The following is a 72,089-nucleotide window of genomic DNA, read 5'->3' on the forward strand; positions in this document are numbered from 1 at the left end:
TGAAACTCTATCTCAAAGAAAAAAAAGGAAAAAACAAATCAAAAAACTAAATAAATGAAAAAATATTTCATATTCATGGACAGGAAGACTCAATATTATCAAGATGTCTATTCTTCCCAACTTGATCTATATATTCATTTTAATGCCAGTGCAAGGTATTTTGTAAATATTGACAAACTAATTCTAAAACTTATATGGAAAGGCAAAAAACCAAGAATAGCTAATGTGATACTGAGGGAAAGAGCAAAGTTGGAGAACTCATACTACCCAACTTCAAGACTTACTATAGAGGTACAGCAATTAAGACAATGTAGTATTGGTGAAGAAATAGACAAATAGATCATACAATAGACAAATGATGTCAGACACTTTGGAAGACACTTTGGCAATTTCTTATAAAACTAAATGTACTGTTATCATGCAGTCAGGCAATTGGGATTTTTGATATTTACTCAAATAAGGTGAAAATTTACGCCCACCCAAAAACTCACACATAAATGTTTCTAGCAGCTTTATTCATAATTGCCAAAACTTGGAGGCCATGAAGGTGCTCTTTAGTAGGTAAGTGGATAAATAAATGTGCGTATCCAGACAATGAAATACTATTCAGTACTAAAAAGAAATGAACTACCAAGTCATGAAAACACATGGAGAAAACAAAATACATATCACTGAGTGAAAATGCCCATTTGAAAAGGTCACATATTGTATATTTCCAACTATATGCCATTCTGGAAAAGGCAAAACTATGGAGACAGTAAAAATATCAGTGGATATGAGTTTATGGAGGAAGGAAGGATGAATAAGTGGAGCACAGAGGCTTTTTATTTTTAAGCTCTGGGATACATGTGCAGAACGTACAGGTTTGTTACATAGGTATACATGTGCTATGGTGGTTTGCTGCACCCATCAACCCATCATCTGGGTTTTAAGCCCCATATGCATTAGGTATTTGTCCTAATGCTCTCCCTTCTCTTGTCCCCCATGGACTGAAAGGCCCCGGTGTGTGGTGTTCCCCTCCCTGTGTTCTGTTCCTGTTTTCTCATTGTTCAACTCTCACTTAAGAGTGAGAACATGCAGTGTTTGGTTTTCTGTTCCTGTGTTACTTTGCCCAGAATGATGGCTTCCAGTTTCATCCATGTCCCTGAAAAGAACATGAACTCATGCTTTTTTATGGCTGCATAACATCCCATGGTATATATGTGCCACATTTTCTTTATCCAGTCTATCATTGATGGGCGTTTGGGTTGTTTCCAAGTCTTGAGCACAGAAGATTTTTAGGTTAGTTACTCTATTCTACATGATACTGTAACAGTGGATACATGTCATTATGTATTTATCCAAGCTCATAGAACATACAGTACCAAGAGCAAATCCTAGTGTAAACTAAGAACTTTGAATTATACAGGTATATCAATATAGGTTCATTGTTGTAAAAGTGTACCACTGTGGTGTGTGGAATGTTGATAGTAGAGGATACTATGCATGTGTAGGTACAGAGGTTATATAGGAACTCTTTGTACTACCTGCTCAAATTCTGTGACACTAAAAAATAAAATTTAGTGTTTAAAACAACAACCTGACAAGCAATCAGGGAAAGGAAGCTCATACATGCCTGAGGATAAGTGATTCTGGAGCCTACATTTGCAGCCAAGGTCCAGATAGAAAGATGAGACAATATGAAATGATTTTACCATTTTGGACATAGGTGGCTACAGATTTTAAACAGGAATTTAAGTTGGAGACAGATTATCATAGTTAGCCTTCTTACTTACAATGTTATAACTTTAAAAAGTTATTTTGAATATCTATAAGTCTCATTGTTTCCCTAAAATGAAGAGAATATATAATTCATGATGTTATGATGATAATATAAGGTGTGTAAAGTGCTTACACAGTGCCTAATACACAATAATGAACAATATATTTTTTGGTTTGTTTAAAAAACAATGAGCGTACTAATTAGTTTCAACCTAGCTTTCCTTCTGAAATCAGAGATTGGGTGTCTTCAGCATGGTAGGTCATAGACAAATGAAAAGGTATTTCATGTTCAAGGATAGAAAAAATCAATATTGCTAAAATGTCCATACCATCCAAAGTGATATACAGATTCAATGTAACCTGTACCATTGTAATCATGTAAAAATTCCAGTGACATTTTTTAAAGTTTAGACTTTTTAAAATAAATAAATAAAATTCAATACAGAAATACAAACTACCATCAGAGAATACTATAAACACCTCTACGCAAATAAACTAGAAAACCTAGAAGAAATGGATAATTTCCTGGACACTTATACTCTCCCAAGACTAGACCAGGAAGAAGTTGAATCCCTGAATAGACCAATAGCCGGCTCTGAAATTGAGGCAATAATTAATAGCCTACCAACCAAAAAAAGTCCAGGACCAGACGGATTTACAGCTGAATTCTATCAGAGGTACAAGGAGGAGTTGGTACCATTCCTTCTGAAACTATTCCAATCAATAGAAAAAGAGGGAATCCTCCCTAACTCATTTTACGAGGCCAACATCATCCTGATACCAAAGCCTGACGGAGATACAACTATAAAAGAGAATTTTAGACCAATATCCCTGATGAACATCAATGCAAAAATCCTCAACAAAGTACTGGCAAACTGAATCCAGCAGCACATCAAAAAGCTTATCCACTATGATCAAGTGGGCTTCATCCCTGGGATGCAAGGCTGGTTCAACACATGCAAATCAATAAACGTAATCCAGCATACAAACAGAACCAAAGACAAAAACCATATGATTTTCTCAATAGATGCAAAAAAGGCCTTTGACAAAATTCAACAGCCCTTCATGCTGAAAACTCTCAATAAATTTGGTATTGATGGAACGTATATCAAAATAATAAAAACTATGACAAACCCACAGCCAATATCATACTGAATGGGCAAAAACTGGAAGCATTCCCTTTGAAAACGGGCACAAGACAGGGATGCCCTCTCTCACCACTCCTATTCAACATAGTGTTGGAAATTCTGGCTAGGGCAATCAGGCAAGAGAAAGAAATAAAGGGTATTCAGTAAGGAAAAGAAGAAGTCAAATTGTCCCTGTTTGCCGATGACATGATTGTATATTTAGAAAACCCCATTGTCTCAGCCCAAAATCTCCTTAAGCTGATAAGTAAGCAACTTCAGCAAAGTCTCAGGATACAAAATCAATGTGCAAAAATCACAAGCATTCTTATACACCAGTAACAGACAAACAGAGAGCCAAATCATGAATGAACTCCCATTCACAATAGCTTCAAAGAGAATAAAATATCTAGGAATCCAACTTACAAGGGATGTAAAGGACTTCTTCAAGGAGAACTACAAACCACTGCTCAGTGAAATAAAAGAGGACACAAACAAGTGGAAGAACATACCATGCTCATGGATAGGAAGAATCAATATTGTGAAAATGGCCATACTGCCCAAGGTAATTTATAGATTCAATGCCATCCCCATTAAGCTACCAATGACTTTTTTCACAGAATTGGAAAAAACTGCTTTAAAGTTCATATGAAACCAAAAAAGACCCCACATTGCCAAGACAATCCTAAGTCAAAAGAACAAAGCTGGAGGCATCACGCTACCTGACTTCAAACTATACTTCAAGGCTACAGTAACCAAAACAGCACGGTACTGGTACCAAAATGCTGTACTGGTACCAAAACAGAGATATAGGCCAATGGAACCGAACAGAGCCCTCAGAAATAATACCACACATCTACAGCCATCTGATCTTTGACAAACCTGACAAAAACAAGAAATGGGGAAAGGATTCCCTATTTAATAAATGGTGCTGGGAAAATTGGCTAGCCATAAGTAGAAAGCTGAAACTGGATCCTTTCCTTACTCCTTAAAAGAAAATTAATTCAAGATGGATTAGAGACTTAAATGTTAGACCTAAAACCATAAAAACCCTTGAAGAAAACCTAGGTAATACCATTCAGGACATAGGCATGGGCAAGGACTTCATTTCTAAAACACCAAAAGCAATGGCAACAAAAGCCAAAATCCAAAATAGGATCTAATTAAACTAAAGAGCTTCTGCACAGCAAAAGAAACTACCATCAGAGTGAACAGGCAACCTATAGAATGGGAGAAAAATTTTGCAATCTACTCATCTGACAAAGGGCTAATATCCAGAACCCATAAATAACTCAAATTTACAAGAAAAAAACAAACAACCCCATCAAAAAGTGGGCAAAGGATATGAATAGACACTTCTCAAAAGAAGACATTCATACAGCCAACAGACACATGAAAAAATGCTCATCACCACTCACCATCAGAGAAATGCAAATCAAAACGACAATGAGATACCATCTCACACCAGTTAGAATGGCAATCATTAAAAAATCAGGAAAAAACAGGTGCTGGAGAGGATGTGGAGAAATAGGAACACTTTTACACTGTTGGTGGGACTATAAACTAGTTCAACCATTGTGGAAAACAGCGTGGCAATTCCTCAAGGATCTAGAACTAGAAATGCCATTTGGCCCAGCCATCCCATTACTAGGGATATACCCAAAGGATTATAAGTCATGCTGCTATAAAGACACATGCTCACATATGTTTATTGTGGCACTATTCACAATAGCAAAGACTTGGAATCAACCCAAATGTCCATCAGTGACAGATTGGATTAAGAAAATGTGGCACATATACACCATGAAATACTATGCAGCCATAAAAAAGGATGAGTTCGTGTCCTTTGTAGGGATATGGATGCAGCTGGAAACCATCATTCTCAGCAAACTATCGCAAGAACAGAAAACCAAATACCACATGTTCTCACTCATAGGTGGGAATTGAACAATGAGATCACTTGGACACAGGAAGGGGAGCATCACACACAGGGCCCTATTGTGGGGAGGGGGGAGGGGGAGGGATAGCATTAGGAGATATACCTAATGTAAATGATGAGTTAATGGGTGCAGCACACCAACATGGCACATGTATATATATGTAACAAACCTGCATGTTGTGCACATGTACCCTAGAACTTAAAGTATAATAAAAAAAATAATAATAATGAAGAAAAAAAAAGAAAATAGTACCTTGTAGATATATCTGCACTTACATGTTTATTGAAGCATTATCCACAATAACACCATATGGAAAAAATCCCTAATGCTTCTCAACAGATGACTAGATTTTTAAAAAGCATAATAAAATATGAATAATGTGAATATTATTAAAATATATTATTAATTATATTAGCATAGTATATTACTATATTGATAATGTAATAATATGTTTATTATAATATATTAATGTAAGGGGATATCAATAATATAATTATATATTAATATAACAGTAATATGAATATATATAATTGTTATAATATACTTATAATAATGTTCATATTCTTCATATAAAGATGAATAATATTCATATATATATTATTTCAATTTCAAAAACAAGAAGATCCTGCCATTTGCAATAATAATGAATGAACCTGGAAGACATTATGTTGAATGAAATAAGCCAGACTCAGAAAGAAAAATACTGCATAATTTCTCCTATATGTGGTATATAAAAAAATAAAAATAAATAGCTGAATACGTAGAAACAGAGAATAGAACAACAGTGGTTACCAGAGGCAGAGGGTGGGGGAAATGGGAAGATACATAGGATGAATAAATCTAAAGATCTAAATAGAGTGTAGTATAAAAACTTTAGTTAATAATATTGCATTGTATACTGCAAATTTTCTAACAGAGTAGAGGTTTTGGGTCCTCTTACCAAAAAAAAAAAATTTAGGATGCAAAAAGATAACCATGTGAGATGATGGATATGTAAAAGTGTGTACCTGTAGTAACAGTTTCACCATGTACATGTATATCAAATCATTATGTTGTAAGACTTAAATGTATACAAAAAATAGAAATATTATGTAAAAATGAAAGTAAAGTAAGAGAAGCACTTTTTCAATTGAGGGAACCTTCCATTAATAAGCATCTCAAATTAAGTTAGAAGAGCTGCTTGAGATTTGCTACCAAATCATATGCTATACAATGCTAGTCCCAGAAGGTTAGACACCTGACTTGAGAAATACAAACCAGGAGCCTCCGTGCAAGTCTTTGAGTTGGAAATTAGTTATCTGAGGCTGAGTTCTGACTGTGTCAACAAAGTCGAAGTGATTCTGCAGTCAGAAACACAGCAGCACCTGTGGAGATGTGCCCATGGCAGCATAACCATGATGTCAGAGGGGCAGCGGCTGCTTTGTAGCACCTGTCCCAACAGATGTGCTTCTGCAAGTTATTCCTGGTCATTCATGTCAGACTCTGTCATTCTAACCCTTCCAAAGGTTCCTTAAACAACTTAATTGCATATAACAAATCCCTTCTACTTAAACTAGCTACAGATAATTGTGTCATCACCTAAGAACCATGGCTGATATACTAAACTGATCTAAAATTCTCTATTTCAATTTGTCACCAAGAATGGAAAGTCATCAATTGCAGAAGCATTCTTGTTAGCAAGGGTCCCTTTGAAAACTACATTTGCTCATAACAGCCCATTCTTGACACAAAATAGGCTTGACATAGAATAAATGTGTGGACATTTCTTGTGCTGGAAATGCCATAATGAACAAAACAGTCAATACCTCTACTTTCGTGGATTTTAATTCTAACTGGAAAAATGGACCAAAAAAAATTAAATCTGACAATTGCATGGTGAAAATGTTGTAGATAAAATATAACAAAGTAATGTGATAGAAGATAACTCAAAGAGATAGAGAATGCCTTTACACGGATGGATCAAGAAGACCTCTAAGGAGGACAAATTGAACTGCAGACTGAGTGATGACAAGGACACAGCCATGTGAAGATCTAGAAGATGAGCATTTGGGGAATAAAGAAGAGCTAGTACAACGGCCCGAGGGCAAGAATGAGGTCACTACAGCTGGAGCACAGTGAACAAGAGAGAGAGTGGTGCTGGATGAGATCAGATACATGTTTGAGTGGGAAACAATTGTACAGACTCTGACAAGGTGTGAAAACATCAATTACAATTGATTAAATAGCTTTCCTTTTACCAATCAACCCAGCTCAACTTCACTAAGTGAATTTACATGGGAAAAAAGATAGAAATTAATTTTAAAACAATAGTCACGCAGAGGCAAAATGGAGATCAATATCGTTGACTACACCAAAAAGTCCATCAAAAACAGCAACTGCCAGAGGCATACACAAAGGTTTCTGGGAAAAGTGGTTGCTTGGATGCATATGCTTGATTTTGCTTCATCCTGATTTTAATTAGAGATGAATTAATTATAATATGATAAATTTAGTTGGTGATATTAAGGTCAAAAGAGAAAAGAGAAATTAAAGACAAGAGTTGCATCAAGTCAAGATAATATTCTCCCTCAACATACATAAATTTCTCTCTACTGTTTTACTTATGACTTTCGGTTCATTGTTCCTCACCCTAATAGGTTAAACACTAAATTTTTGCACTAAAATCTTTTTCAACACCCATTCTGAAGGAACCCCCACCCTGCCTTCTGAGTTGCTCTCGATCACATCACAGGTTTCACCTTTTTAAGCCCTTTTCACTCTGAATTTATCCTTTCTTAAAAATGTTTATTTATTGCTCCTTGCCCTGACTAGAATTTTTCTTTATTCAAATGTGTGTCATTTTTCTGGTATATACCATAGTGCCTAAAAGTGTAAGTTCTAAAGCAAAACTACATGAGTTCAAATCCTACCTCAGGTATTTGCTACCTCTGTGACTAAAGTAATTTATTTAAATTTTCCCAGCTTCATCCAATTGTATTAGAAATCAAGAAAAACAGTATCTATTTCATAAGACTCTTGTGCAGATTAACAAGACAATGACTTTCTAGCATGAACCATGTTGTAGTAAATACTAATAAACTTTACCAAAATTTTTTATTATTATGCTATAACTTTCTTATTTGTCTTAAGGATTCTATTAAATTTTATGTCTTCTTTAGCCTGATTTTGATTTTGGAGACATTCAGACTTTTTTTTTCCATACTTTAAGTTCTAGGGTACATGTGCACAACATGCTGGTTTTTTTTTTTTTTTTTTTTTTTTGAGACAGAGTCTCGCGCTGTCGCCCAGGCTGGAGTGGAGTGCAGTGGCCGGATCTCAGCTCACTGCAATCTCCGCCTCCCGGGTTTGCGCCATTCTCCTGGCTCAGCCTCCCGAGTCGCAGGGACTACAGGCGCCCGCCACTTCGCCCAGCTATTTTTTGTATTTTTTAGTAGAGACGGGGTTTCACTTTGTTAGCCAGGATGGTCTCGATCTCCTGACCTCGTGATCCCGTGCGGGTTTGTTACATAGGTATACATGTGCCATGTTGGTTTGCTGCACCCATCAATTCATCATTTACATTAGGTATTTCTCCTAATGCTATCCATCCCCCTGACCCTGTGCTCCACAACAGGCCCTGGGGTGTGATATTCCCCACCCTGTGTCCAAGTGTTCTCATTGTTCAATTCCCACCTATGAGTGAGAACATGCGGTGTTTGGTTTTCTGTCCTTGTGATAGTTGGCTCAGAATGATGGTTCCCAGCTGCATCCATGCCCCTGCAAAGGACATGAATTCATCCTTTATTATGGCTGCATAGTATTCCATGGTGTGTATGTGCCACATTTTCTTAATCCAGTCTATCACTGATGGACATTTGGGGTTAGTTCCAAGTCTTTGCTATTGTGAATAGTGCCGCAATAAACATACATGTGCATGTGTCTTTACAGTAGCATGACTTATAATCCTTTGGGTATATACCCAGTAATCAGATGGCTGGGTCAAATGGTATTTCTAGTTCTAGATCCTTGAGGAATCACTACACTGTCTTCCACAATGGTTGAACTAGTTTACACTCCCACCAACAGTGTAAAAGCATTCCCATTTGTCCACATCCCCTCCAGCATCTGTTGTTTCCTGACTTTTTAATGATCACCTTTCTAACTGGTGTAAGATGGTATCTCATTTGGTTTTGATTTGCATTTCTCTGATGACCACTGACGGTGAGCATTTTTTCATGGGTCTGTTGGCTGCAAAAAGAGACATTCAGACTTCTAAGGTGAATTGTTCAGGCTTAATCTCATCCATCTTGCATTAATTTGGGGAGGTTTACTCTCAGGAATCAGAAAGTTCCTCATGACTTCCTAATATGATACCTACACACAGTTGAATATCTATAAATCATGTAGTTTTTTTTCCAAAGCAGACAGAAATGAGACACTGATGAAGTAAAGGCAACAAAAACAGTGACATTTATTAAGCATCCACTGAGTGACAAGTACTATCCTAGACACTTTGCACATAGCGTCTCATCTAAGTCTTAAAATAACCCTATGAAATATGTACTACCATTTCATTGTACATATAAACAAAGATTAAAATAAGATATTGAGAGATGTGAAATACATACAATGTTACGTGAACTAGTGAGATAGAGTTTCATCCTAGCTCTATTGACACCACAGTCAAATTCTTCCACATCATCCAAAACTCTGCTGTTAACAGGACTTCCAGAGGTTAAAGAATCACCCTAAAAGTCAATCATATCCTTGCCTGAAGTCCAAGGAAACAGTTATATGACATAATATTGGTCACACGTGAAGGTATCTTTTCCAGCTAAGGAGGCAAGGACCAGGGCGAGACCCATAAAATCCCGATCCAGAAAAAACAAACATCCTGCTAGTTCTGAAGGAGACATAAGGCAAAATTGGCCTCAAATGGAAGTTGGGTCAGCACTAGTCAATATGTTTGGCTTTTAAAAAATACTTTTAGGCTGACTCCTATAATCCCAGCACTTTGGGAGGCCGAGGTGGGCAGGTCACTTGAGCCCAGGAGTTCCACACTAGCCTAGGCAAGATGGTGAAACTTCACCTCTACTAAAACTACAAAAGTAAGTCAGCTGTGGTGGCTCATGCCTATAGCCCCAGCTACTCGGGCGGGCGACTGAGGTGAGAAGATGGCTTGAGCCTGGGAAGTCAAGGCTGCAGTGAGCTGAGATCATGCCACTGCATCCCAGCCTGGGTGACAAGGCAAGATCTTGTCTCAAAAAAACAAAAAACACTTTTGCAATATTTACCATTCATACTGTTATAAACACTTAACAAATACTAACGCATTTTAAATGTCCCAATGACATTTTGAGAGAGATACTATCATTACCATTTTTACAAATGAAGAAAATGTGAGAATAAACAAGTTAAATAACTTTCCTAGGTCACAGTCAAACCCAGGAAACTGACTCTAGAATCTGTTCTTACCTCTGCACCATACTACCTTTTCTGAACAAATTTCTCACTTTATTTTGTCTATCCATATTCTAATTGCCTGTTTTGTTGATTTCAGATTCATAATAAAGTCACTCTTGGGTCCTTGAAACAGGGTTTGTCATGATAGAATTAGACTGACAAATGAATCAGCCTCAAGGACCAGAAGACAAAGGGCCAAAGGAGATCAGAAAACCAGGAGGAGAGAAATACAGCAATGAGCATGTTAGGAGGTGCTCCAGCTCCCAAAAATCTTACAGACTCCAGTCAGATCAGAGTATTACATATCACAGCAGTGGCAGAGAAATTACATATTAACCATGAACATCTTCACAGCATTTTTCACCTCTGCATTTCTAAGGGTGTAGATTAAAGGGTTTAACATAGGAGTTATCATGGTATAAAACACAGCTACCGCTTTGTCAATGGAGAAGGTGGTCGCTGGACGTAGATACACAAATATGCAGGGTACAAAGAACAAGATGACTACAGTGATATGAGATACACAGGTGGAGAGGGCTTTGCGCCTCCCCTCCAAGCTGTGAGATTTCAGATTATATAGGATGACCACATAAGATACAATCAAGAGGAGAAAGTTCAACAGGCAGACAAATCCACTGTTGCCAGCAACAAAGAGACCAAGGGTATGAGTGTCCATGCAGACAAGTTTCAACAGAGGGATCAAGTCACACATGAAGTGGTCTATGACGTTGGGGCCACAGAAGGGCAGCCAGACTGTGAAAAGGATCTGAATTGTTGCATGAACAAAGCCTCCAACCCAGGCTGCTCCCACAAGGAGTCTACACACCTGTTGGTTCATGATGGTCATGTAGTGCAGGGGTTTACAGATGGCCACATAGCGGTCATAGGCCATCACCGTGAGAAGCACAATCTCAGCAGAACCAAAAAGATGCCCAGCAAAGACTTGAGTCATGCACCCCCTAAAAGAAATGGTTTTTTTCACAGAAAGAGTATCAGCTAGCATTTTGGGGGTCATGCATGAAGAACAGCAGCCATCCATGAGGGATAAGTAAAACAGGAAAAAGTACATGGGAGATGCCAGAGACCTGCTGGTGCTAATGGTAAGGATGATGAGCAGGTTGCCTGCCAAGGTGACCGAGTAGACAATCAAAAACACAACAAATGAAAATTTCTGAAGCTCCATATTTCGAGTCAAGCCCAGGAGAATAAACTCAGTCACATTATTCATCCTCATCATCAGTTGTGTTCAGGTGACAGGTGACTGCTCTGAAAAATAAGTCATATTCATCCTCAACAATAAGGCTTTCACTTAGTGAATAAATATATCTTTGATGTCATATGTTTTCTAGCTTTACAGTAAGTAAAAACAAACACAAAACCATGTCAATTGTTTGTTTCTATTTGACATTTGACAATGTAAGTATTAATAGTATGCATTTTCTTCTTTATAATTTTCTGGTTTGTTTTTAATTTTCTACAGTAAAAATGTGTAACTTTTACAATCAGAAAATAAAAATACAGAATGTCAAGTTTCAAGAGCCATTCCATGATGTGGCCATATGTGTAACCCATTTACGGGTACACCAAGATGGATATACTTCACCTGACAATGGGTGCACATACTTACCAGAGAAAATTCCAATTTGCTCTGCCAATTTTAAGTCATACAACAAGACCAAGCACATAGAGAGCTTCTTTCTTTCATGAGCCATCCCTTTTTCCATGTTGCCTATCTGGAAGCTTCTTGGTGTCCTCAAGGCTGAAAATGGTGCTGCTACACTTGTCCAACCTCAAAGGCCATGTTGAATGGCCATTACAGTACACATAGCCTCATGATCATCTCTCTGTGTTCAACACTATGGGTTCTTGGAGCAAAAGTCTTGCCCTACTACAACCTAGTCATATTAATTTTTGTGTCCCTAGTGCTGGCAAAAACATAAACACTCATAAAGCATTAACTGAGAGAGAGAGAAGAAAAAAAAGAAGCAAAAAAAAAAAGAGTGGGAGAGAAAAAGGAGAAGGGGAAATTAGAAATGTATAAAAGACTAAAGAAAGAGAAACGGACCTAAAATCCAAATATATTGTTTACAGTCCTGAATCTAACTACTAAATAATATTAATGGATTTTATGTCTCTGTGCTTCAATGTTTTTCATCTGCCAAAAAGGAAGAATAAATATACCTTTCAGGATTGTTGGGAAAATGACATAATTTTAAACTTAATATTATCGTTTTTATACAATTTTATTGATTCATGGAAGTATCACTGAAAAAAACTTCAAAATTTGTTTCTTAAATCTCCAAAAGTCAAACATTCTGAAAACTTAAGCTAACCAAGTGAAGACAAACAGAACAAGGAAAACAAGAATAAATATCAAAAAACTCAGCAGATTAAAAAAGAAGACAATACAGCAAGCTATTAAAAGAATATTTAACATGATGATTTCATAATTCTTTACTTTTCTACTTGTTTGTGGGATTTATAACCTATTTTTTCATAAATTAATTAACTAGTTAAATCCATTTTTCAATACAGAGAAAACTTACTCCTTCCAAAATTGACTCTTATGACTGAGTGTGAGGATTTCCAGGAAACATTAAACCCATTTCACTATTAAAATAAATGCTTTGAGGATGCATTTTCATATCTACAATGATGACCAATATTACATATTATAAAGCATTTACAGAAAAAGGGTGTGGGGAGAGGAAGTAAGAGGGAGAGAGAGAAGGGAAGAAAAAAAGGGAGAAGAAGACAGGACAGAAACAGAGATGGAGAAGAAGAAGAGAAGAGAAAGGAGGAGAGAGAGAAAGAAGGAATAGGATGAGGAGAAAAGCTGAAACCAATAAAAAAGAGGAAAGAACAAAAGAAAGAGGAGAGGCCATGCAAGGTGGCTCACACCCTGTAATCCCAACACTTTGGGAGGCCAAGGCAGGTGGATCACTTGAGATTAGGAGTTGGAGACCAGCCTGACCAACATGGTGAAACCCCGTCTCTACTAAAAATACAAAAATTAGCTGGGCATGGTGGCACATGCCTCTAATCACAGCTACTCGGGAGGCTGAGGAAGGAGAATCTCTTGAAACCAGAAGGCAGAGGTTACAGTGAGCCAAGATCATGCCACTGTGCTTCAGCCTGGATGACAAAGCAAGACTCTGTCTCAGAAAAAAAAGAAAGAAGAGAAAGATGGACATACACACAGTCACCTAAGAATGATTGTTTATTGAATAGGTGTGGTGTAACATTTCAAACAGGTGTTGTACTTGAAACCTAAACTTTTTATCAAACTCACTTGCTGATTGTCACCCTTAAGATCAACAAGGGCCTACCTATAATTATATAAGTCACAAGTTGTTCTTACTACAAACTCTTCAGGAAAAGTTTACACAACTCACTATTAAGGGCTATAAACTATTCACTTGTCATCAATTAATTTTTTGCAAACTCAACAATACTTAAAGTCAATCAGGGTTTTCTTCAATTTAGTGTGTGTGCAATTAATGGTCATGTTAATTTACCATAAACTTACTGCAAATTTGTTTTATATATATATAAAATATATATATATATAGTGTTTCCAGGAAAAAAAAAAAAACCTGAAGTAAACTTTAACAGAAGAAAAACTGTGTTTCTCCTACATATCAATTTTACATGTGTCTAGGACTTCTCTGGCCTGAACTTGTTCAGATAATAAATTATCACAGATAGTAAACACATTCATGTTGTGCTTAAATGGAATTTGGATTTGGGAAAGAGTGGGATGATTTCAGTAGCTCTAGCCCCTTTACACCTCTATGGGACTCACAGAAATCTTAGAGGCATTATAATTTTTATGTAGAATCTGATCTGAAAGCCTTGATATGGACATAAGAACTAGACTGCCATTGTTAAAACTAGAAAAACAAATCCAATTACCAAGACAGAAGTTGATTAAAGGTCTCCTGGATGAGAAATCTCCTGCAGCCAATTCTTCCAAGTATTTTTTCAGAGCATCAATGCTCAGTGCTTAGCCACATAGTTTGGTCCTTGGAATTCAGCCATCCTTCTTCCAAAATTTCAGTAGAACCAATCTCAAGACCCACAGTATGTCAGGGAGAGGCAATGTCTTTGTGATTAGCTCTGCCCAGAAATCTTCACAGTTGCACCCTCCTCGACTTCCTTCAGTTCTCACAATATAGAGTCACCAGTGTCATTCAGGTGGGAAACTCACATCTGTGCTGTTTACTCAAGGGAAGAGCAATTTACTCAAGGAAAGAGCAATTAATTTCACTGGCCTTTGCCAAAATGGCAACTACATGCTTATCTCTTCTTTCAACTATACGTCTTGCCAGTGAAACATTTCTGACAAGGGTTAAAATTCATCTAGGATCATCATCTGGCTTCAGTCAGAACACGAATGCTTTATTTCTTTTTTGTTTTTCAACAAAGGTTCATTCAACATCAAAAATGTATGAGGCACAATGTTGTTCAATAATAATGACAGTAACCAATTCTTGAGTGCTAAATACCAACCCCTATATTAGACACATTATATGGGATACTCTTTCTGATGGGTACTATTATTATTCCTATTTTACAGATAAGAAAATTGAGGCACTATGAGTTTCAGTAAATATACAAGAGCAAAAAGAGCAGGTGGCACAACTGATGTTTAAATTAAATGTGTCTGTCTCAACAGCCCAGAAATTGTATCAGCCCTCAGGACGCAAGAATATAACTATTAAAAAGAAAAGAGTAATAAGGACTATCAAAAAGGACACAGCACTATACATCTGTGTAATGGGGATATGGCTTAAACTGGGATGAGGTGGAACATTCAAAGATTATCGTCAGGAAGTAATATTGAATTTGAAGCAAAAACTATTGTTCAAAGCCTAGATTAGATAGGAAAGTAAGGTCTTTAGATGGCTAATAAATTTAGGAATTAAGCTCAACTATATCATTTGAACAACGAGCAGGGAATCTATGTGACCCCACTGTTGGCACTGTAGTTCATACATTTGTAGTTCCACCCTGTGTTGAACTAAATCTAATCAACCGCAGTTTTCCCAAGGCAGTTTCAAGTGCACAAGATGACTTCGTTGTCACTCTCAATTAGCTGTAAATTACATGGGTAGAAAAGTCAAAATGCATCAAGCCAGTAAAAAACCCCAATTACAACTGATTCACCTACATATAAGCAAAGACAGCTCAGTAGAAAGCACATAGACATTGGATAAACACAGACCAGTCTCTAATCTAAACTGAATCATAAATACTGGCAAACTGAATCCAGGAGCATATCAAAAAGTTTATCCACCATGATCAAGTAGGCTTCATCCTTGGGATGCAAGGTTGGTTCAACATATACAAATCAATAAATATAATTACATAAACAGAACTAAAGAAAAAAAACACATGATTATCTCAATATATGCAGGAAAGCCTTTCAATAAAATTCAACATCAATTTATATTAACAACTCCCAATAAACTAGGTATTGAAGCAACGTACTTCAAAATAATAAGAGCCATATGTGACAAACCCACAGCCAACATCATACTGAATGGGCAAAAACTGGAAGCACAAGACAAGGATGCCCTCTCTCACCACTCATATTCAACCTAGTATTGGAAGTTCTGACCAGGACAATCAGGCATGAGAAAGAAATAAAGGCGTTCAAATAGGAAGAGAGGAAGTCAAACTATGCCTGTTTGCAGATGACATAATCCTATATCTAGAAAATCTCATCATCTCAGTCTGAAAGCACATCCAGTAATGGGATTGCTGGGTAAGCAACATATACAAATCAATAAGCTGATAAATAACTTCAGCAAAGTCTCAGGATACAAAACCAATGTGCAAGGTTGGGCATGGTGGCTCACACCTGTAATCCTAGCACTTTGGGAGGCCAAGGCAGGTGGATCACCTGAGGTCAAGGGTTCAAGACCAACCTGCTCAACATGGAGAAACCCCTTCTCTACTAAAAATGAAAATTAGCCAGGCATGGTGGCAGGTGCCTGTAATCCCAGCTATTCAGGAGGCTGAGACAGGAGAATTGTTTGACCCTGGGGGCGGAGGGTGCAGTGAGCCAAGATCATGCCAGTGCACTCCAGCTGGGGCAACAGAGTAAGACTCAGTTTCAACACAAAAACAAACAAACAAAAATCAATGTGCAAAAATCACTAGCATTCCTATACATCAACAGCAGTCAAGCTGAGAGCCAAATCATGAACAAACTCTGATTCACAATTGCCACAAAAAGAATAAAATACCTAGAAATATAGCTAACTAGGGAGGTGAAACATCTCTACATGGAGAACTACAAACCACTGCTCAAAGAAATCAGACATGACACAAACAAATGGAAAAACATTCCATGCTCATAGATAAGAATAGTCAATATCATTAAAATGGCCATACTGCCCAAAGCAATTTATAGATTCAATGCTATTTTAAACCACCATTGACATTCTTCATAGAAATAGAAAACATTATTTTAAAATAGTCAAAAAAGAGCCCAAATAGCCAAGGCAATTCTAAACAAAAAGACCAAAACTGGAGGCATCACACTCCCCAACTTCAAACTATACTACAAGGCTACAGTAACCAAAACAGCATGATACTAGTACAAGAACAGACACATGGACCAATAGAACAGAGAGCCCAGGAATAAGACTGCACACCTACAACTCAACTATTTGATATTCAACAAACCTGACAAAAATAAGCAATGGGGAAAGGATTCCCTAATCAATAAACTGTCCTGGGATAACTGGTTATCCTTATGCCAAAGAATGAAACTGGACCCCTTCCTTATACTGTATACAAAAATTAACTCAAATGGATTAAAGACTTAAACATATAAACAAACACTATAAAAACCCTGGAAGACAACATAGGCAATACCATTCAGGACATGGGCATGGGTTAACATTTCACGAAAAAGATGCCAAAAGCAATTGCAACAAAAGCAAAAATTGACAAATGGGATCTAATTAAACTAAAGAGCTTCTGCACAGCAAAAGAAACTAGCAACAGAGTAAACAGACAACCTACAGAACAAGAGAAAATTTTTCCAAACTATGCATCCAACAAAGGTCTAATATTCAGCATCTATAAGGAACCGTATTAGTCAGGGTGTCAGGGTTCTCTAGAGGGACAGAACTAATGGGATATACAGATGAATATAAATATATGAATGAGTTTATTAAGTATTAACTCACATGATCACAAGGCCCCACAATAGGCTGTCTGCAAGCTGAGGAGGAAGGAGAGCAAGTCCAAGTCCCAGAACTGAAGAACTTGGAGTCCAGAGTTCAAGGGCAGGAAGCAGCCAGTCAGGAGAAAGATGTAGGCTGGGAGGCTATGCCAGTCTGGTCTTTTCATATTTTTCTGCCTGCTTTATATTCTAGCCATGCTGACAGCTAATTACATGGTATCCACCCAGATTAAGGGTGGGTCTGCCTTTCCCAACCTGCTGACTCAAATATCAATCTCCTTGGACAACACCCTCACAGACATACCAAGAATCAATACTTTGCATCCTTCAGTCCAATCAAATTGATACTCAGTATTAACCATCACAAGAACTTAAACAAATTTACAAGAAAAAAATAACCCCATTAAAAAATGGGCAAAGGACATGAACAGGCACTTCTCAAAAGAAAACATACATGTGACCAACAAACATACAGAACAAAGCTCAACATCATTGGTCATTAGAGAAATGCAAATCAAAACCACAATGAGATACCATCTCACACCAGTCAGAATGGCTATCAGCAAAATGTCAAAAAATAATAGATGCTGGTAAGGTTGTGGAGAAAAAGGGATGTTTATACACTATTGGTGGAGGTGTAAATTAATTCAGTCATTTTGGAAAACAGCATGGCCATTCCTCAAAGACCTAAAGACAGAAATACCAGCAACCCAACAGTCTCAGTACTGGACTTATCCCAGGACTATAAATCATTCCATTATAAAGATACATGCACACAGCTGGGCGCAGTGGCTCACATCTGTAATCCCAGCACTTTGGGAGGCCAAGGTGGGCAGATCACGATGTCAAGAGATCGAGACCATCCTGGCCAACATGGTGAAACCCCGTGTCTACTAAAAGTACAAAAATTAGCTGGGCATGGTGGTGCATGCCTGTAGTCCCAGCTACTCGGGAGGCCGAGGCAGGAGAATTGCTTGAACTCAGGAGGCGGAGTTTGCAGTGAGCCAAGATTGCGCCACCTCACTCCAGCCTGGTGACAGAGCAAGACTTCTTCACAAAAAAAAGAAAAAGCGTGCACACATAGGTTCATTCCAGCACTATTTGCAATAGCAAAGATGCAGAATTAGCTTAAATGTCCATCATCAGTGATAGACCAGATAAAGAAAATGTGGTAGATATACATCATGGAATACTATGCAGTTATAAAAAGGAATGAAACAATGTCCTTTGCAAAGACATGGATGGAGCTGGAAGCCATTATCCTTCACAAACTAATTCAGGAATGGAAAACCAAACATCGCATGTTCCCACTTATAAGTGGGAGCTAACCAATGCGAACCCATAGACACAGGGAGAGGAACAACACATACTGGGGTCTGTCTTGGTAGACGGGGGAGGGAGAGCATCAGGTAAAATAGCTAATGCATACTGGGCTTAATAGCTAGGTGATGGTTGATACGTACAACAAATCACCATGGCACACATTTACCTATGTAACAAACCTACACATCCTGCACATGTATCTGCAAACTTAAAATAAAAATAAATAAATAAAAGCAAAAAAGAAAATGTGGTACATATACACCATGAAATCCTTTGTAGCCATAAAAAAGAATAAGACTATGTCCTTTGTGGGAACATGGATGGAGCTGGAGGCCATTATCATTAGCAAACTAAGGCAGAAATAGGAAACCAAATGTCACATGTTCTTACGTATAAGTGGGAGCTGAGTGATGAGAACACATGGACACATAGAAGGGAACAACACACACTGAGGCCTTTCAGAAGGTGAAAGGTGGGAGGAGGGAGAGAATCAGGAAAAATAACTAATGGGTACTAAGCTTAATACCTGGGTAATGTATAAATCTGTACAACAAACCCCCATGACACAAGTTTACTTGTATAACAAACCTGTACTTGTACCCCTGCACTTAAAATAAGAGTTTAAATAATCACTTTTATTCAAAGTAGTATATTGTCACTAGTATATAAATGCTATTAGTGCTGGCACTTTAGTACTGGATACAAGGTCAACATCATACAAACACCAGCAGTATTTCTATACACTAGCAATGAACCATCTGAAGATAAAACAATTCCATTTAAAATAGCATCAGAAACAATAAAATACATAAGAATTGATACATAAAAGGTTGATATAGTTTGAATGCTTTTACCCTCTAAAATTTATGTTGAAAATCCTGAATGCAATAGTATTAAGAGGTATAACTTTTAGGTGATTAGGTCATGAGAGTTTTGCCCTTGTTAGTGGGATTTATACCTTTATAAAAGAGACTTTACATGGTGTTCTTCTCTTTTTTGCCCTCTCAGTAACAAAGCACTATCTTGGAAGCAGAGACCGGGCCCTCACCAGACACCAAATCTTCTGCTACCTAGATCTTGGACTTCCCAGTTTTTAGAGCTGTGAGACATAAATTTCTGTTTTTTATAAATTAGTCTGTGGTATTTTGTTACAGCAGCACAAATGAAGTAAGACAAAGACCAAAATAAACAGAAACCCATCTACTGTTTATAGATGGAAGACTTAATATAATTAAGGTGACAATACTAGTAGTCAAGAACATTTAGTAGAAAATGAATTTTCTCTTCAGCAAATGATACTGGGACAACTGGATACCCAAACACAAAAGAATAAATTTGGATCCCTTTCTCTTGCCATATACAAAAATTAATCCCAAATGAATCAAAGATCCAATGTAAAATCTAAAACCATATAACTATTAGAGGAAAACAGAGGGTAAATCATCATGATCTTGGGATTAGACAATGGTCTCTTAAATACAGCCACAAACAAGCAACAAAAGAAAAATAGACAAATTGAACTTTATCAAAATTTAAAACTTTTGTGCCTCAAAGAAAACTATCTAGAAAGTCAAAGTCAGTTCACAAAATGGGAGAAAATACTTCCAAATCATATATTTGATAAGGATCTTGTATAAAAATATGTAAAGAACTCTTTACATCTCAAAAATAAAAAGACAAACAACTCAATTAAAAATGCACAAAGGGAGCGATGTCAAAAGATAGAATAGGACGTTCCACATCACATTCCCTCACAGAAACACCAATATACATATCCCACCTGCACATGAAAATACCTTCACAAGAGTTCTAGATCATACCCAAGTGAAATGCACAATCAAGAAAAGACGCACTGAATGGGGGAAGAACAGCTTTGCTTTACCCAAGTCACCCATTCTCCAAGCCCATGCCACACAAGGCTGAGAGAGACCCTCTCTGTCCCAGGGCTCTCCTATGTGGAAAAGAAAAGTGAAGTGAGCATTGGCTTCACTGCAGATGCCTATTCAGGCCTGCACCGACAGTCTCAAGCACAAGGCCTATTTGCATGAACTTAAGCACCAGGCTTTCCCCAGAGCCAGAGCAGGTTCCCACAGACCCAGGCTCCTAAACCACCCAGCACTAGGCCAACTCTCTTAGACCAAGGCACAAAACCAGTCCTAGTACCAATTAGGCCCTCACTAACTCAAAGCCAGGCTGGCACAAGTAGATAAGTCACCAGGGCTGCACCAGTGTCACACCACCCCTTCACACACTAAAGCTTCAGGCCAGCCCCTTTGCAAGGCCAGCTCATGTAGATGCAGGAACCAGACCCACCCCACTGCCAGACTGGCCCCAGTTCCAGGTCTATTCTATGGTTAGATGGCTATGTGGATCTAGGTTCCAGGCCTGCCTCAGTACCAGGCCAGTCCTCATGAAAATAGGCTATCGGACCACCTCAGCACCAGGTCAGGAATGCAAACCAGGCACTAGACCAACCCCTATGGATTCAACCTACATGTCTGCCCCAGTGAGCATCTGTGGAAGGCCAGTACCCATGGACCCTGGCACTAGGCTTAACACAGGTCCAGCTCCACCATGGAGGACTCAGTTCACACCCGACCCCAGTTCCAGGCTGTCCCTCAAAAATGCAGACTCAAGGCCTGTTCCAGTGTCAGGCCAGCCCACATAAACCCAGGTTCTAAACTCACCCTGGTGGACCCAGGCTCCAGGCTCACACCTGCAGACCCATGTGTCAGGTCTGTTTCCACTGGACTCTAATTCTAACCCTGTGGAAACAGATAGCAAGGTTATCTGCCTAGAGACCTCCACAGTCAACCTGCCCATAGTGTCTTCAACTGTTGGCTCACATAGGAATTCTAGACAAGCTGATTGGTGAAGGACTTTCCCAGCAGAAGCCAGACTGTAAAGGCTAGAAGAGATGACAACTTCTTCAAATGCAAAGATACCAAAGCAAGTTTATAAGAATCATGAAGGATCAGACAAACATGGTACCACCAAAGGAAATAAATAAATCGACAGTAATTGACCCTAAAGAAATGGAGATATATGAACAGTCTGACAAGGAATTCAAAATAATTGTCTTCAAGAATTCATGGGAATACATAATAACACAGATAAACAACTTTAAAAATTAGGAAAATAATGCATGAACAAAATTAGAAGTTCAATAAAAAATATATAAACCATAAAAAGAAATCAAACAGAAATTCAAGAGAGGAACACAAACAGTGACCTGAAAAATTCAATAGAGAGAGCTGCAAAGCAGACTCAACCAAGCAGGAGAAAGAATCAGCAAGCTTGAAGACAGATCGCTTGAAATTTGTCTCACTCAGAGGCGAAAAAAAAAAGAAAAATAAAGTTTAAAAACCCTTTGGTATTTCAGGAACACCATCCTGTATGTCAGTGTAAGTATTATGGGCTACCCAGAAGGAACAGAGAAAGAAAGAGAAGCTAAAAGTATGTTTAAAGAAATGATAATAAAGAAAATGGTCCCCAAATGTAGGAAGGGATATAAACATTCAGACCCATGAAGCCCAAAGAACTACAAAAGTTAGGACATAAAAATGTCTTCATCAAAACACAACAGAATCAAATTGCCAAAAGTTAAGGACAAAGAGAGAAATTTGAAAGCATTAAGGAAAAACTGACTTATCACATACAAAGGAACGATAAAACTATTAGCAGATTTGTCAGCAGAAACCTTGCAGGCCAGGAGAGGGTCAGATAATATATTCAAAGTACTGAAAGAGAAAGAAAGAGAACTGTCAACACAGAATACTCAGCAAAACTGTTCAGAAATAAAAAAGAGATAAAACTTTCCCAAACAATCTGAGGGAGTTCATCACCACTGGACCTGCCTTAAAGGGAATACTAAAGGAAATTCTTCATGCTTAAAACAAAAGTGAGCTGAAATGAAAGGACACTAACTAACAACATGAAAACATATGAAAGCATAAACTCATTGGTAAAGATACACTATTCTAACTCTAAAGTAGCCTAGAAATAAACCCATACACATCTATTAACTCATCTTTAACAAAGGTGCCAAGAACACACAGTAGGAGGAAGAAGAGTCTCTTCAATACATGGTGCTAGAAAAACTGAATATCCACAAACAGAAGAATGAAATTTGACCCTTATCTCACACCATATACCAAAAGCAAATGAAAATGGATTGAGAACTTAAATGCAATACCTGAAACTATAAGGTCAGTAGAAGAAAACAGGAGAAAGAAAATCTTTATTTTGGTCTGGGCAATGATATTTTAATATGATACCAAAAGCACAGGTCACAAAAGCAAAAATAAATGAGTAGTATTGCATCAAACGAAAAGCTTCTTCACAGCAAAGGAAACAATCAACAAAGTGAAAAGGCAATCTGGGGAATGAGAGAAAATATTTGCAAACCATGTATATGATTAGGAGTTAACATCCAAAATACAAAAGGAGCACATACCACTCAATAGCAACAAAATTAAAAATGGACAAAGAATGAGAATAAACATTTCTCAAAAGAAAATATATAAGTGTCCAACCAGTATATGAAAGATACTCAATATCACTTATTATTACAGTAATGCAAATCAAAATCACAATGAAATATCACCTCACACATGTAGGATAGCTATGTCAGAAAAAAAGATAAATGTTAGTGAAGAAGTGGAGGAAAGAAAACCCTTGTGCACAGTTGGCAAGAATGTAAATTGGTACAGCCATTGGGAACACAATATAGAGGTTCCCTCCAAAATTAGAAAGCTTCTGATCCAGCAATCTCATGTCTGGTTGTATATTCAAAGAAAATGAAATCAGTATCTTGAAAAGATACCTGTATTCCATGTTTATTGGAGTATTATTCACAATACAAAGATATAGTAACAACGTAACTGCCTGTTGGTAACTTAATGGATAAGAAAAGTGATTTTATATATATGTATAAATATTATTCAGCATTAAAAGAAAAGAAATTCTTGAAAAAAACTACTTTAAAGTTCATATGGAACCAAAAAAGAGCCCGCATTGCCAAGACAATCCTAAGTCAAAAGAACAAAGCTGGAGTCATCACGCTACCTGACTTCAAACTATACTACAAGTCTACAGTAACCAAAACAGTATGGTACTGGTACCAAAACAGAGACATAGACCAATGGAACAGAACAGAGCCCTCGGAAATAATACCACACATCTACAACCATCTGATCTTTGACAAACCTGACAAAAACAAGAAATGGGGAAAGGATTCCCTATTTAATAAATGGTGTTGGGAAAACTGGTTAGCCATATGTAGAAAGCTGAAACTGGAACCCTTCCTTAAACCTTACACAAAAATTAATTCAAGATGGATTAAAGACTTCAATGTCAAACCTAAAACCATAAAAACCCTAGAAGAAAACGTAGGCAATACATTCAGGACATAGGGGTGGGCAAAGACTTCATGTCTAAAACACCAAAAGCAATGGCAACAAAAGCCAAAATTGACAAATGGGATCTAATTAAACTAAAGAGCTTCTGCACAGCAAAAGAAACTACCACCAGAGTGAACAGGCAACCTATAGAATGGGAGAAAATTTTTGCAATCTACTCATCTGACAAAGGGCTAATATCCAGAATCTACAAGGAACTTAAACAAGTTTACCAAAAAAAATCAAACAACCCCATCAAAAAGTGGGCAAAGGATACGAACAGACACTTCTCAAAAGAGGACATTTATGCAGCCAACAGACACGCAAAAAAATGCTCATCATCACTCGCCATCAGAGAAATGCAAATCAAAACCACAATGAGATACCATCTCACACCAGTTAGAATGGCGATCATTCAAAAGTCAGGAAACAACAGGTGCTAGAGAGGATGTGGAGAAATAGGAACACTTTTACATTGTTGGTGGGACTGTAAACTAGTCCAACCATTGTGGAAGACAGTGTGGCAATTCCTCAAGGATCTAGAACTAGAAATACCATTTAACCCAGCCATCCCATTACTGGGGATACACCCAAAGGATTATAAGTCATGCTGCTATAAAGACACATGCACATGTATGTTTATTGCAGCACTATTCACAATAGCAAAGACTTGGAACCAACCCAAATGTCCATCAATGACAGATTGGATTAAGAAAATGTGGCACATATACACCATGGAATACTATGCAGCCATTAAAAAGAATGAGTTCATGTCCTTTGTAGGGACATGAATGCAGCTGGAAACCATCATTCTGAGCAAACTATCAAAAGGACAGAAAACCAAACACTGCATGTTCTCACTCATAGGTGGGAATTGAACAATGAGAACACTTGGACACAGGGTGGTGAACACCACACACTGAGGCCTGTTGTGGGGTGGGGAAGGGGGGAGGGATAGCATTAGGAGATATACCCAATGCAAATGATGAGTTAATGGGTACAGCACACCAATATGGCACATGTATACACATGTAACAAACCTGCACGTTGTGCACATGTACCCTAGAACTTAAAGTATAATAATCAAAAAAAAGAAAAGAAATTCTTCCATTTGCAGAAACATGGATAAATCTGCAGGACAGTATGCTAAACAAAATAAGCCAGGCACAAAAAGACAAATATTGCATGTTCTCACTTATATGTAAAAGCTAAAATAATAAAACTCATAGAAACAGTGAATAGTATGGGGGTTGTGAGGGGCTAGAGCAGGGAGAAATGGGAATGTTGGTCAAGGTGTATGAAGTTGCATTTATGTAAAATAAGTTTTAGAGCTAAGGTACAGCAAGGTGACTATAGTTATTACTACAGTTTTGTATATAGTACAGTAGATTTAAGAAGGTAGAGCTTCTCACCATACCAATAAAAATGATTAACTATATAAGGTGATGAGCATGTTAATTATGTTGATTATGGTGATCATTACCCAATGTATACATATATAAATCATCAAGTAGTACACCTTGAATATAAAAATTTTTTCGTCAAATATACCTCAATAAAGTAGGAGGAGGGAAAGAAAAAGAGCATTTGGAATCAAGTCCTTTAAAATGGCTGCCATTAATTTCATGCCCTCAGTGCTCTAGATCTCAAGCAATCAATAACATTTTCCAAAAAAGGTTTTACATTAGATGAAAAAACAGCAGCTCTTTCTGTAGCATGAGTCAACAGGGGAACTACATGAGGTGCCCACTCTGGAATTATGCCACCTTGCCATTTAGGTGGCATTCAGCTTTCTTAGAAACCTGGGTTCACACAGGAAAAAGGGACTCTCACAGGCTTAAGTTTTAAATATAGAGAATTCAATTCCCCACTCAGGATGGGCATTTTTCAAACATGTCTCTCCAGGATATCTGCTTCTAAGACAAAGTGTTTCCATCAAAGGAGATAATTCCTGGGAGAGAAAGCAACAGCTACAAGATAAGGTCTCTGATTCTTTGTAGAAACCTCTTTAAATACACACGCAGTACAAGGTAAAAATGGTTTGTTTTTGTTGTTGTTCGCATCTCCAGAGCAAGATTCATCATGAGCTGAGTGACTCATTTAAATGTATTTCCTCCACACTTTCTTCATCTTGCCCTGAGGGGACCAGAGCCATGTAAAGAAGAGCAGTTTTTTGTGAAAATGTTCAGAGGCTTTAGGCTAGAAGAAAATATTTAGACTTACAAACAGACTTTCTTAACAACTGTTGATTTGATGTTGAATCATCTGAATAAGCTCTTTTGAAGGGTGAAATACCTTTCACATTGAAACTTACTTATTCCAAGAAAAGATAGTTTCAAATAAGATTGTGTCTGAGCACCCCTAAACATCATTAAGATCATCAAAGACTACTAAGGTAAGTTTTTCAATAGTGCTGAAGCTTACCAAAGATTATTACTTTGTATATATAGGAATCAGTATTTTTCTTTTTTGTGTGTGTGAACGAAACATTATTTTTTAATTGTATAGATGAGAAAATTGTTTATAGATGAGAAAGTTGTTTTTATTCTATAGTACAAGTCATTGCTGGGAGAAGATTTGAATAGAGTTCTTAAAAATGCAGACTTCAAAGCCCCTTCTGTTAATGTATTATACTAGTTCATTTAATAGCAACAGAAGATACAAGAGGAAAGGTAATCAGTATTTTTCAACACTTTTCAAATAGAGTAATAGAGTCTTGCATTCTCACTCCAATTCTTCAAAAGGTAGTTGGTAAATATCAGTAACCCAATTTGACAGTTGAAATATTTGAGGCTTACAGAGATTAAGCAATGTATAGAACCCATCTCTCTGATATCAGGTACTATACTTTTGCCATGAGACACCTCCTTAGTGAGTGAGACAAGTTATGAGGACTAAAACAAAATTTAAACACACTTCACACACACACACAAGACGCAAATATAAATATTAAACGGCAAATCATCAGCTGATTAGTCCAACCACCAACATGGAGAAACTTTCCTGGGATCACTTGCTATGAATAATATAAATCCCTGTAGCTTCTTGGAAAGGAAAATTGGAGATCTTTCTTCGTGAGCTTAATGCATGGTCAAGTGTTTCTCTGTATTATATTGATCACACTGTCAATTTATCGTGCCTCCTAGGCTTATACAGCCATAAAAGTAAATGAAAGTCCTGTGTATGTCCCTAACAGTAGTATATTCATATATGTTCTCCCAATTAATTCTCATAACAGTATGTGAGGTGAATATTATTATTATCATTTTATGGATGATAAGATTAAGATGTAAGGTGCCAAGAAATATACCACAGTTAAAAGAAGTTATAGGTGGAAAAACAAGGATTCTAATCTGGTCTTTCTGATTCTCAAACTAACACCCTTAACTATTGTGATAATGGTTTTTAACACTTTGCAGAAAATTCTGGCCAGGGTCCCATGCTTTGGAAGGGGTTGAGAAGGAATGGATAGTGCTGACATAGAGACTAAGCAAAAACAGCCCTTCAATGAATGTAATACATTTTTCTTAATATTTAGGAGTTTCAATATATCATTGTGTCTGTGTGTCTGTCTGCTGATGAAGCTGCTTCATATAAACTTGTCCCTGAAGTAGTATTAATTATCAAAATTATGGCCATATCAAAGGGAAATTACCAGTTCAACATTGTTTATTGTAACAATGTAAAGCGTGAGTTAAGACTTTGGAGGGAAAAAATTAACAAGCATAAGCTGAAACTTAATATTGGGTTCAGCCTTGATTATCTGCTCAATCTTGGGAGGAATCTTAATTTCTCTGTGCTTCTGTTTCCTAATGTGTAAAATAAGTATAAAAAGACAATAGTAACTAATACATAGGTTTTCAGTGAGGATTAAATAAGCAAATGTCTGTAAAAGCACTTGAAACATGCTATGTTCAGTAAATACTAGTTAATATTAACACTATAACTATTAATATTAGACACTGAGATTGTGTCCTCATCTGTAAAATTGATAAAATGAGATCATGTGTGCAAAGCGCATTCTACAATGTCATGCTCATAGCAATTATTAAGGTGTATATTATTAGCTATTATAAAGTTAATAGGACTTAGACAGTAGATTGTGAATTCTTTTATAGCAGCTCTTACATTCTTTCTTTATATTTTCATCACAAATGCACTATTATTCTTATGTCAACTACTCTAAATAGTCTGCTAACTAAGTTCCATTATCTGGCTTCCAGCTCCTTACTGGATCTCAGCCCACATCATAAAAAAACACACAAAGACCTTCACTAGAGATATATCCCAAGAATTCCCCTTCTTCAGATTCCTCTGTAGCATTTCACTCATATTGTGCATAACATTTCACATTTCATTATTTTCTAAAAAAAAAAAAAAAAAGCAAATTTTGAGCTTTGCATTCATGTGCTTTACATATATATTCTATAATCTTTTCAGGCTTAGTTGCCACTATGTGTGCAATCACTCAACTTTCAGTCATTTCAGATGATTAAGTATTCACAGATGGTCTCCTGCCTGTGTGCCACAAAAGTTTCTTATGTCAAAACTCTTAGCACAGTCTTCACCAGGGAGGCAATTTGAGTAAACGTCCAAAACTCAAAACTTTTTTCCTACGTCAGAAAAAATCCTCAAATCACAACCCAGTAGAATCCAAGAATTTATTATATTACATGTTACAATGGAGAAGTTCAACAAATTTAAAGATGTATTAATAAAAATTGTTTTCTTTTCAGGTAATGTAATTAACCATCATTTGAAATAATGGCAAATAGAAACAATGTGACAGAGTTTATTCTACTGGGGCTTACAGAGAACCCCAAAATGCAGAAAATCATATTTGTTGTGTTTTCTGTCATCTATATCACCACCATGACAGGAAATGTGCTCACTGTGGTCACCATAATTGCCAGCCCATCATTGAGGTCCCCCATGTACTTTTTCCTGGCCTATCTCTCCTTTATCGATGTCTGCTATTCCTCTGTCAATGCCCCTAAGCTGATCACAGATTCACTCTATGAAAAGAAGACTATCTTATTCAATGGATGTATGATTCAAGTCTTTGGAGAACATTTTTTCGGAGGTGTTGAGGTCATCCTACTTACTGTAATGGCCTATGACCGCTATGTGGCCATCTGCAAGCCCTTGCACTATACCACCATCATGAAGCAGTGTGTGTGTAACCTGCTAGTGGGAGTGTCATGGGTAGGAGGCTTTCTTCATGCAACCATACAGATCCTCTTCATCTTCCAGTTACCTTTCTGTGGTCCTAATGTCATAGATCACTTTCTGTGTGATCTAAACCCTCTGCTCAATCTTGCCTGCACTAATACCCACACTCTAGGGCTCTTCGTAGCTGCCAACAGTGGGTTCATATGCCTGTTAAACTTCCTCTTGCTCCTAGTCTCCTATGTGGTCATACTGTACTCCTTAAGGACCCACAGCTTAGAGGCAAGGCGGAAAGCCCTCTCTACCTGTGTCTCCCACATCACAGTTGTCATCTTATTCTTTGTGCCCTGCATATTTGTGTACACGAGACCTCCAGCTACTTTGCCCATTGATAAAGCAGTTGCTGTATTCTACGCTATGATAACTCCTATGTTAAACCCCTTAATCTACACCTTGAGGAATGCTCACATGAAAAATGCCATTAGGAAATTGTGTAGTAGGAAAGTTATTTCAAGTGTCAAATAAGTGTGACTGGAGCCCAACACGATTCGACTGAGGCAAGGGTCAAAAGGACATTTTGGGTAATGGCAGCAAGGAATACTGATTGGATAAATAAAATAATTAACCACTATGGTCAATACATTATGCCTTGAGGGGAGTCAAAATGGGTTCAAGAAAAAGGAGAAAACCTAACCATGTATTATTCTCACAAACTGGGAAAATTCTACCAATTTGGGGCTTAGTTTCACCAGCTTCATCCATATGTATGAAACTCATAGGCCTTCCTTCTAATAAATGTAAAATAAGTAATAAATATATCTATATTAAGTAATAATGTCCGTAAAAAACAGAGAGGCATTACTCTTATCCCCATTTACCAAAGAGGGAACTTAGAGAAGTTGACAGTGTCAAAATAGAAATATCAAATAGACAGTAACCAGAATCGCACTGATTTCCCAAACCATGTGCTTAACTACCATGATACCCTGCCAGGCAATGATGACAGAAAGATCAGATCATCATAACAGCTATCATTTATTGAGATAGGGACTATGCCAGACACATTGTATATGTTAGTTCATTAACTAAAAATATAACTTTTTCATTAATAATTGTTTCATTTTTGTATATCAAAATTGATGGCCTTTGTTTTCTGAAACATTACATTATCTAACTACTTCAGGGCTATAAAAGCAAAGAACTATTTAGCATCTGATGGGCAAACAATGAAGTTTATACCATGATTCCAAATGTCCTTGTAGGCTTCAGAACAATTTTGTATTACTTACGTTACCCGTTTTATACTGGTAATCGACCAGAAAGAGTGATGGTTCAAATAAAGAAGATATTTTGATATCAAGGAGAAATTTCTATTTATTAAATATACAGTTATACTCCATAAAATACTCGCCTGATAGATAACAATAGTTCCTACAAGGTACCATGTCTGGTATACCATAAACATAGAATCAATGAATAAAAGGATTAATGAAAATGAATAAATTCAATAAAATATAAAGCAAAAGTAGTAGTGGAGGCTAGGAAAGTTTTTTCTACCTTCAAACTAAGAATTCTGGTTGGACCTCACAAGGAAACTACATTTTTTCACTCTTATTGAAACAATGAGAAAGAAATTGAAACTGCATTCTCAGCATATGATCAAGTTTATCTTGATATTTTTCCTACCCCCAGTAAGATTTTATTATCTTATGTATATGGGCTCTTTATATTTTTCTATTAATCAGTTTGCTTTTTGGTAACACTTTCATATTAAAAGCTGTTTTGTTTGTTTTTTGTTTTTTGTTTTTGACCTGGAGTCTCTCTCTGTTGCCCAGCTAGAGTACAGTGGCACAATCTTGGCTCACTACAACCTCCACCTCCCGGGTTCAAGCGATTCTCCTGTCTCAGCCTCCCGAGTAGCTGGGACTACAGGAACCTGCCACCATGCCTGGCTAGTAGAGATGGGGTTTCACCATGTTGGCCAGGATGGTCTTGATCTGCTGACCTAGTGATCTGCCCACCTCAGCCTCCCAAAGTGCTGGGATTACAGGTGTGAGCCACCACACCCAGTCTAAAAACTGTTTTTCAAATTATATAGCTACACACAAAGCAATTTCAAGATAACTGTATTCCACTTATTCCTTGCATTCTTTATTCCTTAATCAACAAATACTTTTTATCCCCAGGAACGTATCAGGCACATCGATAGTTCCTGGGGCTTAGTGGTGAATAAAGAGAAACCAGGGTCCTCTTTTCACAAAAGTTAGGACCCTGAGAGACTTCAAGAAGAGAACAGAGAATTACAACATAATACTATAAATAGTAAGATCATGGAATTACAGAGTGCTGTGAAAGCATGTTAGAAGGACACACGACAAAGACCTAGGAGATCTAAAAAGAATTCCTAGATGAAAAGACATCAAAAACAGAAGCTGACCAGGCACAGTGGCTCACGTTTGTAATCCCAGCACTTTGGGGGGCCAAGGAGGGCGAATTACTTGAGGTCAGGAGTTCGAGACCAGCCTGGCCAACATGGCAAAACCCTGCCTCTACTAAAAATACAAAAATTAGCTGGGCGTGGTGGTGCATGTCTGTAGTCCCAACTACTTGGGGGGCTGAGGCAGGAGAATCACTTGAACCCAGGAGGCAGATGTTGCAATGAACCAAGATCTCGCCAGTGCACTCCAGCCTGGCTGACACAGCAAGACTCTGTCTCAAAAAAGAAAAAAGAAAAAAAAAAGGAAGCCAAAGGGAGAAAAGGAATCAGCATAATGAGTGGGCATAAGGTTGAGCTAAGAGTGCATCTATGAGAGGGAATAAGTAACAAAGGCCAGAAGATGAGAAAGAGTAAGCAGGATACCCAAATAATTCAATATGACTGTAATTATCAATTTATCTATTCATTCAACAATTATTTATTGAACCCCATTGTATGCCAGTGTAGGACACTGAGATTGTAAAAGGGAAAATACAAGACATGAAGCTGGAAAGTAGGATGCTTTGTAAGATCAAAAGGGTCTCATAATTGTGTTAAAACTAAATACTAAGTACCATGGAGAACATAGTGAAAGTACTTTTAAACTAGCAAGAAATGTATTTGGATTTGTTTTGGGAATGATAACTCTAGCTACAGTATGGGAAATGGACTGAAGGGTCAAGCCTCCCAAGAGAAGAGCAACTAGGAGGTAATTATAATGATTTAGGTGTATAAATGGGGGTCTGAACTTTGGTGACTCCCAAGAGACACCGAGTATTAGGGATACTGTCGCATCCAGCTCAAATGCCCTTTGCCTGGTAAGTGAACTCCTGCCCCACCTGCTATGTCTGGGCTGCTACAGCTCACAGTCCCACCCTTCCCTGGACAATTGCACCACAGAAAATGGGAGGTGCCACACCCAGAAGATTATGCCCACTGTCAAGGCCCAGCAGTGGCCAATGACTAACAGACATGAAAGTTTAAAAGGTTGTTGTATAATACAATGTATCCTCCAGAGCTTCAATGGCTCCAGACTCAAGGCAGACTTCAGTTGAGACCACATCTGAAGCCAGACTCCAGTTGAGATCATGTCCTTTCTTCCCTCTACCATAGCTAGCTTCCCTTAACCCCTTTTCCTTATAAGTCACTTCCGTGAAAATTCTCATCTCAGATCTGCATCTAAGAAACCCAAACTAACACAGAGCAATGGAGACAGTTTAAGATACATTAATGAATTTTAAGGAAAAGAACTTGATACAGGATGAAGATTAGAGAGAAAAGAGTCATGGATGAAACTCCGTTTCTGCTTCAGAAGGAAGATACTGAGATGGAATAGAGAAAAGATGAACCTGTTTTGCCAGCTAAAGAGGCCTCCCCACCTCTAGTAGAACCTTCCCTTCACCCTTAGTGGAAGAAACCTCTTCACCCCCACTGAAGGTTTAACCTCGTATTGCCTAAGGAAATTATATGTCCTTCCCTGAAGCAGTTTCCCAGCATAACAATGTTGATTTCCCTCAAGACCCATCTTTATCATCCCTCTTTGTTTCTAGACCATAACTAGACTCAAGGTTAAACTCAGCTGTGTAAGGTTAAGCTGTGGTGTGGCAGATGGCATCTGAACTCACTCCCAGAAGATGATAAACATTAACTTCAGAACAAATCAAAGAAAACTTGATTTGAATGCAGATAAAGCAATGTCCTTCCCTAAAAAGTCTTGAGTTTATCACACAGTTTCAGTCAGGTTAGCTGAAGGTGGATTCGTAAGGGAGTGGGGAAAGAGAAAACAGATGTAGGATTATTCTACATATCTCTAAGTGCTCATGGAACATACACTACAGTAGAAAATATGCTGGGCCACAGTACAAAATTCAATACATTTCAAAGGACTAAACCATACAGAATACATATCTGATAATAGTAGGCTTCAACTAAAAATTTATAACGAAAATATAACTAAACATCCCCCAATTATTTACAAATCAAGCAACACAATTCTAAATTATTCATATATTAAAGAAGGGCCAATGAAAATTTTTTAATGAATTTTAACTGAAAGGCAGTAAAAACAAACCAAAAAAATACTAGATGCAGCTAAAGAATTGCTCAGATGCTGCTATAAAGACACATGCACATGTATGTTCATTGCAGCACTATTCACAATAGCAAAGACTTGGATCAACCCAAATGTCCATCAGTGACAGATTGGATTAAGAAAATGTGGCACATATACACCACGGAATACTATGCAGCCATATAAAAGGATGAGTTTGTGTCCTTTGTAGGGACATGGATGCAGCTGGAAACCATCATTCTCAGCAAACTATCGCAAGAACAGAAAACCAAACACCGCATGTTCTCACTCATAGGTGGGAACTGAACAATGAGATCACTTGGACTCGGGAAGGGGAACATCATACACTGGGGCCTATTATGGGGAGGGGGGAGGGGGGAGGGATTGCATTGGGAGTTATACCTGATGTAAATGACGAGTTGATGGGTGCTGATGAGTTGATGGGTGCAGCACACCAACACGGCACAAGTATACATATGTAACAAACCTGCACGTTATGCACATGTACCCTAGAACTTAAAGTATAATAAATATATATATATATAACTTTAAATGCAAGTACTAGAAAATAAAAAAGATTAAAGGAAATGAACTAAGCTTTCATCTCCAGAAGCTAGAAATAGCAAAGCAAAATAAATGCATAAAATGTGGTATAATATGAATAGAAGACAGATATACTTGAAATAAAATTAATTTAAAAATAGAGAAAATACATAAAGACAAGGGTGGGTTTTGTGTAAAAATTAATAAAACTAATGTCCTTAGCAAAATGGGTTTTAAAATATAAGAAAAAAAACAAATTATGAGAATCGGCAATGAAAAGGCTATGCTGTAGATTCTACAGATCTTAACAAGATAATAAAAGGACATTACGAATGAATTTTGCTAATATCCTTGCCAGTTAAAAAGAAATGAACCTCTGCTTTGAAAAGCACAGCTTTCTATTTTTTGTCATCTAAAAATGTCTGTAAAAACAATATTTCGATTGAATAAATGAAATACGTGCATCCTCCATTTGCAAAGAGTCTTACAAGTTAATAAGAAATCATTCATCTACAAAATGGGCTAAAGACAAGAACAATTTCCAAAGGAAGAAGAATGAATGGTCAATAAACATATGAAAAAACTTTCAACTTCGTTAGTAACCAGAAAAATGCAAATTTAAAATATTTTGTACTAAGCAACTTTCAATTTTTATTGACAAATAATAATTGGACATATTTATGGGATAAATAGTGATGTTTTGATACATATAATATACAGTGATTAATTTGTGGTAATTAGCATATCCATTGGCTCAGACATTTATCATTTATTTGCAAAAACACAACTTTCTAAACACACACATACACACACACACACACACACACACAAGCAAAACCTGAATAATATACATGTGCTAAATTCGCTCTTGAAAAATTTTCCCCTGACTTCTCCCAAAAATATCAAGATTACATCCCATGTAGCTTTATCAGTGAATTCTATCTACATTTCACTCTTAAAAAATACTACCAATTTTATATCAACATTTTCAGGGATTAGAGAAAATGAAAAAGGGCATTACAAGAAAAAATATCAGATAAATATCTCTCATTAACACAGACAAAAATTCTAAACCCAATATTTAGCAAATAAAATACAGCCACATATAAAAATAATAATGTATCATGAGCAAGTAAGTTTTGTCCCAGGAATGAAATGTTGATTTCACATTCAAAATCAATTCATGGCCACATGCGGTGGCTCATGCCTGTAATCCCAGCACTTTGGGAGGCTGAGGTGGGCAGATCGCTTGATCTCAGGAGTTCAAGACCAGCTGGGGCAAAATACTGAGACCCCCATCTATACCAAAAAAAAAAAAAAAAAGTTTAATTAGCTTGGTGTGGTGGCATGCACCATAGATCTAGCTACTTGGTAGGCTGAGGTGGGAGGATCGCTTGAGCCCAGGAAGTTAAGGCTGCAGTGATTGGCGACTGTGTCACTGCCCTCCAGCCTGGGGCAACTAAGTGAGATCCTGTCTCAAAAAAAAAAAAATCAATCCATGTAATTCATTGCATGAACAAAATTAAGTAGAAAAAAAAAGTGATCAATTCAATAAATAGAGAAAAAACTTGATAAGATTTAACATATGTTCATGATTTTTAAAAAGTTTAAGAAAACTAGGAATAGAACTTCCACAGTAGGATAAAGCCTATTAACAAACATCCTACAGACAACATTGAACATTGTGTTTAATGAGGAAATACTAAAAACTTTCTCTGAGAGTCCGGAACAATGCAAAACTATCCATTGTAACTACATCTATTCCACATTGTGCTGGAGAATCTAACCAGGGCAATAAGGCAAAGGAAAGAAATAAGTGGCATTTATAAAATTGACTAGGAAAAATTTTAAACTGTCATTATTTGCATACAATAATTTTGTGTGTGTAGCAAATCAAAATTTATAAACTATTAAAACTAATACATTTATGAGATACTACATGGTATTAAAAAATTTACAATTAAAAAATATGCAACTACAAGATGACTGACTAGATTTGGCTGGGGTGCACCTCTTCCACAGAGCGGAACCAAAATATCAAGTAGATATTCACACTTTAAATAGATCGTCTGAGAAAGAGCACTGAATTCAACAAAGAGGCAACAGGAGACACTGAGAGTGAAGGAAGGAAGGAGACAGGGAGTTGCCTGTTTGGGGTTGCTAGGAGACAAGAGCTGCCCCAGACCCACAGAAGGGGGAAGTGAAGGAACCCCAGAGCTCCACATTCCTGCTGCAGACTTCTACAATCCTAGCTACAGGAGAGTCCCTCAACCCCCATAGGCCTCCAGACTGGCATAGACAGCTGTCTGGAGATCATGCACAGGTGCTTCTCAAACTTACATGGAGTCTCATAGACTTCCAAGCACTGGGCAGCTGGAGCATGGTGCCATTCTGGGAGTCCATTACCCAAGGATCTCTGTCCTGCCCTGAGGCTGCCCCTGCCACTGCTGGCTGTTGGGCCAGGTAGTGAGAGGGGAGGCCAGGTGCTCTCATGTGCCTCAAGGAGAGGTTCCACTGCTTCTACTGTGGGACTGAGGTCATTTGGACCACATACCCCATGCCTGCCAGTCTCTCCCAAAGCTGCCTGCCTAGCCATTCCTATGGAGAAAGGACTACCCTTCCAAGTGGCAGGCCCACAGTGCAGCCACTGTTGCCCTACCTGAGTGTTCCTCCAGTGGCCAGGGACCAGCTTGCCCTCCCTATCACAGCCAGCACTTGAGTCCAGGGACCCCGAGGACAAGGCTGTTGGCCTGGTCCTATCCCTGCACAATTCAAGCATGTCATCCAGGAGCATGGAGATGAGATCTGTGATCTGCTCTGATGTGATCTGGAGCCCCCACAGTCAGAAGTGAGAGGAGAGTGTGGTGTGGGTTCATGCTGTGGCACATGAACCCCTCCCTTCATAGGACCAGACCAGGAAGGGTATGGCCTGAGAGTCAAGGTTTCTGCCCCAGACAGGGAGTTTCAAGGCCTGGGGAGGCTTTGTCATCTGAACCCAGATAGCTTAGGATGGGCCTAGTGGTTCTAGCCAGCTGCTGGTGGCTTGATGCTAAAGGGAAACCCATGGGGTTGGAGGTTTGGGGGTGGAGCAGATCCCACTGCCACTTCCAGCTGCTGATTCATGGCCACCCCTCCCCCTAGCATGAAGGTACTTTGATGCAGCAGAAGTGCCTCTGCCCCTTCCTGGATGGTTGCCCCAGTAGCCTGAGACCTGACCCCAAACCCACAGCAGAATCAGCACTTGCACCAGCCTTGGAGAGCCTGGTCCAGGACTTCCCAGACCCAACCATGCCTGGCTTTGCCCCATCCAACCACTGCAGCAGCAGAGCATGGGACAGGGAGCCCTGGGAGTTCCATGGCCCCACCCCTTACATAGGACACCCAGACCTTCTGTAATGAATAAAATCCAAGGAAAAAATCCCACTGCTACTTCTCTCCTGGAAATGCCACCTACTGGCTTGGAAGTCAACCTGCACAGCTTATTAAACTGCCCACACAACTACACAGTGCTCAGCTGGCTCGTATCACAAGTGCCACCTACAGACCTGCAGGTAAAACTAAACAACCCAATACCATCCCTGTTAACAGAAGTGCACAGTGCTGGGGAATAAAATAAGAGACTTCCCCCTGCTGATCTCTGCAGGAGGCAGTGATCCCTCTCACATGCCCAACCGACTGTCGCTACAACCTACAAAAATCAGTATTTGAGAAAACCATTACACTAAGGCTATCTTTCATCAAAAAATTCATAGATTTGGCCTCTTGGAAGTACCCAGAAGCTAAAGGGCCCTACACAATATATCCTACAGTCACACCCTTAAGAAAGGAATAAAGTTCCATCCAAACAAAAGTAAATCCAAAAAGGAACCAGCATTGAATTCTGGGACCATAGGAAAAAGGAGTGTTGTGACACACCCAAAAGATCATACTACCTCTCTAGCAATGGACACTGCTCCCCACATCCCAGCTGCTCCAGCTTCAGCCACAGCTCAAAGGGATCCTAGCACAGCTCCAGTTGCCATTCTAGAGGGCACAAGCCATAAGCTTTGGCAGCTTCCATGTGGATTAAGTCTACAGATACACAGAGTACAAGAGTGAAGGTGACTTGGCAGCCTCCATCTACATTTCAGAAAACGTATGAGAAAGCCTAGATGCCCAGGCAGAAGCCTACTGCAAGGGTGAGGCCCTTATAAAGAACCTCTAACGAGGCTCCACACAGAGTCCCTACCAGGGCACTTCCTAGTGGAAGTATAAGAAGGGAGCTGCTGCCTTCCAGCACCCAGACTGGTTGAGCTTGCAACATCAGCATGGAAAAGTCACAGGGCAGAGCAGCCCAAGGCTTTGGGAGCCCACTCCTCACAACAGTGTGCCCTGGATGTGGGACATAGAGTCACAGGAGATTATTTGGGAGCTTTAAAGTTTAATGACTGCCTTGCTGGGCTTTGAAATTGCATGGGGGCCTATATCCCCTTTCTTTTGGCTGATTTCCCCCTTTTATAAAGGGAATGTTTACCCAATGCCTGTACTACTATTGTTTCTTGGAAGTACATAACCCATTTTGATTTTACAGGCTTGTAGATGGAAGAAACTAATCTCCAGATGAGACTTTGGACTTGAACTTCGTACTTTTGAGTTAATACTGGAATGAGTTAAGACTTTGGGGGACTATTGGGAAGGAATAATTGTATTTTGCAGTGTGACAAAAACATGAGATTGAGGGGGACAGGGGTGGAGTGATATAGTTTTGATATTTGTCCCCACCCAAATCTTATGTTGAAATATCACTCCCAATGTTGGAGGTGGGGCCTAATGAAAGTTTGGGTCATGGAGGTGGATCCCTCATGACTTGGTGATGTTCTCATGATAGTGAGTGAGTTCTCATGAGACTGGGTTATTTTAAAGTCTGTGGCATCTTCCCCCCACTTTGCTCCTGCTCTGGCTGTAATGACATACCTGCTCCCACTTCACCTTCCACCATGAGTAAAAGCTTCCTGAGGCCTCCCCAGAAGTCAAGCAGATGCCAATGCTATGCTTGTACAGCCTGAAGGACTGTGAGTCAATTAAACCTCTTTTCTTTATAAATTACCCTGTCCCCGGTATTCCTTTATAGCAATGTAAGAATGGTCTAACACATTCACCATCATAAAAACATGCAAAAGTATAAAATTTATGAGTCTGATAAAGCAGTTACACAACTGAAACTACAAAGCCACTAGGTAACAATTACCATTATGACAGAAACAAAAACATATCAATGTCCACTGTTGATGTAAATGATTGAATTCTCCACTTAAAGGATATAGACTGATGGAAGGGATTAAAAAAAAACATCCAGGCCGAGCCCGGTGGTTCATGCCTGTAATCCCAGCACTTTGGGAGGCTGAAGCAGATGGATCACCTGAGTTCAGGAGTTCGAGACCAGCCTGGCCAACATGGTGAAACCCTGTTTCTTCTAAAAATACAAAAATTAACTGGGTGTGATGGCACACATCTGTAATCCCAGCTACTCAGGAGACTGAGGTAGGAGAATCGCTCCATGACAGTCCATAAGGCCCCATTCTATTGAGAATAGAGGAAAGTTTTGCTTTTGTTTTCTGGTCCTGGACTTTGGGAGTGTGTCGGTTTGTTTTGAAACCAAAAGTTGAGAGCAGAAAAGGTGATTCCATGCAAAGTTGCAGTCAGTTCTTCATCGCCTCAGAAGCTGAAGGAGAGAAGATAGTAGCAGAGCCCTCTTCTAGAGTGTCTCTATTCTCCACCTCTGGATGTCATCATACATGAGTGCTTGGCTGAGTGTGATTGATTCTCAATGGCAATGTGGGAAAGCATGATACCTACTCCAAGTCACACCATTCTGTCTTGGGGTAGAAAGAAAAAATACATACTCTTGAATTCATCATGAGAACATGTCTTCTCGGTAATCATCCTACAGGAAGTCAGTATCTCTGTCACTTTAAATTGACCAATCTTTGGTAGTTGGAAAACCTGCCATGTAAGTCCCCTGGGTCAGTCATTAATAAAAATCTCACAATCTCTGAGAGTAATCAGACACATGACCTTGAATACCAGCATTCCCCCATTCTTCAGAGCAACCATAGTACTTAGACCAGACATAGGTTCAGAAAAAAATGTATTCTCTAAACTCTGACCTTTGCCTAAAACCACCCCATATCCTAGGCTAGGCTCAACAATGCCACAATTAGCAAAACAGCCCTATAATGAAGGTTTCCAAATCTTATCCTAAACAATAGCCACAGACATATCTTTAACCCAAGTTCAACTGCATTTCTAAACCAGCCACTAATGACGTTTGTGGGTGCCAAGTGAGAGTAAATGAAGGACCTGACTATTGCTTTGCTAAACATTCCAGCAAGGCCAATTACTAATCCTCTGGGTACTTGAAACGTCAATGCCTTGCCAAATCCTGAAGTCTGTGATAGTCTATTTAAAGATTTCTCTAGAGTCAATGAAGAAAGAATTACAAAAAAGGACCTGTGTGCAAATGATAGCAGCAGAGACAGGAACCAAAAAGATGAAGATGTGTTTGGGAGACACCACTCCTAAGCTTAGTGGGTTTCTAAGAAAACAGAATTGAAAGAAGAACTTGAATCAGAAATAAAAGGAATTCTCTCACCACATTTTTCAGGGACTCAAGAAAGCAAAATTTCATCAGAATAGATTTGAGAAAACAATATCCAATCAGGTGGATTTGATTCACTTATTCGTTTTATAGTTGCATTTTCCAAATTTGAAGAATTTTGCATTATTCCTAGTTTTTAATTTGGACTGAATATAGTCCTAAGAGAGTTGAAAAATAGATATATTTTGAAGATTGGCTTATACATTCATAGGAAACCCAGGAAGTGAGTAGACACTAAATCCTAGAGATAATGAAGTTTTCTAACTGAAACAGCTTGTTTTCTTAGTAAATTCAGACTGACAATGGAAAGCAAAATAAACTGAAACGTCAGAATTCAGAGAGCCGTTTAGAGAATTCCAACATCCCACTTGTCAGCTGGTAGAGTCTATTTGTGGCCGTGTTCCACGCCTGCAGGAGAAGAAAGCAGTGACCGCACTCAATCTAAAATGGAGGAATCCACAATCAGCTAGATCCAGGTCAGTGAAAACTAAATCTTTTCTCCCAAATTTTAAGCAGATTAACTTGTTTTAGCCAATTTGTTTTCAGTGAAGTAGTCTTTGTCATTACATACCCGACTTAAAGTTTAGTATTTTTCTCTGAAAATGAATTTGGACACACTGACATAAAAATATCAACAGAAAAGTCTATGCATAATGTTGCCAGACCAGGCTGGGCGCGGTGGCTCACGCCTGTAATCCCAGCACTTTGGGAGACTGAGGCAGGTGGATCATGAGGTCAGGAGATCAAGACCATCCTGGCTAACATGGTGAAACCCCGTCTCTACTAAAAATACAAAAAAAATTAGCCGGGCACGATGGTGGGCGCCTGTAGTCCCAGCTACTTGGGAGGCTGAGGCAGGAGAATGGCATGAACCCAGGAGGCAGAGCTTGCAGTGAGCCGAGATCGCGCCACGGCACTCCAGCCTGGGCCACAGAGCGAGACTCCGTCTCAAAAAAAAAAAAAGTTGCCAGACCAGATGCTGCTAAGAACTACTGAAGTCACTTTTAAAACATTATTGTTAACATTTATGTCTCACTGAATACACTGATTCTGTAGATTTCTGTTTGTCATGCTTGAAATGTTTTTCCCCTTTTCGTGACTTCCATATTGCTACATTGAAGTTAGAATTGGTGAATTAAATCCATTAAGAATGATTAACCATATAGTCACCATCTACAGAAGCCACGAATAAAGAGGAAGCAACTTAGCAACTGAGTTTTCCTGAAAACCAAAGATATTTTTACTCACATTTAATGAAGCTCAGAGGTCATGATGCTGACTGATTTGTTTCTAGAAATTTTTGAGGAAAACTATGTGGTTACACTTTTGCCAGGGGTTAGGGAAAGAAGGAGAAAAGGGGGAGGAGAAGAAATAAAATATCTTACACTCTTTTGTAACAACATGTACTTATTCTTGAAGCTCTTGGGATTATTCAAAAACATCTACATTCTTAAATATATTCAATGTTTTCAGGTAGCAATACAAATTTCCAGTTGTTTAGCAGTTAGCAATGAAAACTACAAGTTCATCTTAATTGACCAAACTTATGCCAAAAGAGAAAACTGCATTATCTCAGGTGACCCTAACATTTCTGTCTTGCCAATAGAAAACTCAGGGAAAAAATCATGACTCATTTAATTCCATTTGTTAAGATGTGAGCGGGGAAATATATCTAATCCAGTGTATAATTCTATATGTGATAAAAATCCAACCAGGAGGAAAATGTATTTATGAAATATCATTAAATTTTATAACTTTGTACCATTTACATAGCCACAATTAAAGATGCAGAAAGAGTGAGCATGAAAAATAAGGGTCATTTATAGGGATGGATGCAACATTCAGGGATGGTGAATGAATTATCCTCAATGAGTTGTTATTGCGATAGTTACCCAGCATTCCAAAAGAAAAATATCTCCATTTACAGCTCTGTCTCTATCTGTGTACATGTGCATTTAATGATAGAAAAGGACAATAGATCACAGAACACAGCGGCTTAGATTTAGTAAGGCTTTGCACTTTAGTATCTAATATACATACTGGATTCATATACCTATAAATAACCCTAACAAAAGAAAGTATAATTTCAAAACATTTGTTATTGATAAGATTTGTCCTCTCCAAAAATGAAAGAAAGCCATATGTGAAATTTTAGAGCCAGAAAGGAAGTTTGGAAGTCAACATTTAGAACAAAATCTTGTTTTATTGTGGTACTTGTAAGATATTATCACTATTTCATTAATATATGAATTAGGAGAAATCTAATCTTCTGTTCCTCTTTACAGCTCTGCAAAACAGCAGAGGTGAGTGGCGATGTAGCTCCATCACCCCCAAAAACCAGGACTAAAGAGGTGATTAAATATTTTAGTATTGAATTTAAAATATCATCATTCAGAAATACTTTTTTTTTTTTTTTTTTTCCAGATCGGCCATATACACACAACCTCAGCTATGAAAAACATGAACAATGTAACAGAATTCATCCTGCTGGGCCTCACTTGCAATCCAGAACTGCAGAAACTCTTGTTTATTATGTTTTTAATCACCTACTTGATCACATTGGCAGGTAACCTGCTCATCTCAGTCATCATCTTCATCAGCCCAGCCCTGGATTCCCCTGTGTACTTTTTTCTGTCCTGTTTGTCCATTATAGATGTTTTCTACTCTTCTTCCATAGCCCCTAAAATGATCTTTGACTTGATCTCTGAAAAGAACACCATATCCTTCAATGGCTGCATGACTCAGCTCTTCGCAGAACATTTCTTTGCGGCAGCTGAGATCATCTTATTAAGTGTCATGGCCTACGACCGCTATGTGGCCATCTGTAAGCCCTTGCACTATGCAACCATCATGAGTCAACCGATGTGTGGATTCCTGATGGGGGTGGCTGGGATTCTGGGATTTGTGCATGGAGGGATCCAGACTTTGTTCATAGCCCAGTTACCATTCTGTGGCCCCAATGTCATCGACCACTTTATGTGTGATTTAGTACCTCTTCTAGAGCTGGCCTGCACAGACACTCACACCTTGGGGCCTCTGATAGCTGCCAACAGTGGATCATTGTGTTTCTTCATTTTTTCCATGCTAGTTGCTTCCTATGTCATCATCCTGTGCTCCCTAAGGACTCATATCTCTGAAGGGCGTCACAAAGCTCTGTCTAGTTGTACCTCTCATATCTTTGTTGTCATCTTATTCTTTGTCCCTTGTTCATACCTGTATCTAAGACCTCTAACCTCCTTCCCCACTGACAAAGTTGTGACTGTGTTTTGCACCCTATTTACACCTATGTTGAACCCTTTAGTCTACACCCTCAAAAATAAGGAAGTGAAAAATGTCATTGAGAAGCTCTGGAAGCACGTAATGAAAACTGATAATAAATAAGTCTTATGACACAAACATTTAGGCAAGAATATCTGGTGATATTTTATAGAGATTTATTCTATTTCTTGATCGATGAAACTTGGGACAGTCAATTATCTTATCCTGTCTCCATCAATTTTTATTAGGAGGACATATAGTAGGCTGTGCTGACATATTCATTAAGGCCCAGTAGTAGTGCCAACAGCCCATGATACTTTTAGGAGCCCTTGAAATGCTTAATTTCTTTAAAAGAAGAAGAAGAAAATGAATATAATCTAAGTACAACTGGATTATATTTCTCTTTATGCCAATACACTCATAAAATATAATTTTTAATACTTTTTATGGAGGAAAGAACTTACAAGGGCAAAAGTTTCAAGGGCTCACAAAACTTATATTGTTGTCCTGCTTGTGGGTATGAAACGGATTGACAGCAACATTCTTGACACCTTTCATACCCAGCACTACAGCTAGAATGAAGTTTTCTTTTACAAGAGGACAAACAACTATATATGAAAGGGCTAAAAAGAGCATTTTCATGAAAACTTACTTTTAAAAAATTATATCTCCATTCTCTATAGTATACAATTATCTACAAAAAGAATTGGAAGTATTTGTTTTAGACAGAGTCTCGCTCTGTCACCCAGGCTAGAGTACAGTGGCATGATCTTAGCTCACTGCAGCCTCCGCCTCCTGGGTTCAAGCGATTCTCATGCCTCAGCCTCCCAAGTAGTTGGTATTACAGGTGCACACCACCATGCTCAGCTAATTTTTGTATTTTTAGTACAGACAGGGTTTCACCATGTTGGCCAGGCTGGTCTCAAACTCCTGAACTCAGGTGATCAACTCACCTTGGCCTCCCAAAGTGCTGGGATTACAGGCGTGCACCACCACACCCAGCAAGAATTGAAAGTATTATTGACTGGAGCAAAAGAAATAGAATTGATAAATAAAACTGATAAAAATAACAATAAAGTGAAGGCAAAAAAAAATCTGTACATTAAAATCAGGTTTAGATGCCAGCAAAGGAAAAGAAAGTTCTGAAAACTAAACAGCTGTCATAGGAAATTGTCACAGACATAGACATAAGTTTGTGTCATGAAACTGGATGACAGTGATCACAAATCTAGGTTATAGAAAAGAATCCATACCATGAATGCAATGAAATGCTAAAAGACTCAGATACAGTCAGATGCTTTGAAGTTAGGGATTAAGAACCTTGGATCAAACAGACTTGATTTCTCACCTGGTCACCACATTAATTAGCCTTATAAATGTAAGCAAATCATTTAACCTCTCTACCTGTTCCTTCATCAGTAAAAGGAAAATAACATTACATTTTTTTCTCAATTATGATAAATAATTTAAATTGAAACCACGAGTCAGCTGAAAAGTCATAAAAATTGCTCCAACAGTGAATACCCTTCAGGGATGTCACCAGAGTCTAAGGTGTGCAGCGAACTGCAGTTCCTGACAAACAATAACAAGAACATCACTACTCTTCTTCAGTTCCCACAGGCACAGCAGGATTCAATGTCTGTCTCAGACCACTGCATTTCAAAATCTAACATTAATGTCATCCATTTACACATACAGACAGCACAACAGTAGGTTGTTTTCTTACCTAGGACACTTACTGGAGCCAGCAACCAGGTCTTTGGAAATTAAAGTCTATCCCATCACTTACTTTCTCTTCTGAGATGAAAATACTCTTCAATGTCTCTGCGGTTACAAATGAGAGAGCTGGTGGGAGCCACTGTGAGATGCCTGAGCAGAACTAAGTTTAAAAGCTCTGATGAATGAAAGATCCCATCCTGTTCTGGTCCTCTGAAAGAAGGAGAAAGAAGAGTCAGTGTCAGGGACCAAAAGATCTGTCTCTGTACTGAGCTTGTGGTTCCTGTGGGAGAGCCCAGAAACATGTTTTCAGGAGAGCATTTCTAACCCATGGAGTTGCACGTCACCAGATATGGACATTTTCTGTGTTCTCAGGACTTTATATCAGGTCACATCTTGCATACAATGCCTTTTTAAAAATAAATGCATTGTCATAATTTCCTATCAGTGCCTATTTTGTAAATACATGCAAGCAACAGTATGTTTTTTAAAATTAAATGTATCCTTTAAAAATGTAGTTGTATACCATTTGACCCAGCAATCCCATTACTGGGTATATAACCAAAGGATTATAAATCATGCTACTATAAAGACACATGCACACGTATGTTTATTGCAGCACTATTCACAACAGCAAAGACTTGGAACCAACCCAAATGCCCATCAATGATAGACTGGATAAAGAAAATGTGGCACATATACACCGTGGAATACTATGCAGCCATAAAAAAAGGATGAGTTCATGTCCTTTGCAGGGACATGGGTGAAGCTGGAAACCATCATTCTCAGCAAACTAACACAGGAACAGAAAACCAAACACCGCATGTTTTCACCCATAAGTGGGAGTTGAACGATGAGAACACATGGACACGGAGAGGAACATCACACACTGGGGCCTCTTGGGGGGTGGGGAGCCAGGGGAGGGATAGCATTAGGAGAAATACCTAATGTAGATGACGGGTTGATGAGTGCAGCAAACCACCATGGCACATGTATACCTATGTAACAGAGCTGCACATTCTGCACATGTATCCCAGAACTTAAAGTATAATTTTTAAAAAATGTAGTTGTAGTTCCCAAGAAAAACAGAATGAGAAATAGGATAATATAAAAATAAGAATAATGAAAATTGTGATAATGATTATAACTAATTTTTATTAAGCACTTTGTGTGAATAAAGTCCTGACCTAAGCACTCACTTTATGTTTTATATGTATTGGAAGCAGTGAATTTCTTTTTTTAGCATTTTATCTGACAGATAAAATTGCATATATTTATGATGTACAACATGATGTTTTAAAATATGTATACATTCTGGAATTGAGGCGGATCAGCAGGACTTGCTTTCCAAGCACCAGTCACAACCCTGCTGGTCAAAGCAGGATGCAGTAAAGAAACTGACTGAAATCAGCTAAAACCAAGATGGCAATGAAAGCGACTTCTAGTCACTCTCGTTGCTCATTATACTCTAACTATAAAGCATTGGCATGCTAAAAGACACTCCTAACAGTGCCCTGATAGTTTATAAATGCCATGGCAATGCCCAGAAGTTACCTTATATGGTTTAAAATAGGAGGAACCCTAGGTTCTGGAAACTCTCCACCTCTTTTCCAGAAAATTCGTGAATAACCACCCACTACTTGCCATAGTTAAGGAGTAGCTATAAATATAGCTAGCCAGCAAGCAACGAGCGCTACTCTGCCTATGGAAAACCTTGCTCTGTCTATGGAACAGCCATTTTCTTGTCCTTTGTTGCTCTAATAAATTTACTTTCAGTTTGTTCTGAATTCTTTCTGGCACAAAGCCAAGAAACTTCCCAGGCTGAGCCACAGTTTGGGGGTTCATCTGCATCATCTTTCCTGGTGACTACAAAGGGACCAATAACATGAAGGGACTAACAAGCTGAAGGGATCTGAGGGAGACATGTACCTGAACCCCAAATTAAGACCAACTGGCACCATTTGGCCTTCATGGATGGGAGAGTATCCCCTTTGCTCACCCTCCTATTCGGAGGATTGTTTCTATTCAGGCCTTGTTTGTTTCTTTTGTTATTTTGAGAGGTCCCCCATTGCACTCTGGATTTTTTTTTACATTCCCTCTAGGATTGTGGGTTAGAGTCCCACCCTATGGGCAGTCTTGGTCTTTGTCATACCACCATTTTCAGCGGCCTCCTCTAGTCCCTCTTTTTCCTCAACCAAAATGCTTTCTTCCCTTCTTGTGGAATTCAGACTATGAGAATCCTGTCACCCTATTTTTTGGGGGTGGGGGTTAAAAAAACCAAGAATTTTATTGGCACAAATTACTGGTTTCTATCCCATATTTTCTCAACTATCATTTTTTATTTTTTATTTTTTACTTTAAGTTCTGGGATACATGTGCAGAACATGCAGGTTTGTTACATAGGTATACATGTGCCACGGTGGTTTGCTGCATCCATCAACCCATCATCTAGGTTTAAAGCCCCACATGCATTAGGTATTTTTCCTAATGTTCTCCCTCCCCTTTCCCCCCACCCCCCAACAGGCCCTGGTTTGTGATGTTCCCCTGCATGTGTCTCTGTGTTCTCATTGTTCAACTCCCACTTATGAGTGAGAACATGAGGTGTTTGGTTGTCCATTCCTGTGTTAGTTCGCTGAGAATGATGGTTTCCAGCTTCATTCATGCAAAGGAGATGAACTCATTCTTTTTTGCTGTCACCCTATTTTCACCTCTCCTTCTATACTTTGCTTATTACAACACCTCTTTTCTTGTATTCCATTTGCCAGTGGACGCAGTCATCACTCCACTGCCCACTCATATCTCATAATTCACTTTCATCACACCCTGTTAACTGTACGTACACCCTCTTTGCAGGAACTGGTGACAACTTCCCCACTGACCTTTCTTGAGAAAAAAGGGTGAGAATTTAAAAGGGAAAATAACTGGGCTCTCACTAGACTTAGAAAAACTTCTGTAGAGATCCTCATTAGACACAGGGACGATGGTGAGCATCCCGAAAAACTCACCACTAGGGTGCCTTTTGGGCAATTGGAGCAAATTCATATTGACAGCTTCAAGAGAAAGAAATTCATTTCCTGCTGCAATACCATTTGGGTCCAATACAAATTGGAAGACCAAGAAATTTGTCCTAAAAATGGTTCTTTACATTATAATACTATTTTACAGTTGGACTTATTCTGTGAAAAGGAAGGAAAATGGACAGAGGACCCTTATGAACAGGTGTTTACAGCCCTTAAACAGAACCCTCACTTAAGGGAGAGCTGCAGGATGTGTCTGGCTCATGCTACTTCCAGATACTAAGAAGCTGCACTTCCTAGATGATACCCTCCTAGATGCTCTCCCTAGGAGGCCCACATGCCCCCTGGAGCCTCCTCAGTTCCCTGATTCTGAGGGGAGTCCCACTAGTTCTCCAGTGCAGGATTTCACCTAAGGTCATCAGACATCCCTCCCCCTTAGCCAATTAGGCCCAACCTATACCCCTGCTGCTTGAGAAAATAAGCCCAACCAGTACCACCAGGAGTGAGGCCCCATATCAGCCCCTAAAATTGAACCTGTGTCCATTGCAAGAGGTAGCTGACAGATATAGGGGACCAATCAGAGTACATGTGCCTCTTTCTGTGTCTGATTGGACTTTATGCAAGGAGAAATTTGGCCCATTTTTGGAGGATCCAGGGAAGTTTACAGAGGAGTTTGTTAAATTGACCATATACTTTGACTTAACAAGACTTGCAAATATTATTGTCCACTTGCTGTACCATAAGACAGAAACAAAGGATTCTGGGTACTGCCCATGAATACGCAGATGGAGTAACTGCTTGAAACAAAAGCCATGCCATTTATCATGTGGAGGGAGATGCAGTTCCAGACCTGGACCTCAGTGGGATTGCCAGAGGGGTTCCCAAGATTTCAAATGCAGAAATCACATGGAAATTTATTTAATAGAAGGTATGGAAAAGTGTATGGTTAAGCCAGTTATGACGAGGTTACAGAAGTAACTCAGGGGAAAAAAGAACATTCTGCTCTGTTTCAGGACAGTATGGCTGAGGCACTCAGGAAAGATACTAATGCAGACCAGACTCCTGGGAAGGGCAAGCTCTCCTAGGTGTGCATTTTATTACTTGATCTGCCCTTGACTTAGGAGGAAACTACGAAAGGCAGAAATGGGACCTCGAACACCCAAGAGGCAACTCTTAAACACGGCCTTTGGAGTTGACAACAATAGGGGCAAGGCAGAGGAGGTGAAGAAAATCCAAAGAAATAGCCAAAAAGCACAATTGTTAGTGGCTGTCTTAAACTCCTTGCCACCTCAGGGTTACCCATTCTGAGAAAGTGTCATGAAATCAGCCTCTGGAATGTCCAGGTGAGAGTCCCTGACTTGCTGTCCCCTGGGCCAGTGTGTTTTCTGTAAGCAAGAGGGCCATTTGGAAAGGGACTTCCTCAGGCTCTGGAGAAAGCCTAGGCCACCCACACTCAAAGGCTGCGAGAACAGAGGATTGAAGGGGCCCAAAGTCCTCCATGGTTTCCACTGGACATCTTGCCATCTCCACAGAGGAGCCTTGGCTAACTCCTGATTTGGTAGGTAAGAAGACAGTTCTTATTGGGTAAGAGTTCTGACCCATTTCTCAGGGCCAGTGTCTTCCTGCTCTTATACCATAACAGAGATTAATATCCAAGAATTAGGAGATTCACCCACTGCCTTGGTTACAATGTGCAGGACCATAGGTTTTAAACCTGAGTGCCCTATGTCTTTACTGGGAAGAGACTTACATTCCCAATTACAGGCCACAGTTCAATTTGAGGAGCCTTATGATAAGGCAATAGGCCATGAAGGGCTCTAAGTGCCTACCTTAATACAGACAGATAAATAAAAGACCTCGCTTCCACTGCGTGTTACTTCTCAAGTAGACCCCTCTGGGAAATAGAAGTTGCTGGTAGAGCTGTTAATGTACCCTCAGTCCAGGTTACCTTGAAGCCCAATGTTGGTTACCCATGGAAGAAACAATATCCATGAGACCTGAAGCACAATTGGTCATACAACCCCTGATAGCAAAATTTCTAAAGTATGGACTACAACAACCCTGGCAGTCCCCATGTAACACCCCCATCCTGTCTGTAAAGAAAGAAAATGGGGAATACCGATTTAAGACCTGAGGACAGTTAATGAGGTAGTAGTCCCTGTCTACCCAATAGTTCATAACCCTTACACAATATTGACCCAAGTCTCTGAAGATGCTAATTGGTTCACAGTATTAGATTTAAACATGCTTTCTTTTACAAACCTTTACACCCAGACCTCCCAGTATATTTTTGCTTTTGAATGGACTGATCCCGACCTTCATGCTATATCTCAGTTTACCTGGACTGTCTGTCTTAGGGACAGTCTCATCTCTTTGGGAATGCATTGACAAAATAATTAAGGGAATTATAGTTAAAGAATGGATCCATTTTATAATATGTAGATGACCTATTAATTTCCAGCCCTACTAGGGAATACTCTGATAAAAATACAATTCAGGTCCTTAATTTTGGGAGAAAACAAGGGTATTGTGTATCCCGCACCCCAAGCACAACGCCTAGATTTCTGTTCAAAATGTTAAACACTTGGGATACATGTTCCCTCCTGGGACAAGGACCCTAGCCCAGAAACAAAAAGTGACCATCCTGGCACTTCAGCCCCTTCAGAGTAAGAAATAGTTAAGAACCTTTGTGGGAATAACCTTTGTGGATTATGCTGGATTTGGATTCCTGAGTTGGGGCTCATAACAAAACCACTCTATGAAGGTCTAAAAGGGAATGATCATGAGCCTTTGAACTGGGATGGAACCTGCCAACAGGCATTTCTAACCTTAAAAGAAAAGATGGGAACAGCCCCTGCTTTGGGACTCTCAAACTTAGAAAAACCTTTCACCCTCTATATGGCTGAAAAACAAAGGACAACTTTGGGTGTTCTAACTCCAAGGCTCAAGAATAATCCTAGACGAGTGGCTTCCCTAAACAGCTGGAACAGGTGGTAGCTGGATGGCCAGGATTCTTGCAAGCTATGGCCACCATCACTCTATTGGTAGAAACAGTCAGTAAATCTACCTTGGAGCACCATTTAGATGTTATGACCTCCCCATCAAGTACAAAAGGTTCTAGAAGCAAAAGGACATCAATGGCTAATAGGAGGCCAGTTTCTTAAATATCAGGCCCCTCTGCTTGGCATCCCCAGATGTTACCTTTAAGGTATGTTAAGTTTTAAACCCTGCTACCCTGTTCCCAGACTCCACATCCCAAGAAACAGATCCCCAATTCATCCACTCGTATGTGAAAACCATGAAACAGACCTACTCTAGCAGGTCTGACCTTAAAGATGAGCCCCTGATAGCTTTGATGTTTTGTAGTCTACAGACAGGAGTAGCTTTATTCATAAAGGAGTAGTAAAGAAGGCAGGTAATGCTATAGTTAACCAAGAAGAAGTTATTAAGGCCAAAGCTTTACCGCCCCAGGCTTCTGCTCAAAAAGTGGAATTAATTGCTCTAATAAGAACCCTCCAACTGGGAAAAGAGTCAATATATTTACTCATTCTAAATATGGGTTCCTAATGCTCCATGCTCATGCTGCCTTGTAGAAAGAAAGAGGACTAGTAACATCTAAGGGGTCCCCCATGAAACATCACTGAGATCTTAGAACTTTTAGATACTGTCCAACTCCCAAAAGAAATAGCAGTTATTCATTGCAGGGGACACAAAAAGGGAGACATGTCTATTATTAGAGGAAATGCTCTGGCAGACAGAGCAGGCAAGCCACTGCTACAAGAAGATCAGTGTCATTGGCCACTGCACTAATGCCTATACTCCACCCATGTCAGCAGAATCATACTACACACCTGAGGAAATGAAATGAATAGAAAAAAAGGCTTACAAAAAGAGTCCCTCATGGTAGTTGCTAGAAAGCAGTAAACTTTCTCCCCAAGGCAGAGCAATGGAAAATAATTAAGCATTTCCCTAACTCCTCACATTTGGGATGGAATTCTCTCTTCAAATTGGTTTCCCAAATATTCTTGGAGAAGGGACTGTTCCAGACTGAAAAAGGGGTCACCAGGGCCTGTGAACTCTGTGCCCATAATAACCCAGGAAGCCACCTACTCAAACCTTTATAACATCAAGGAACATACCCTGGGGAAGACTGGCAAATAGACTTCACTCAGACTGCCTTACAGAGTACTGCAATATTCGCTAGTACTTACAGCCATTTTCACCAGGTGGATAGAAACTTTTCCCGCAAGGACAGAAAAAGTATTGGAAGGGTCCAAATTCTTACTTAAAGAATTTCATCCCAAGGTTTGAATTACCAAAAAGCTTGCAAAGTGCTAATGGACCCTCCTTCATAGGTAAGGTGACCCCGCAGGTTTCCTCCATCTTGGGCATTGGGCATTACCTGTCGTCGTCGTTCCTCCCGGAGGCTTCAATCTTCTGGTAAGGTAGAAAGAGCCAACCATGTCTTTAAAAGGACATTAGCAAAACTCTGTTGGGACACCTGGGAGGCCTGAGTTTTTTTCCAATCCATAGCCCTCTTGTGCATAAGGAGGGCTCCAAGAGGAACCCTAAAACTTAGTCCATTTGAAATAACCTATGGAAGGCCCTTTCTAACTTCAGATTTCCTGTTTGATGAGGAGACACCTAGAACGCTCACTCATCTGATCAACTTAGGCCAGTTTCGAAAGGCCTTTCAAGAATATGGAAATAAAGCATTTCCCTTTCCCACAAAGGAAAAGAATAAGTCCCCTCTTTAATCCGGGACTTAGTCTTACTGAAAACCTGGAAAGAAGGGAGGCTTCCCCAAGGATCTATTACAACCAAAATAAAAAGCCCCTATCAGGTGTTGTTAAATACCCCCGTGCTGCTGTGAAACTTCAGGGAGTCACTAGCTGGGTACACCTGTGTAGGATTAAACTTATTTTCTCATGAGTCCCTGCAGGTGTGAGAGAAGACCACCACCTACACTTGTGAACCCCGAGAAGATTTAAAGCTGTTGTTTCACAATCACACAGATAAGTAGCATAACAAGGAAAAGTATGTGCAGTAATAAACCACACCTGTTGTTCTTATGGTAACAATTCAGAGTTAGTTGAACTGCAAGCGCAAGGCCTTCCACCCTCCTGCAACTCTTTAAAATTAAGGAGGAGTGTATAATTTCTGAGGGGAAAATGAGGTCGATCAGCAGGGCTTGTGTTCCAAGCACCAGTCACAACCCCACCCATGACGCACAGCTGGTCAAAGCCCCAATTTTGGGGTTTGCCTGCATCAGAATGGTTAAATCAAGCGAATTAACATATACATTACCTCACATAGTTATCCTTTTTGTGGTGAATACACTTAAAATCGACCCTCTTAGCATTTTTTTAAGAATACAAGATATCGTTATCTACTATAGTCACCATGCTGTACAATAGATGTCTTGAACTTATTCCTCCCATCTAACTGAAATTTTGTATCCTTTGACCTACACCATGAAGGCAGCGATTTGTGACCTTAAGTTATTTCTGTGCTTACCTGTTTAAGCCTCAAAGCACGGAATTTACCTCTGTCTAAAATATTTCATTATTTGAACATAATTGTGACCCTACTCACAGTAAACTGTCAGTACCAACAAAACAATGATATTGTATTTATAATTATGATGGCTATTTTTAATTTACTTGAGTGTTTATTATGTGCAAAGTACTTTATATTCTTTCTGTTATTTGTTAATAATTCTCACCGCTGCTCAATAAACATGATAACCTTGATATTCCCATTTCATAAATTAGGAAACCAAGAGACAGAAAGGTTAATTATAATGTTCAAGGTTAAGTAGCTAAAATTTGGCTTAGATAAAATTCTGGTCTAAGCCTGTCCAACCCAAACCCCTCATGCTTTGCCAAATTCTATTCTGCTTCCACTTAATATAAACAAACAAGTTAGTTGTCTTAAATGTCTTATATTTACATGGAAATTGTCTTCTTGAAACTCTTTGGCCTTCTTTTTGTAAATAAATTTTATTGCGTATATCACTTTTTGAACTAATTTGCAGGTGAACTAGTTTTCAAAGACAGATCAGGCTGAAAATGTTGTGTCTGCAAAGAACCAGCTAGTGACTTGTCAGTAATTCATAACTCCAAAATGTTTTGATTCACACATATCAGGAAACTTCTTTGAAATTAACTGTCTTCTTCTCCACCTGCACCACTTTGTACATGAAGGAACAGCCCATAACTTATACAGTGCTACTTTCCTCTGATACATAACAAAAGAAAAAAAATAGCAAATATTTTTATATGAGTATGCATTCATTTTGATGTTGTTCATTCAAACAAAATTCCACTTGAGGGAGAGAGGTTCAAGAGAAGTGAAAAAAAAATGATTTTTTAAAGTTGCTTGCCAGTGGCCACGTAACAATCAGTTGCAAAATAAAAAAATCTCAAACACAGGTCTTCTCTTTTTACTCAACCAGTATATTTTCCACACTACTTAAAATTCAGAGGATTACATTATTTCTAACCTTTATTCTTCTGTTACCCTTTTCTCACCAGCAAGGAAGGAAACTTATTTATCAGGCTCCTATCACCGGCCCCACACTCATCTTCGTACACACTTTCCTCTTACAAGGGCATGGCCTAAGGAATCAAATGTCCATTTATAGTTGAGGAAACGAAGCATCAGATAAGTTTATTTGCCTATGATGACTTGTAAGCTGAACAAATAAATAATTTAACCCTAGAGTGTAGTTTCCACCTTTTAGGTTGGCAGAGGCTTAACCAAGAGTGTAGATTAAGTCGAAGTTACGACAAAACAGCGATAATTGAGAAGTGAAGAGGTCTTGGAGGTAATGTGATGGGAGGGGGCCGTGGGGATCAGTGAAAAGACTGGCCTTGAATAGGAGGATAAGTCAGAATAATTGTCGGTGTAAGTAAGGGCACAGGGAATTCACGGGATCAGGAGAGGGGCACCAGCACAATATCTTTATTTGACTTCATCTAAAGAAAAATCTAAATTGTCTGATTTTTAGGTTAAAAAATACATAAAAATACAAAGAAGAGAAAAAAACAAGTCCCGTTTTCTTATAATCAATAAGCTACTATTTTAAGTCTAACATATCTGTTTTATGGGGTTTCTTTCCATTTTTAATTACACAAAGTCATGTGCTGATATATTGTGCTTGTTAAATTAAGATATAAAAAGTAGAAGTAAAAGACTCCTCTGCTCTCCTACTTCTCATGACCAAAAAAATACTATTCTCTGCCTTCACACACACAAATACCTACTAACACATGCACATACAGAGAAAATATTATTGACGTTTAGTGGTTTATTTTCTATCAATGTTATCATACTAGATGCATCATTTTCAACTTACTTTGCACTCAACATTGTTTTTCAGATTGATCTCTATTAACAAATAAAAATACAATTCATTTCTTATAACTGCCGTACAGTAATCCACCATACACCATGGTTGCCAAAGCAATCCCCTAGTTGATTATTTCTATGTTTTATTACAAATAATTCTGTGGTGAAAATCCTTGTACATGTTTCCATGTACACCTTCATGAAATTCTTAGGTATAAGAATATCTAAATTAGTTGTTCTCTAAATAGATAACTGTGAGTGAATCAAATGGTTAGTACTTACTTTAACAAATACCACCAAAGAGCTTTCCATGCTGACTGTGCCACCAGCAGTGTACGACAGAGCTGCCACTTCCCATCTCTGGCCACACTTGATATTGTCAAGGGCTTTAGTCTTTGCCAATATGTGAAATATGTGAAAATGGATTCTTATTGTTACTATAATTGGCATTTCCCTGATGGCCACCAAAGTATTTTAAATGTTTGTATAAACAGTAAATTTTTTGTTTACACATTTTACCTATTTATATATTGGTTGTTTAGCTTTTTCTTCTTATACTGTAGCAGTGCTTTTTATATTCTGATTCTTTGGCTATTACATATGTTGCCAATACCTTCTCCCAGGCAGTGACTGGTCTTCTGACTCTGTTTATGGTGTCTTCTTATCATTCAAAAGCAATTTATTTATTACACTGCCACATTTATTGATTCAAATTTTCTCTCTCATTTCAGAAAGCTTTCTCTGGCCTAGATCATAAATATATGCTCAAACACTATCTTCTATTAATTTTTAAAAAGAAATGTTTGAGTTTAGGATTTTTTTCATCTGGAATTTATTTTCATAGTCATGTAAAGTAGGAACTAATTTTATGTTAAAATCTTCAGGTGGCTTCACATTTTCTTACAGGATTGAGGCCAAATACACTGTGTCCTGAAAGCACGCGCTGATTCTGTGACTGTAAATTTCCCTTTTCATTCCTCACATTTTTAGTTGATTCATCCGACTCCTTTTACTCATACTTCAACATTCGGTGAAATATAGCCTCTTGCATGTAATACTCCTTGATCCACTCAGTGTTGAAAACCCTTCACTCGTCTCCTGACTATACCTGGCTCATACACTGTTGTTGCATTCATCACATTGTGAAGGCATCCATTTACATGCCAAGATTCTACTCTTGATTCTGAAATACCCCTTAAATGATGACTGCCCTACTGTGTCTTCTCATGCCTCTAACTTACGAATGAGCTTATTCCTCTAGCACGGGAATGTTCTTTTCTACTTTTGTTCCTAACTCTGACTCGGCTCTACTCGACTGTACTAGGTTTGCTTTTTTTTCTCCCTAAAAATGCACTCTTAGATGTGTAAAAATATTTGACTGAAAGAATATTTGTTGCAGTACTCTTTATAATAGCCAAAACTAGAACCAATCTAAATTCATTCATAGGGGTTCAGTTAAATACATTTAGTAAGGCTATATAATAAATACTAAACAGTCATCCATACTGTCACAGAAAAAATTTACATTATGCAGATATATATCAGGCATATATTGAAATATGAAAATCAGATTAAACAAATCAGTATGGAAATAAAATATTATCCCATATATTACATATCACATATATTTATGTCATATATCTATCATATGATATAGTGTATATAAAGAGAGGGAGAGGGAAATAGAAAAGGGAGGAAGAGGAGAAAGAATGGGAGGAAAAGAAGAAGAAAAGGTGATGAGGACTAGAAGAATATCTACCAAAATGTTGATAGTGATTATCTCTAGGTAATGGGCTAAAAAGTGTGTTGGAAGATGTATGTTGACCATCTTTATTTTCCTATTTTCTAAATTTGCTAAAACAAATATGGATTATGAAGGAAAGACATTTTACATGGTCTCTAAAATGAATATACAACTATCTTTGTAAACAAGATTAGTAATAATTTTTAATTACTAGAAAACTATTCAGAATATTTACCCATGTGTTTAATCTAGCAAGTTGAAATTTTTCAAAAGTAAGCAATATTTATAAGTTAATGGGGATGTCGTTCATCATAATTTGGACAATAAAAATAGGGGTGCACTAGTATTAGTCTTTTTGCTATTTGATATTTTAACTGTACCAAAAATCAGGGTACTTTAAATTACAACTAAAATAAGTGTGCTTTTCTAAAAAGTCTTTTGAGATAAAATAGTAGCAAGCTGGCCAAAAGACACGCTATTTTTTAGTGATCCTCATGGTGATTTCATATTTCTTAGTTAATTAAATAATACTTTTATCATCTAACAGCAGAAATGAATGGGTGCAGAATTCAAGGTCTCAATGATAGCTAACTATTATTAATTAGTTCCCCAAAATGTGACAAAGTGAAAGAAGGCAATATTTCTTTTGCCAAAAATTGAGCAATTGTCATTTTTTATTAGACATAGAGTTATGGGGATGAAACAAGAAATATTTCCTGATAATCTCCCAAATGTTGTGGAAACTAATTTCTTGGAGACAAATTTTGTGCTTTTTGTGACTTTTTTAACTTTTAGTTTAGATTCAGGGGTACATGTGCAGGTTTGTTAAATAGGTATTGTAGGGGTTTGGTGTACAGATTATTTCATCACCCAGGTAATAAGCATGGCATAGTACCCAATAGGTGGCTTTTCAATCCTCACCCTCCTTCCACCCTCTACCCTCTAGTAGTTCTTGGTGTCTGTTGTTCTCTCCTTTGTGGCCATGTGTATTCAGTGTTTAGCTCCCATTTATAAGTGAGAAAGTGTGGTTTTGGTTTTCTGTTCCTGCTCTAGTTCACTTAGGATGATGGCGTCTCAGAGTTTAATTTTGAATATTTCTTCCTATGACAGAGAAATTTCTTTTCATATGAATTTCTAGGTTGTTTTTTCTTAGTATAAAAAGTGAATATGTTGTAACATGAGGAATTACAGACTATTTGTCCAACAGAGGGTAAGTTTAATATAAATTATGGGAGCCTACAATCTTAAAAGGTGAAGCTTTGGAAGCGATATGGTGGAGTTTGTAAAACCAGGGAAAAGATGAAATGAAAGATTCCGGAATTTTAGATTCCAGAATTTGAAATGAGAAGGCTTAGGTAAAATAAGAAGAAATGCCATGTTGTATTACTCAACAACAACAAAAATTACTCTAAAGGCAGCATGTATTTCAAGCCTAAAAGAGATAGAAAAACAAAAGAAAGCAATTTCTTTATAGAAGGTTAGGAAAGGGTTGAGGTAGACACGGTAATTTCAAATAAGCATGTTAGGAGTTCACCACGTGCCAGAAACTGCATTAAGAACTTTAGAGAGATTATCTAATCTAATTGTCACAATAACACTTTGAGACGTGTATTATCATTACCTTTTATTTCCCCAGCTTTATTGAGGTATATAGGTGATGCCTTGAAAAAGAAAGAAATTCTGTCATTTGCGGCAAGGTACATGGACCTGGAAGACATTATGCTAAGTGAAATAAGTCAGACACAGATAGACAAATACTGCATGACCTCACTTATACGTGGAATCTAAAATATCTTTACTTTTATTTTAAAGACAGGCATCAGAGGTTTCTAGAAATCTCATCACTTTACTCAAGGTCATGCCACTAGCAAGTATAGAAAATAAGATTCAATACTATGCAGCCATAAAAAGGAACGAGATCATGTCCTTTGCAGGAACGTGGATGGAGCTGGAAGCCCTTATCCTCAGCAAACTAACTCAGGAACAGAAAACCAAACACCACGTGTTCTCACTTATAAGTGGGAGCTGAACAATGAGAACACACGGACACAGGGAGGGGAACAACACTCACTGGGGCCTGTCAGGGGAAGGTGGGGAGGGAGAGCATTAGAGAAAAGAGCTAATGCATACTGGGCTTAATACCTTGGTGATGGGTTGATAGGTGCAGTAAACCACCATGGCACACGTTTACCTATGTAACAAACCTGCACATCCTGCACATGTACCTTGGAACTTTTTAAAAATTAACGAAAGAAAATAAGATTCAAACTCAGATTGCTCTGTCTCCAGAGCCAAACTCCTAACCTCTCTGCTATAGTGTATCAGCGATATTGCTGATGTCACACAGAGTGAGGAAAAGAAACAGAAGCCAGGCCTGGATACAGAAGAGCCTGCTATATATGGCTAAGTGTTAAGTAACATTTTGCCTGGTGTTTCTACAACTCAATTAATTATCACACAGACTCAAATGATGTCAACATGGATTGCTACTTAAAGATCTGGATGATGGATCAAAAATAACTCATTTTAAACTTTGGTTTAGGCATTTCAAAACTAGATAACCTTGATTAATTGACTAACCACATCAGTAAACAGAGTTTCCTCGTTTCTAAAATAGGAATAATAGTCATTCATACCATGTATATTTCATATAGTAGTTTTATAACGAAATTATGCAATTCAAGTGAAAATACTAAATAAACAATAAAAGTCAATGAAGGCTGGGCGTGGTGGCTCATGCCTGTAATCCCAGCACTTTGGAAGGCCGAGGTGGGCAGATCACTTGAGGCCAGGAGTTCAAGACCAGCCTGGCCAACATGGGAAAACTCCATCTCTACTAAAAATACAAAAATTAGCTGGACATGGTGACGGGTGCCTGTAATCTCAGCTACACAGGAGGCTGTAGCACAAGAATCACTTGAACCCAGGAGGTGGAGGTTGCAGTGAGCTGAGATTGTGCCACTGCACTCCAGCCTGCATGATTTTTTTTTTTTTTGAGACTCCATATAAAAAAAAAAAAAAAAAGTCAGTGAAGATGAAATAATGCTTACGATGGAATACAATTACACAAGATAGAAAAAAGTAAGGCTGGGTTTGTTTCACTTACAAAAATAAAGTTCTTTTTATTTCCTGCTTTACCACTCATTATCCACCTGCAGTTTCTTACCATGTAAAGAGCTTTCTCATGGCATTTTTTACCTCTTCATTTCTCAGGGTATAGATGAGTGGATTCAACATAGGTGTCAGAATACTGTAAAATACATAAAATAATGCCATGCTTTTGTCTATAGATAAAGTAGAAAATAGATGCATATAAGTAAATATACCAGGTACAAAGAACAAGGCAACAACAGTGAAGTGGGTACCATCAAGATTGGCAAAAATGTTACGAAGTTTTGGCTGTGCCATGTGTTGACAAGAATGTACCTCATCAGAATCCCCTATACATTGCTGTAGGGAGTGAATATAGGTACAACTGCTTTCAAAAGCAATTTGGCATATTTTTGGAAAAGTCGAACATTTGCATACCTTTCAACATAGCAATTCAGTCCCTAGGTATATGCCCCAGGAAAACTTTTCCACACAGACAAGAATGCTCATAACAGCCCTCATACAGCTGAATATGGAAACAGCCAAGGTATATTTAAAAAAGAGTAGTAAAATAATTATGGCCTATTCACCCAATGAAATCTTGTGCAATAGTAAAAATGATGAAATACAATTACATGCAACAAGGATGAAATATTATGTTTTTGAAATATTTTTGAAATATTATGTTAAGTGAAGATAGAAAATCAGAAGACTACAAATGTTTAACACCATTTTTATAAAATTAGAAATAAGAAAAAGTAAGCAATATATGGGTTAGGCATATATACACATATGTTAAAGCTATTTTCATAAAGTAAGGAAGTCGTAAACCAAACGAGAATATTGGTTATCACTGTGAAGGCAAAGAAGTGGAATAGAGAAGACACATATGACACAAGTTATTAGGAATGTTCTTAAATTGATAATAAGTTCATAGATGATCATTAAATAATTATGAATAATTATGTTTTATAACACATTAATATATAATTTTATTATTTATTACATATTACATATATTAAATAATACATGTATTATTTGTATCAAATATTTTTAAGTAATAATATTTTTAAATCTTTTATGAAAGAAATCAGCCATGGGGTACCCTCTCACCTCTAGCCTACCTTCCTTTTCTGCCTTCACTGTGGACACTTTCACCTTCCAAGGAGGAGGAGTTCATAGTCCCTTCCCCAATACCATACCTACCACCACATCCTTTCTCTGCTCTCTCTCCAACCACAGCAGAATAAGTAAATTTATAATAACAATTACATCTTGTTTGTATTTATAACTAAGAAGTCCTCCAGGAAAACTCAGTACGGAAGGGTAAATGTACTGACAGAGTGGCTGAATGAACAGTCAATGAGCTTCATCTACTGGCAACTTTCAGAATACCTGTAGTAGGAACATTAAAATGCAGTTGTCTCTTAGAGAGGAAGAGTAGTGAAAAATACAATTAAATCTTCTTAATTTGATGTTTTTCCCTCTTGTGATAATTGTGTCAAGTCCATAAATCTATGGGAACTATATGCAATATTTTCTTTTTATAAAATCACCTAAAAATAATTCTAAGGAAATATGTGAATAAAATGAGGAGAAAATAAGATTGACCCAGATTTCACATAATCTATATTCCTGAACAAAATAGAATCATAGGATCTCTGAGCTGAAGGTCCTTAGAGATTCGAAACAATCTCCTTAATTGTATGCATCAGGAAATGGGAGCCCTGAGAACTTGGATGGAGGTGGGGATGGCCCCGCAACTGGAACCCTGTTTCCTGACTTTCCATCTAGTGTAATTTCCACGGTATCATACAGCAGCCTCTTCTCTTAACGCCAAGTTCTCATACCTTAGGCAGCTCCTCCTGTAGTACTTACCCAGTCTTCTCACTTGTAGCTGAAACTCAGAGGACTTTTTTCCCCTGAAATACATGATCTACTTCCTCCAACCCAATTTCTCCCTTTTCCCTCACCCCAGCATGAAGCAGGAAGAAACATCTGCCATATCAAGCACACCTATGATTCCACACCCTAAAATGGCCCCTGAGTTTGTCAATCTTCTGTAAACAGAAGTCTAGGCAAAGAGTGGGATTCCTGAGGAATTGCTTTCCAGTCACCTCTGATCTGACAAATCCATGATGTAAGTGCTTCAATTTCCTCAAAGAAAAGAGTAGAGGCCAGGCATGGTGACTTGCCCCTGTAATACCAGCATTTTGGGAGGCTGAGGCAGGCAGATCACTTGAGGTCAGGAGTTCAGGACCAGCCTGGCCAACATGGTGAAACCCCATCTCTACTAAAACTACAAAAATTAGCAGGATGTTGGTGGCACGTGCCTGTAGTCCCAGCTACTAGGGAGGCTGAGGCATGAGAATTACTTGACACTGGGAGGTGGAGGTTGCAGTGAGCTGAGATTGTGCCATATATACCTGTCTTCATCTACATGAATATATATACATACATGCATGCCTGCATACATGTGTAAGACATACATACCACTATCACTCTACTTTAAAATACTGTATGAAAGCAGTAGTGAAAGAGCATTAAACTAGCCATCAGTAGTCTTTGTGTGTGGCCTACGTACATAGTTTAGCCTGTCTGTATCTCCGCTTATCTTTAAACCTGAATAACCATTCATGTTCCCACATTGCTCCAAGGAGTTTTATAAGGGGATTATTGATTCAACACAGATTAAGCTGGTGCATGAAAAATTCTGAGAATATTATGCTTTCAAGGTGTCAACCGCTATTTTATTGCTATTATTTTTCCATAATCAAGATCAACATTTGCATTTATGTTAGTTCAGCATCAGATGGTACTAATGAGTCCTCCTTACTACCACCACTCTCACCCAAACCTCATCACATTCCTGGTGATTATACCTCATTCATTAAGTTGTTGAAAGGATTAAAGAAGTTAATACAATTAAAACATTTAGAAGAGTGTCTGCGGATTGGAAGAATTCAGTAAGGGTCAGCTTTTATCACACATTAAAATACAAACTCCATGAGAACAAGGAGTTTTGCCTGCTTTCTTTTGTGCTGTATTTCTAGCCCCAGGAATATCACCCAGCAAATGCTAAGTGTTCAATAAACACTTTTGGAATAAATGAAATAATGTGATAGTTTGGTTACAAGGGCTTTGAGGGAAAGGCAGGGATAGAGCGGTGAAAAGGAAGAGAAAGGGGAATCGAAGATATTATTTAAAAACAGCTAGCAGCCACCATTGAACAACAGACTTTGATGTAGGTCTTTACAAAGTCTTATAGGTCCTCTCACAGCCTTCTGAAGCTGGTATTGTCAATGTCTCCTTCTGTAAATACGGAAATTGAGGCCCAATGAGGTTAAATGACCCATAAATGTTTAAGAGATACCCAATCCAGCTCTTCTAATTGCATCCTGTACAAAGTTGGCTCCCTCTAGCGGCAAAATGGAGCAAAGCAACAGGGGTTAAAGAGGGCTGCAGTCCGCTGTTGGGCTGGAGAGAGGAATCAGCACCCCTGAAAGAAGTGCTGACAATTTGTTCTTCCTGGCTCTTCTCTTCATCATCCCAAGTCATCATCACCATCATTCCTTGGTCCTTCAAAAGTTCCTGGTCATTGCTGCTTGGTGTCCATTTTGTCACACTTTATCAAGAGGTCCTGAGGTGGGAAAAGCCCTGAAAGCTGACTTAGGGACCTGTGTTCTAGTCCTCACCCTGCTCTGGAGTTAAAGTATAAGTTTGAGTAAATCCCTTGACCGCTCCACATTATTTATTTACTTATTTATTTATTTACTTATTTATCAGCCTGCTGAGAGTATGGAGGGATAAGAGTAAAGTGGCTCTTTACTCTTAAAAGAAAAATGAATTTCACTGAGCACTGTGTTAGCCAACACAAATGAATTATGTAGTGATTTTATTCATTTATCAATGAGATATCTGGACTTCCCAGACACTCCCTCATTCACAGGCCCTCACAAGTTTCTTGAATGAGCTCTTAAATATCACACTAAGAACCTTCTGGACTGTACTCTCCTTGAGGGAAAGATTATATCTTACTTTCATTTGTATTCTCACTCACTGTAAACATTCAATAAATATTTAATGAATAAAGGATTGAAAGAATATGTGGGGTTATTATAACAACAAGAGCTAGGAGGATAATTGCCATTGCAAACATCAGACTGGAAATACAAAGGCTGTGTTAGATGCTACAAGATGGAAAGTCTCCCAATTTCCTGGCTGGATTGAGATTCTCTGGAGTGTCACTTCTCCCCTAAGCTCTTCTTGATGCTAAACAGCTTCCTCATGGCATTTTTCACCTCATTGTTCCTTAGCGTATAGATCAAAGGGTTCAGCAAAGGTGGCATCACAATGTTAAAGAGGATGATAAGTTTGTCAGCAGCCAGGGTGGTGGAGGGACGAATGTACATGAACATGGGGGGCATGAGAACCAAAAGGACAGTGATTATGTGTGAGCCACACGTGGAGAGAGCCTTACGCCGGCCCTCAGATGACTGGTTTCTTAGCTTCAGTAAGATGATAACATAGGAAATGATAAGGATAAAGAAGGAGACTAAAGAAATCATACCACTGTTGGCCACCACAATGAGACCCACCATGTACGTGTCTGCACAGGCCAACTTGAGCAGGGGATGAACATCACAGAAGAAGTTGTCTATCTCATTGGGCCCACAAAAAGGCAGCTGAACCGTGAGGAGGGTCTGCAGGATGGAATGCAGGAAGCCAGCTAACCAGGAGGCCCCCGCTAGCAGGCCACACTTCCGGCGATCCATGATGGCTGTGTAGTGCAGGGGCCTACAGATGGCCACATAGCGGTCATAAGCCATGGCTGTAAGGAGGAAGATCTCAGTGCCACCAAAGAAGTGGGCAGAAAAGAGCTGGGTCATGCAGCCATTGAAGGAGATGATCTTATGCTCCACAAAAGTGTCAGCAATCATCTTGGGTATGGTAGCAGATGGATAACATACGTCAGCAAAAGACAAGTGACTCAGGAAGAAATACATGGGAGACTTCAGGGTCTTGCTAGCATTGATGGTGATGATGACCAGAAGGTTCCCCAGGACAGTGAGCACATGAAAGAGGAAGAATACCACAAAGCATGTATGCTGCATCTCTCTGCTCTCAAAAAGGCCAAATAAAACAAACTCAGTCACGTTGTTCTTGGCACCCATGGATTATCTGCCCCAATGACCGACAAAGTGGCTGGCTGGCTCTGCAAAGACATAGATTATGAGATATAAGAAAGTTTTATGAGATACGACCAAGATTATGGAGTAAGAAAGATACTAGCCTTCATCCCCATCACCAAATAAACAAAATTTATATATATATATATAGAGAGAGAGAGAGAGAGAGAGAGAGAGAGACAGAGAGAGAGAGAGCGCTATCCACAAACCAAAATAGCTCTGAGAGGGCTCAAGGGCCCATTAAAGAATCTGCAGCAATACAGAGGAGCAAAAACATGGAGAATAACCACACAGAAAGGATAGCTAGTGATATCTACATACTCGAGATGCCAGGAGATGGTTAGGAACAAAGAGGAAAGGCTGAGGCAATTAGAATCAGTAGAAACCTTGCAAGCCAGAAGGGACTGGGGTCCTATCTTCAGCCTCATAAAACAAAATAATTGTTAGCCAAGGATTTTGTATCCAGCAAAGCTAAGCTTCATAAATGTAGAAAAGATAGTCTATTTCAGACAAACAAGTGCTAAGAGAATTTGCCACTACTCAGCTAGAACTATACAAAATGTTAAAATGAGGAGAGAGGCCAAGATGGCCAAATAGAAACAGCTCTGGTCTGCAGCTCCCATCAAGGCCATCACAGAAGGCAGGTGATTGCATTTCCAGCTGAAGTATGCTGTTCATCTCACTGGGACTGGTTAGGCAGTGGGTGCAACCCACTGAGAGTGAGCAGAAGCAGAGTGGGGCATCATTTCACCCACGAGGTGGACAGAGGCAGGGGACCTCCCTCCCCCAGTCAAGAGTAGTGGTGAGGGACTGTGTTACCTAACCAGGGTACTATGCTTTTCCCCAGATTTTTGCAATCCAGAGATCAGGAGATTCCCTTGTGAACCTACACCACCAGGGCCCTGGATTTCAAGCACAAAACTGGGCAGCTGTTTGGGTAGGCACTGAGCTACAGGAGTGAAAAACAGTGGCACATGGAACTCCAGTAAGAGAGGACAACCATCCACTCCCCTGGAAAGGGGGCTGACGCCAGGAAGCCAAGAAGTCTCACTCAGCAGGTCCCACTCCAATGGAGCCCAGCAAGCTAAGACCACCGGTTTGAAATTCTTACTGCAAGCACAGCAGTCTGGAGTTGGCCTGGGATGATCAAGTTTGGTTGGGGGACGGGCAGCCACCATTACTGTGGCTTTAGTGGGCAGTTTCTCCCTGACAGTGCTAAGGAGACCGGGAGGTTTGGACTGGATCGAATTCACCACAATATAGCAAAGTGGCTGTGGCCAGACTGCTTCTTTAGATTCCTCATCACTGGACAGGGCATCTCTACAGGAAATACAGGAGCTCCAGTCAAGTGCTTACAGACAAAACTCTCATCTCCCTGGGACAGAGCACCTGGGTGAGGGATGGCTGTGGTTGCAGGTTCAGCCGACTTCATCTTTCCTGCCTATTGGCTCGGAAGAGAATGGCTGATCCTGACAAAGGGGATTCTCCCAGCACAGTGCACCAGTTGTGCTAAGGGACGGACTGTCTCCTCAAGTGGGTCCCTGACCCCCATGCCTACTGACTTGGAGAGATCTCCCAACAGGGGTTGACAGACACCTCATGCAGAAGACCTCTGACTGGCATCAGGTCGCTGCCTCTCTGGGATGAAACCTCCAGAGGAAGGAGAAAGCAGCAATCTTTGTAGTTCCACAGTCTCCACTGGTGATACCCAGGTGAACAGGGTCTGGAGTGGACCTCCACCAAACTGCAGCAGACTTGCAGAAAAGGGACCTAACTGTTAGAAGACAAACTAACAAACAGAAAGCAACAACAATGACAATATCAACAAAAAAGACTCCTCCACAAAAAGCCCATCCAAGATCATCAGCCTCAAATATCAAAGGTAGATAAGTCCATGAAGATGAGGAAAAACCAGTGCAAAAACGCTGAAAATTCCAAAAGCCAGAATGTTTCTTCTCCTCCAAATGATTACAATGCCTCTCCAGCAAAGGCGCAGAAATGGGCAGAAAAGAAGATGGACAAATTGACAGAAGGACACTTCAGAAGGTGGGTAATAACAAACTCCAGTGAGTTAAAGGGGCATGTTCTAACCCAATGCAAAGAAGCTAAGAACCTTGATAAAAGGTTACAGAAGATGCTAAGTGGAATAATCAGTTTAGAGAGGAGCATAAATGACCTGATGGAGCTGAAAAACACAGCATGAGAACTTTGTGAAGTATATACAAGTATCAATAGCCCAATTGATCAAGTGGAAGAAAGCATATCAGAGTTTGAAGATGACCTTGCCAAAATAAGGCTTGCAGACAAGATTAGAGAAAAAATAATGAAAAGGAATAAACAAAACCTCCAAGAAATATAGGACTATGTTAATAGACTGAGCATACAATTAATTGGTGTACCTGAAAGTGATGGAGAGAATGGAATCAAGTTGGAAAACACACTTCAGGATATTATCCAGGAGAACTTCCCCAACCTAGCAAGACAGGCCAACATTTAAATTCAGGAAATACAGAGAACATCATGAAGATACTCCGTGAGATCAACCCAAAAAAACATAATCATCATATTCTCCAAGATTGAAATGAAGAAAACAATGTTAAGGGCAGCCAGAAAGGTCAGGTCACCTACAAAAGAAAGCCCATCAGACTAACAGCAGATCTCTTGGCAGAAACCCCACAAGCCAGAAAAGAGTTGGGACCAATATCCAACATTCTTAAAGAAAAGAATTTTCAACCCAGAATTTAATATTCAAGCAAACTATGCTTCATAAGCAAAGGAAAAATAAAAACATTTACAAACAAACAAATGCTAAGGGATTTCATCACCACCAGGCCTGCCTTGTAAGAGCTCCTGAAGGAAACAGTAAATATAGAGAGGAAAAACAAGTACCAGGCAGTGCAAAAACACACCAAAGTATAAAAACCAATGACACTGTGAAGAAACTGCACCAACGAGTGTGCAAAATAACCAGCTAGCATCATGATAACAGGACCAAATTCACACATAACAATATTAACCTTAAATGTAAATAGGCTAAATGCCACAATTAAAAGACACAGACTGGCAAATTGGGTAAAGAGTCAAGACCCATCAGTGTGCTGTATTCAGGAGACCCATCTCACATGCAAAACCACACACAGGCTCAAAATAAAGGGATGGAGGAAATTTGGCCAAGCAAATGGAAAGTAAAAAAAAAAAGCAAACGTTGTAATCCTAGTCTCTGATAAAATAGACTTTAAACAAACAAAGATCAAAAAGACAAAGAAGGGCATTACATAATGGTAAAGGGATCAATATAACAAGAAGAGCGAACTATCCTAAATATATATGCACCCAACACAAGAGTACCCAGATTCCTAAGACAAGTTCTTAGAGACCTACAAAGAGACTCAGACTCCCACACGATAATAGTGGGAGACTTTAACACCCCACTGTCAATATTAAACAGATCAACAGGACAGAAAATTAACAATGATATTCAGTACTCAAACTCAGAATTCTTCACCCCAAATCAACAGAATACACATTCTTCTCAGTGCCACATGGCACTTATTCTAAAACCAATCACATAATTGGAAGTAAAACACTCTTCAGCAAATGCAAAAGAACTGAAATCATAACAAACAGTCTCTCAGAACACAGTGCAGTCAAATTAGAACTCAGGATTAAGAAACTCACTCAAAATCACACAATTACATGGAAATTGAACAACCTGCTCCTAAATGACTCCTGGGTAAATAATGAAATTAAGGCAGAAATCAAGAAAGCTCTTTGAAACCAATGAGAACAAAAAGGCAATGTGCCAGAATCTCTGAGACTTAGCTAAAGCAGTATTAAGAGGAAAATTTACAGCACTAAATGCCCACATCAGAAAGCTGAAAAGATCTCAAATCAACACCTTAACGTCACATTGAAAAGAACTAGAGATGCAAGAGGAAAGAATTCAAAAGCTAGCAGAAGGCAAAAAATAACTAAGATCAGAGCAGAACTGAAGGAGATAGAGACACAAAAATCCCTTCAAATAATCAAGGAATCCAGAAGCTGGCTTTTTGAAAAAATTAACAAAATAGATAGACTGCTAGCTAGACTAATAAAGAAGAGAAGATAGAAGAATCAAATAGACATAATAAAAAATGATAAAGGGGATATCACCACAGAAATACAAAGTATCATCAGAGAACACTATAAAAACCTCTGTGCAAATAAACTAGAAAATCTAGAAGAAATGCATAAATTCCTGGACATATACACCCTCCCAAGACTAAACCAGGAAGAATTCGAATCCCTGAAGAGACCATTAACAAGTTCTGACACTAAGGCAGTAATTAATAGCCTACCAACCAAAAATAAAAGCCCAGGACCAGATGGATTTACAGCCAAATTCTACCAGAAGTACAAAGAGAAGCTGTTACCATTATTATTTAATGATATCCTGCATTCTGCCCTTAATCAAAAAATTTAAAATAATCAAAAAATTTAAAATAATTTATAATAATATCATTTGATCATTTCAATTGATACTGAAAAAGCACTTGATAAAGCTCAACATCTCTTCATCATAAAAACCTACAAAAAAACTGGATATGGAAGGAACATACTTCAATATAACAAAAGCCATATATGGCAGACCCATATGTAATATTGTACTGAATGGGGAAAAACTGAAAGCCTTTCATCTATGATCTGCAATACAATAAGGATGCCCACTTTCACCACAGTCATTCAACATAGTACTGGAAGTCTGAGCTAGAGCAATCAGACCAAATAAATAAAGGGCATCCATATTGGAAAGGAAGGAGTCAAATTATCCTTGTTTGCAGATATGATCTTATATTTGGAAAAAACTAAAGACTCCATTAAAAAACCAATAGAAATGATGAACAAATTCAATAAAGTTGCAGGATACAACATCAACGTACAAAAATCAGTATGCCAACAGCAAACAGTCTGAAAAAGAAATCAAGAAAGTAATCCCATTTACAATAGCCACAAATAAAATTAAATACTTGGGAATTAACATCACCAAAGAAGTGAAAGTTCTCTACAATTAAAACTATAAAACATTGATGGAAGAAATTTAAAAGGATACAGAAAACATAGAAATATATCCCATGTTCATGGATTGGAAGATCAATATTGTTAAAATGTTCATACTACCCAAAACAATCTACAGATTCAATACAATCTCTATCAAAATACCAATGATGCACTTCACGTAAATAGAAAAAAACAACGCTAAAATTTATATGGAATCACAAAAGACTGAGAATAGCCAAAGCTATACTAGGCAAAAAACTGGAGGAACAAAACTGGAGGAATCGCATAACCTCACTTCAAATTATATTACAGAGCTATAGTAACCAAAATGGCATGGTACTGGCATAAAAAACCAATGCATAGACCAGTGGATCAGAATAGACAACCAGGAAATAAACCCACACATCTAGAGTGAACTCATTTTTTACAATGGTGCCAAGAACATACAATGGGGAAAGGACAGTCTCTTCAATAAATGGTGTTTGGAAAACTGGATATTCATGTGCAGAAGAATAAAACTAGATTCCTATCTCTTACCATATACAAAAATCAAATCAAAAGAGATCAAAGAACTAAACCTAAGACCTCAAACTATAAAA

At 38.6% G+C, this 72,089-nt stretch overlaps 4 protein-coding genes across 4 annotated transcripts; 2 read left to right on the forward strand and 2 right to left on the reverse strand.

Moving 5' to 3' along the window:
• Positions 1-10,592: 10,592 nt before the first annotated feature.
• Positions 10,593-11,589, reverse strand: LOC103235842 (olfactory receptor 4C12-like). Its single transcript, XM_007998975.3, has one exon. The coding sequence runs from the start codon at positions 11,502-11,504 to the stop codon at positions 10,593-10,595; it is 912 nt and encodes a 303-aa protein (XP_007997166.2). The 5' UTR covers positions 11,505-11,589.
• A 17,334-nt stretch (positions 11,590-28,923) lies between these two features.
• On the forward strand, positions 28,924-29,951 carry LOC103235848 (olfactory receptor 4C13). The gene has a single exon (XM_007998979.3). The coding sequence runs from the start codon at positions 28,955-28,957 to the stop codon at positions 29,882-29,884; it is 930 nt and encodes a 309-aa protein (XP_007997170.1). The 5' UTR covers positions 28,924-28,954; the 3' UTR covers positions 29,885-29,951.
• A 13,433-nt stretch (positions 29,952-43,384) lies between these two features.
• LOC103235850 (olfactory receptor 4C45) lies at positions 43,385-44,467 on the forward strand. The gene has a single exon (XM_007998991.3). It carries the CDS (start codon positions 43,538-43,540, stop codon positions 44,465-44,467), a length of 930 nt encoding a protein of 309 aa, XP_007997182.2. The 5' UTR covers positions 43,385-43,537.
• A 21,041-nt stretch (positions 44,468-65,508) lies between these two features.
• LOC103235859 (olfactory receptor 4S1) lies at positions 65,509-66,539 on the reverse strand. Its single transcript, XM_007999001.3, has one exon. It carries the CDS (start codon positions 66,436-66,438, stop codon positions 65,509-65,511), a length of 930 nt encoding a protein of 309 aa, XP_007997192.2. The 5' UTR covers positions 66,439-66,539.
• Positions 66,540-72,089: the final 5,550 nt, after the last annotated feature.

This window comes from Chlorocebus sabaeus, chromosome 1 (genome assembly GCF_047675955.1).
Source record: "Chlorocebus sabaeus isolate Y175 chromosome 1, mChlSab1.0.hap1, whole genome shotgun sequence".
Lineage (NCBI taxonomy): Eukaryota > Metazoa > Chordata > Mammalia > Primates > Cercopithecidae > Chlorocebus > Chlorocebus sabaeus.

Bases quoted from the DNA above. Each gene is read 5' to 3' on its own strand.
- LOC103235842 (XM_007998975.3), bottom strand. From the start codon at position 11,504: ATGATGAGGATGAATAATGTGACTGAGTTTATTCTCCTGGGCTTGACT.
- LOC103235848 (XM_007998979.3), top strand. From the start codon at position 28,955: ATGGCAAATAGAAACAATGTGACAGAGTTTATTCTACTGGGGCTTACA.
- LOC103235850 (XM_007998991.3), top strand. From the start codon at position 43,538: ATGAAAAACATGAACAATGTAACAGAATTCATCCTGCTGGGCCTCACT.
- LOC103235859 (XM_007999001.3), bottom strand. From the start codon at position 66,438: ATGGGTGCCAAGAACAACGTGACTGAGTTTGTTTTATTTGGCCTTTTT.